This window comes from Miscanthus floridulus, chromosome 14 (genome assembly GCF_019320115.1).
Source record: "Miscanthus floridulus cultivar M001 chromosome 14, ASM1932011v1, whole genome shotgun sequence".
In the NCBI taxonomy this organism is placed as follows: domain Eukaryota; kingdom Viridiplantae; phylum Streptophyta; class Magnoliopsida; order Poales; family Poaceae; genus Miscanthus; species Miscanthus floridulus.
In genome coordinates this window covers 69,924,024-69,996,112 of record NC_089593.1, presented here as the reverse complement: position 1 = coordinate 69,996,112, position 72,089 = coordinate 69,924,024, and the positions used below count along the sequence as shown (strand labels likewise).

Below are 72,089 nucleotides of genomic sequence, written 5' to 3'. Positions count from 1 at the left end.
TTCACGTCATAACCGGTAAATGACTTGACCCTAACGGCATAGCCATTTGCAACCTGACCCAGCTCATCACTTATAGGCGCATCAGTTTGGGCTTTCTGTTTGAACCAACAAATGAAATCGGGCCTCTCTGGTCCCACACCCTGTGAAAGAAGGGTATCATTTTCTTATGGGGTAGGTTGCCTTGATCCATGCCAGGATTGACGAAGAAATTCCCTGTACCAACGAGAAACAAGGGGGTTGGACGAAGAAACAAGGACATACGGCTAAATGAAACAAGTTCGTTCAGAACTTACCTAATGAATGGCTGCACCTCGACAAGGTTGGTCAACACATATAGCATGATACTGTGCCACTCTTCATTTTTCAATTGCTTAGTGGTCAATGCACTTGCACTTCCGAGTTGCCCATGGAAAAGGCAGAGGTTCGATTCATTTTCGCCAGCATTGTAACAAGGGAGTGGATTATAAATGCTAGGAAGGTTCTCAGTATAGTATTTCTCTGTGAAGTTCGACACCTCCTCTAGAATGTATGCCTCTGCAATGGAAGCCTCAATTTTGGCTTTATTTCTACATTTTTTGCGAAGAGTCTTCAGACGTCTCTCAATTAGATAGCACCAACGGTCCTACACGGTCCCCCCATCTGTGCCTCATATGGGAGGTGCACAATCAAATGCTGCATCGGCAAGAAGCAGCCAGGTGGAAAGATCTTCTCCAACTTACAGAGCAACACGGGTGCTGCTTTTTCCAAGTCATCAATGACGGTCTGAGAGAGCTCCTTGGCACAAAGCTGGCAGAATAAGTAGCTCAACTCTGCCAGCACTTGCCAGACATGCTCCAGGCCATAGCCTCGAACCATCGCCAGAAGAAGCCAGCTCAATCCATATGTGGTAGTCATGACTCTTCATCTCGTTAACTCGCAGAGTGCCTAAGTTCACTCCCCTCTTTAGATTCGCTGCACACCCATCAGGGAACATTAGCGTCTAGATCCATTCAAGTACTTCCCTCCTTTGGTCCTTTTTCAAGACAAAATCAGCTTAGGCCTTCTCCAGGTCTTGCCACGACTAGGAGGCTGCATCTCTTGATTTGGTCTATCGCACAACGTTGCTAGGTCCACTCTAGCCTTAGGGTTGTCCTTAGACTTTTCAAGTGTCCATGAGTGTTGCCCAAAGTGCCTCGGCGACATTCTTTTCAGTGTGCATTACATCAATGTTATGTGGCAGAAGAAGGTCATCGAAATAGGGGAGCCTCGTCATGCCCGAGATATGAGTCCACATATGTTGCTCACCATATTCCACAAAACCACCTTCTTCATTGGGCACGAGAGCATCTATCTGAGCATGAACCTCGGCACCAGTCATCATCCACGGTGCAGGGTTTGTCACTTTTGACACCTTTCGTAAAGTTCTTGATGTCTTGTCTAAATGGATGGTCAAGAGGTAGGAATTGACGATGTCTGTCGAACGATGAATACTGCCACCCTTCTGCAACCAAATGAACCTCACACCTTCCTTGCATATTGGGCATGGGAACTTCCTATGAACACACCAGGCGTAGAATATCCCATATGCCAAGAAGTCATGCAGGGAGTAGTGGTACCAAACATGCATATTGAAGGTTGTCTTTGTAGCTCGATCGTATGTCCATACCCCTTCGTCCCAAGCATGGACCAATTCATCAAACATGAGCTCCATGAACACACCCATATTACTCCCTAGGTGTACAGGAATTATCAATGATAAGAATACGTTATGTCATTGAAAGGAGACACTGGGGGGGGAGATTAAGGGGGATAACAAAGACGAGCCAACATATGTATGGGGCAGCCATCATTCCATAAGGATTGAACCCATCTGTTGCCAGCGCGACACGTACATTATGAGCCTCATCTGCTTTGTCACGATGTTTGTCATTAAAGCGGATCCAAGCTTCACCATCGGATGGATGTACTATCTTGTTAGGATTGTACTGTTTGCCATTTTTGTGCCATGTCATCTGTTTCACGGATTCCTCGGTCATGTATAGCCGTTGGATCCTTGGTAGGAATAGAAGGTACCATAGGATTTTCACGGGGATCGTAAGTTGCCTCTTCTGGCCATCATCAGAGTCTACTTCAAGGTACTTGGAGGATTTACACATTGGACAGAACTTTGCATGCTCGTGTTCTTTCCTAAATTGGACACACCCCTTTGGACAATCATGTATCTGCTCATACGGCATCTTAAGTGCACGAAGGAGTTTCTATGACTCGTACATGCTCTTTGGTAGAATGTGGCCCTCCGGAAGCAGGGTGCCAGTCATGGCCAACATCTTATCGAAGCCTTCTCGACTCAAGTTTAACTCGGACTTCAACCCCATTAAGTATCCAATGGCATCCAGTTGAGACACCATTGACCAATCGTGAAGGGGTTTCTGTGCCGAGTCCATCATGTCGTAGAACGCCTGTGCGGCTGCCTCCATCTCCTCCTTCTCACGTCCCTCATTGAACTGTCCTTGGTGAAAGTCATCTAACATGTCTGCTACCCCGGCATCAGCATCAAAAGCCTCCACCCGTGGTCTCACCACCTCCTCTCTCATACGATGGGCTTCACCATGGTGGACCCACCGAGTGTAGTCCGGCGTAAATCCATTCTTCACAAGATGTTTACCCATTTCCACCTTGTTTACCCTTCTCCTGTTTCCACATTTGCTGCAGGGACACAAAACTAGGCAATGTCCTTTAGCAGCCTTATGCACTATTCAAGAAAGCATCGGTCTTGTTCATCCATTCCGTGGTGTAATCACTCTAACTTCTCTAGCCCGTGTACATCCACTGACGGTCATCCATCCTCTAACATATATATCAGCGAGTAATGTAACCATCAATTGCATCTACATGGTGTTCCTACTGTCTAATAGGTGAGGATAGGTCATAATCCCACCCGCGGATGCGTAGATGAGGTTAGTTTCCATGCTCTACTCCTATCCGAGAAAAAATTTCGGCAGCACCTCCCCGTTGTTCTCTAGATACACGTCCTACCAAAGAAGAGTGCGTATCCGGAGAACAACAGGGAGGTGATGCCGAAACTCTATCTCAGACTGAAGCAGACCATGGAAACTAACCCATCTATGCATCCACGGACTATCCAAAAAATATGGACAATCCGAAACAGATACGATCATACATATGCAAAGATTTGCATACCGCCAACCGTATCTCTTTCGAACGGGAGACGCCTAACTGGGTTACATGATCTACGACCATGATACAGAAAGAGGGGTTATACCTACGGCGGCGGCGGAGTAAGGCTAGCGGGGCCATGGTGGGTCGGTGCAGTGGTGAGGCGACGCGGTGCAGGCAGACCGGCATGGCGACGGGAACTCCGACTTGTCTCCAACGGGCTCTTCTCTACAAAAATGGAACAAAATACCATCATTTTAAAAAAATTCGATAGAACCTCCCCTACACAGTGAGGTTTCCAAAACCTGCAAAAAACAACGGCACGATGGCCGACAAGCACATATGTCTCAAGAGAAGCCATGTAGTTTGGATATCAATCCATGCAGAAGAATATATCCAAGTAGTACCACTACTTCTACTATTGCTACTACTACTACCACTAGTTCTACTACTACTACTACCACTATTGCTACTACTACTACCATTAGTTCTACTACTACTACTACCACTACTTCTACTACTACTACTACTACCACTAGTTCTACTACTACTACCACTACTTCTAATACTACTACTACAACTAATACTACTACAACTATCACTACCACAACAACAACAAGAGAGAGGGCATACCTGACGGGCGCCAGGGGTAGGGGCGGGCGGCGTCGGGGTCGGGGTCGGGGTTGGGTCGCCGGAGTCAGGAACAGGGTCGAGCACGAGGGCGTCGGGGTGGGGCTGTCCATGGGGCGCGACTGGGGGCAGGGCCGGCTCTACTCCTCCTCTCCTCCTTCCTCCCTCCTCCCCCCCTCCTACTCCTCCTCCTCCTCCCCTCCCCTCCCACTCCTCCTCCTCTCCTCCCTCTCACCCGCTGCGTGGCGAGATGGCCACGCTCAGCCACAAGCAGGCATGGGGCGGGGCAGGCGCTGGCGCGAGACGTGTGGAGAGGCTGCGGCGCGCGCGCGGCGGGGCACGGTGGCTGGTGGGCGTGGGGGCGGCCGCGGACGCGCACTGGGGAGAGGAGGCGGCGCGGCGGCGCGGGGGCGGGGCCGGCGGGGGGGCGGCGGAGCGGGGACGGCCGGGAGCGGTGCCCGCTAGGGCTGTCTGTCGTGGTTGGACTGCCCGACAAAATTCACCTAAGTGGCCCCCACCCGCCGCTTTGCCGAGCGCCGAGATCAGGGAGGCACTCAGCAAAGGATGGGCAACTTTGCCGAGTGTCTCGATCCGGCCATCGGCATAGATTTTTTTTTGAAATACCTTTGCCGAGTGCCCCTGTGAAGGCACTCGGCAAAGAGGAAATTTCTTAAAAAAATTCAAAAACCTCTTTGCCGAGCGCCTTATTCTTGGCACTCGGCAAATACCCCCTTTACCGAGTGCCATGCCCCGGCGCTCGGCAAAGTTTTTTTTGTTTTTGGCCTCCAAATATTTTGTGCAAACCTTTTAAAGTACCAGAAACTCCTCATTAGAATTTGGGGATTTTTTGTGGCTTTTTGATATATTTAGTTACTTTATTTCGTTTACTTGAATTTTTTCGAAAAATATAAATTTGAACTGCACGTGGTACGAATAATGGAATTTAATGATTCAAAAAATGATAGTCATGTTACTGAGTGTAGTGTGAGGCCATATCCAGGAACGGACCTGAAATTTCGGACATCTTGTTCACGAAACATGACCACAAACTTGCGTGCGAAGTGTTTTTAAATTCTATAAAAAGCAAACGAAGTCCGAAAATCATGAAACTTGTTGAGATGTCGTGATATCGTATGTGGAGGCTATGATAAAAATTTTAGAAGATTTCATGCACGTTGTCACGTACGATGCTTACAAACCAGGTCTTTGCCGAGTGCCCGATTTTTGACACTCGGCAAAGGCCTTGTTTCCAGTAGTGAGAGTACGTACAATTCTGATGGTGTGGTCCCCGTCTTCAATACTGCTTCGGGAGGATGACTCTACCTCTACTATAACTGTTAAGGCCTTCTTTAAATTCAGGGTGTAAAGTTTTGGATGTCATATTGAGTGTTACATGGAGGTGCCACATAGGGTGTTCAGATACTAATAAAAAACAAATTACAGAATTCAGCAGTAAACTGCGAGATGAATTTGTTAAGCCTAATTAATCCATCATTAGCACATGTTTTACTGTAGCACTACATTATCAAATCATGGACTAATTAGGCTTAAAGGATTCGTCTCGCAAAGTATTCGCAATCTGTGCAATTAGTTATTTTTTTAGTTTAAATTTAGTACTCTATGTATGTGTCCAAACATTTGATGGGATATGGTGCAAATTTTTTGGGAGGAACTAAACAAGGCCTAAATTTCGAACTCACAAAAGCTGGCTGCTGTCTGGGAATGCACCATATCGTTGTCAACTTGTCCTGACTCATTTGTGTACAAATTTCCAACTTTTGTCCTATTGATTGAATTTAGGACGTTATACTGAAACTGGGCCTATTGCAAGCTGTGTACAATTGATGAAATGCAGAGTTTGATTAAACCCACGTTACCCATCATTACAGATGATGAGAACTACGAAGAGCCGGGTGGTGGTGGGAATTACTTTCCTGGGGTTCATGTTTGGTAATGTACATGATTCTGGCGACCTAGATGCTGACTATCTTGATGTGGTATACTCCTTTTGACTTCCGAATCTATTTTGACGGGGCAAATTTGGATTCTTTTCGTTATTTTGATCCTTTTATTTCATTTTGCCACATCTATCATATCTGTGGTAACATGTAGCTAGTTCTTCTGAGTATATCCATACGCTGAATGTCTTTACATGATAGATTGAAGTGAAACGAACAGCAGCATAGATTGAAGTGAATCCCATAACATCCTTACACGACCTCAGGTGAGGAGCAGTGTGTATTCCCGTGAAAGAACCAAAATTCTGTCCAAAATCGACAAAAGACAAGGCTATAACTGAGCATGAACCATTGTAAAATTTTCTCTCGAGATATTAAGAATAGTATCAGTGTTGTATTCACAACAACCAGAACCGAAGGAGAACAATGGACAGAGATGTTTACAGACGGATCACTACCCCAGAGCAGGACAATACCGCCGATTCAAAACACCCCATCGCTGCCGGATTTTGAACCGGCACAACCAAACCGGCAGTGATGAGGGTTAGCTATCACTGTCGCTTCCTACAAACCGACAATGTTCTGCAACTTCACTGTCGGTCCTTTACACAACCCGGCAGAGTTCAGTTCCACCAACACTGTCGGTTCATGACACCACCCAATGGTGTAACCTCGAACATCACTGTCGGTTTGTGCCTTTAGCCGGCAGTGTTGTCATAACCAGCAGTGCCGGTTTGGGACAAGACCCGGCAGTGATGGCTAAGCCAACACTGCCGGTTCGTAGCTCGGCTTGATCATCACTATCGGTTTGTAGCTCAAGCCGGCAGTGTTGGCTTGACCATCACTGCCGGTTTGTGGTTCAAGGCGGCAGTGCCATCTTGGCCATCACTGCCGGTTTGTTGCTAACCGGCAGTGATGGCTCGTTCACATTTTATTGTTTTATAATTTATTTTAATTTATATTTTTTCGTAGAATCGGGTTTCGCTTTATATATGCTACATAGACGACAGGTTCATCAATATTAAACATTACAAATGTCACGGTTATAGTTCAAATGTTCTTATCAAGATCTCGATCCCTCAAAATAAAAAAGAAATTATTCGATATGATGAAGCATGCTTCTCAGACTTCTTACAATAATTGAGCGAGCCGCTCTAACCATACTGGTCCTTGAACTTCACGGATTGTGTAATGGAAAAATACTCCATCTTTTTCTAATACCTCGGCTAAGATGAATTTTGCCAGCTCCGATTGCAGTGCGACGATCTCCATATCTAACAGCCTTTCGTGGTTATATTTCTTGCGCTGTCGTTCAAAAAAGATGATATCCAAAGATGAATCAGTAAATCATTTTATTGAATTATTAACAGACATAAATGAAATGGGGATTATACACACCAACTTATCTGCTTCTTTCGATTTTCCTGCCGATGTAGCGAAGCATTGCCCACATTCCATAAAACTCGCATTCATTGTTTCCCGTCGGCTGTTTTAGGTACTTCTCCTCCATTTCAACAACCTTGCAATGGGACCTGCGTCCCACCGATATGTCTTCTTCGCACATTGTGCAACATGAAAAGAGGAAACATTAGAAAGCAATATGTGTGATTAGAAAATAATATGTTATTAGGATCACTTACTAATTCAGCACTGCCACCCGTGGATCCAGATGATGAAATAGTTTTTTCTTCGAGTCCCACACCTCGATCAGATTTTTAGCAAGATTGACACAAATAAAGATGAAATGGTTGCTGCAATCACATAATCCTAATTATCGAATAATCTTAACAAAAAAATAAGCATAAAATTAAAAGCCGAGAACACATAATCACAGTTGTAGGCTAGAAGTATGTGGGTTTTGTTCTTCGTCTTGAATTCATCGAAAACAGCAATCAACCACTCTTTCAGGTCTTCCACATCACATCTATGGAGGCCTAAATATATCTTCTCATTGACTCGCCTAGGGTCCAAGAAGCCTATGTTATCCCATCTGCTTTTTAGTATGCAAAATTTTGCTATACACCTACATAAAATTATGGGAAGTGCTCAAAAGTTAACAATTTATGTCTCAAGAGAGTAGTTAATTGTAATATCGTGCGTGTAGGGTACTTATATAGTCCACATCGTCAACATTTGTGAATCGAGAGAACGTTTCTAGTATAGTAGGAACAAGCACTCCCACTCGACATCGAACTTCTCTTTTTCAGGATAATGAAAAACATGTGGCGGACAGATAATAATCTCAAAACCAAAGTCCTCTGTCTCTGTTGCTTGAGCCATGTAATATTCATGCAAATGGCGCATATATGTTGTCAAATTTTTATGCTCGTCATCGAGAACCAAAAGATTGCCCCTTTCATACTTCATTGTCGATGTTCCCGTCCCTTGTACATCATAATAGATGTTCGCGGCCTCTTCCATGGTTAATTCAGGGTTGTCTTCGACATACTTCTGTATCTTTCTTAAATCTTTATTGTGTATTTCTTTGGCTCTTATTGTAGCGTACTTATTCTATGTTTGCCTTTCGAATTCGGACTTCAACAAACATTGAGGCAGTGAGGCACAGAGATTGAAGAAACTAACACAATCTTCTTTTGAGATGTGTGCTGTAAATTTTTCTTTCATTAAGTTTATAACGCTGCCACTGAACGACCTTTTATTTTTTTGTTGGTCCACTTTAGGAGCATTAGCGACCAAATCCAAGGACCTTTTCTACGACTACGAGGATGCCTTTGATCTTGTTTTGGGCTGAGGTGGAGGAGGAGGATGACGATGAGAATTCTGTTTTCCCGAAGCTAATGAAGATGGTGGAGGAGGAGGAGGAGTCTTCTCTTTTCTCAGGGCTGATGAAGATGGAGTCAGACGAGGAGGAATAGAAGGAGACCTCTGTCTTCATGGGGATGATGGCAAGGGATGAGGGGAGTGATCTCTGTTGGGAGATGGTGAGTGATCATTGAGGGTGAGCGAAGACTCGTAGTCGTCCTCATCATTAGAGGACAATTGGTGGTCAAGCTTAATGAAGCGCTTGCACCAGGCCACTTAAGAGCCCTTGTTATGACCAAGTTTCGGCATATCTTTCGCTGCAGGGTACTTAATATGTATCTTGTTATACTTCTTATCAAGTATTCTATCAATGGTGATGCGAGCGTACCTGGAATTGGGCGGCCATTAATGGTCCCATCTCTCGTAGGCCAGGCCTAGACGAGTACCACCTTATCCTTTGTCCATTGCTGACGGATGTAAAATTTGACATTGATGGGTTCAGTGATGTCGTCCATCGAATGAGGCACATTCGCATCTTCTTCGTCGAGCGGGGTTGATCCGCAGCTGCTGCAACCCCTCAACTGTGGGCTAAAGGCAGTAGGAGTAGGGTTTTGTGGTACTCCTGACCCCCTGGACAACAAAATTTGGTCGACTCGTGCTTCAACAATCACCTCAATCCGCGCGTCCATTTTGTCTTCCATCTCTTTTAGTCACCTCAAACACTTTGCCTCCTGTTCCGCTTTACCCCTCGAGCGGCTCCGGTAAGTGTGAGATTCTTCGGGGAATGCTAGTTTCCAAGGAACAACACTGGTTTCTCTAGTGCGATCAGGGTGCTCCTTGGTTCCGAGTGCTTGGGTGACCACGTCTTTCTCCCTATTAGAAGTGCGAGTCCCTTACCTCACCTCATCAATTACCTGGGAGATCCTCTGGATGAGGTCGCTCATGGGTGGATTTGTGGAGCTAAAGCTCCCATCCTCAGCGTGGCGTACATTCCTCCACATACAATATATTACCGATGTTGGCTTCCAATGGGCGGTCTCAACCTGAACGCCTTCCTCAGCAAGGCGATCTATCTTTTCAAGTTCTGCTTCAAATTCTGACATCTTTTTAGCGTAGCCACGGGAGCCGAGATGATGAGGATTCGTTGCTTTATGCGAGTTCTCCTGATTCTTCCTGCTCAGTTCTAAGTATTCCTTGGATAACCTGTATTCCTTGAAATCCTGCAAGAAGTCCTTCTGCTTGCTAAACTATCCACCATCGAAATCCGGCTCTTTATTTTGAAGGACAAAATGCTTGTACAATGTCCCCTTGAAATTCTTGAAGCATGTCCCCATGATTTCTTTTGGTTTTTTCTTGACTAGCTCCTTGTCATACTCCATTGGGAAAGTGAAATACTCTGGGATTTTGATATCCCATATGTAATCCTCACTTTTGGGAACCCTTCTCGGGCCATTATCTTTCCCAATCTCACCTGAGGATAGGCGGTGAGAGTGGATCCCTAAATTCATCGAACTCAATGATGTGCCAGTGTACATTCCTACCAATAGGAAGCTTTGACATGCCTCGCTTAGAGCTAGCCTTCCTGCTACCCGAACCCTCTGGCTCCTCAGCCGACGGAGGCTCCTGCTGGAGACACCAAGTAAGCTATGACCCTCTCAATTGATTAGCGTGTGTGGCTACATAGTCACATGATACCAAAGTTACCTGGCCATCTTGGTCATGTTGACCCAGCTCGAGCAAGCCAGATGGGCTCCATGACTGCTCGTTCTCACCGTCCTGATTGACACCGTCACCGTTTGTCGGATCATGCAGCTCTCCCATCCCAGCGATATCAGCCGCTTCTTGTTGCCGATCTGTTCTTCGGTGACAAGGTAACAGGCGATGACGAGTTATAGCTGTGACACGATCGTGGTTAGTTTTGGCTGCGGACAACTACTAATTGCACATGTTCATATTATATATATAATATATGTTTAATGCAAAGTCTAATAATAAGTCCACATACAACAGTCTAATAATAACATATGTTCAACTAGAACAAATTCATTGTTTGATTGACCACATACAACAAAGTGCACCTATTGTTCTACGAAACTAAGCTTACATCAACTTTCAAATAAGAAAAGCAATGACCATAGCCATAAATAAAAGCATGACATCTTTCCAAAACTAAGGAGCAATTCTCCTAATCTTCACATCTCCGGCGGGTTGCTTCTCTTCAATCTCTAGTGCCGGCAGATGGCCATAGTTTGCATTCATTGGACCATAGTAGGCCTGTTGCCCATGGTTTGTAAGGTAGGTCGGATGATTATAGTAGGCCCTCAAAGCTTCACCTTATGTGTTGTATTTTTTGTGCAAATTACTAGGGTAGCGATTGACTTGAGCATAGCAATCTTCTTAGGTTCGATAAATCCCAGGCACGTGACCAACATGCACTACATACCATGCCATGGTTGCCTATACATTTAAGTAAAAAGGTCACTAGGCTGAAATATAAGATACTACATTAAGTCTTTTATTGGGTCCTACATAAGTTATATTGCCTTTGGTTGCACGTAGTGGTGATGGTGCTGTGTGCTCGGTACCAAGTGTCACAAACATAAATATATAAAAGATTATGAAAAGGTGCCTGCCACGGATGAGAAAAGGAGGGAGCGAGGCCAACAGTGAACAGAACATATATACTCCCTATGTTCAGAAATATAAAGAATCAAAGTTTGTAATTAAGTCAGAATATTCTAGGTTCGACCGAATTTATAAGAAAAGTATTAGTATCTATGACATCAAAGAGGTAAATTATAAAGCTACACATAATAACAATGTGTCTAATGATACTAATTTGGTGTTGTAAATACTATTATTCTTTTCTATAAACTTAGTCAAATTTATGATATTTTGACTTAGGACAAACTTCCATCCCTTGTATTTCAGGACAAAAGGAATACATATCTAGTCATCAACCGACTCTTTTAAACGTTGTGGTGATCTATACCCAAGATACTATCACAGTAGCAATTATGATACATGTCAAAATGCTACACAACATTATAATGCATGTGCTTTTTTTATAAGCCACCATATGGCTTTTCTTTTCATGAGTGCATGTGCTTGCTTGCGCAATACATGAGATGTCCGAACAAACTAGCTAGAAAAGAAAAAGAAAAAATACCTCCTTGCATGCGTGTAACCTAACGGGCATTTCATCAAACGCATAGCGGCAGTGAGCCACACACTCACCGTGGGGGTGGCGAAGCAGTTGTCTGCGCGCTCCTGAAGGCCTCGGCGGTGGGAGTGCAGGCGTAGAGGAGGGGCACGGTCGACATCATGGACGAGGAACGAGGGCACAGACGGTGCGGTGCTCCGGCGTGGGGCGGTGGACGGCGTCGCGAGCGCTGTCGCGGGACTAATGGGGATGCATCGAGGGGACGCACGGGCGTCAGCGTCGAAGAAGAGGAGCGCGGGGCTGGGAACGGAGGCACGGGGGTGGTGGACGGGTGCGCGGGGGGCGGAGGTGCCCGTCAGTGCGGGTGGTGCTTTGGCAGCGTAGGGGGAGGGGTTGGCGCGGGGTTGAAATGACTTTGGAAAATTTCACCCCGCGCCTTGCTTTTATCCCAATGGCTCATCACTGCCGGTTGCAAAGTCTAAACCGACAATGATGAGGAAACATCACTGCTAGTTGCAAGGTCTAAACCAATAGTGATGAGGCAACATCACTGCCGGTTGCAAGGTGTAAACCGACAGCGATGAGGTAACATCACTGCCGGGCCATGCCTGGACCCGATAGTGATGGGGGTGCAGCAATTACGGGTTAAGACCACACACTCTAGCCCCCGAGACCCGTGCTCGAGTCCTAGACGGCCCAATTTCTTTGGTTTACTTTTATTATTTATTAAGCGCTCTAAACGGTTAAAAGAAAAAATAAAACAAACCTTGACACACCTCCTATACTACCACAGCGGTTAAGACCGTGCACTGTGGCCCCCGAGACCCGCGTTCGAGTCCTAGGCGGCCTAGTTTTTTGTTTTAGTTTTACTAGCAAACATGCCCGTGCGTTGTAATGGGAGATAAAGGCTCTGGATCAGGTGGAAACCATGTTCCTGTGCAAACTTTGGAAACTATCGATCTAGAGCACGGGCTGCGCATCCGATGGCTAGAGATGGAGGTGGGGCTTTTTTGCACTTAAACGCCCGCCCCCAGCACTGCTAATCATGTTGTTTTGCAAATCACCCCTCCTCTAATCGCAGCGCACCCAGCAAACAGGTCCGTGTTATCGCCCGGCCCGTTCGTCTTTTCCATCGGACGCAAGCGAGATCCCACCGCCGCATGCCCGCGACTCGCCGGCGGGCTGCTCTCCGCCTCGCCGCTCTCTGCCGCTGCCGTTCCCTGCGCGCCTGGCTGCGACTCTCGCCCAGCGCAGCCGGATGGACGCCGTGCTGGTGCTCCGGGTCCTGCTCTCCGTCGCGCGCCCGAGGAGCACGGCCCTCGGCAAGGTGCCGGGCTCCGCGGCGGCGTACCGGAGGATGGACCAGTACGCCACGGCCCAGGCCACGCCGGGGGTGCTCGTCCTGCGCGTCGACGCGCCCATCTGCTTCGCCAACGCCAGCTACCTGCGGGAGAGAGTCTCGCCGGACGAGATGGTCTGAACTCCGAAGCTCTGAATATCATTGACATGAACACTAGGTTCTACAGTGTGTCTGACTGTACTTCTTGAAATTGAATGTACTCAGAGAAGATGACGAAGTATATAAACTAGTATCTTTGCAATTTCAGTCTATTTTTTCACCAAAAGTGCTTTGCAATTTTTCATGCAGTTGAGTTCAGTTCAGTTGAGTCACAGAATTGAAAATAAACTAGTATCTTGTGCATTTCAAAAGGAGTTCACAGAAAGTGGTTAACTAAATTCTTCTTCTGAACTATGGCTTCAGCCATAAGGTCATATTGCAGGTACACTCGAACTGCAATTAAAAAAAAGGAGCATGGTACAGTCGTACATTGCAGTGAACTCAAAATCCAAAGTACATTGCAGTGTTTACAAGAAGCACAAGAGTAAATTGTTCAATTGAAATATCAACCAACAACATTGTTTGGGCAATTACGTGCATCATGATCCCCTTCTTGCTTACATTTTCGACACGTCCGTTTACCTTTACCCTTACTTCCAGCCTTCTTCTCCTTCGTCTCCTTGCTCTTCTTAATTCTTTTGCATCTCCCTTTCAAGTTGACATCATTTGGTGAATGTATATCGACCTCTTTTGGAATTTTACTACCAAGGAAAGATTCATATTCATCCTGTTTTTCAACTCTCATAGAGGCATGATCTTTTGGAGAGGCTCTACTAGGTTGGATAAACTAGAATATAAAAAGTCCATCCCTTGTTCAGAGCTCTTGGCCATTTGAATAAGATCTTCAAACTTGTTGCATGAATCTGAAATCTTTTTCCGCATGGCCACCTCCATAGGATCTTTAGGCTTTTCATCTAGTAGGTTACCTTCCTCATCAAAGAATAGTTCCCTATAAAATTGAAGATCTGATCAAGACTATTGTACAAAACAGAAAATATAGGTGAACAGAGAGGGAAAAAATAAGTACACACCTTTTACATCTTTTCTCCCATCGCTTCATTATATATAACGATGGTATCTCAGTTTGCTTCTCGGCTCTAAGCACTTGTATGATATGACGACATGGGATGCCATAAGACTCATAATTTACAGGAGCACCTACCAAACATGTTCGACTTGTTCATCTGAACAAGTCGATCTTTTCCAATTTGGCTGCTGATGGTGAAACATTTTATATCTGCACACTCTGAAATACCTTGAATAATGCAATGGTCTCTTGCAGCTAAGATTTGTTCCTGAAATTTACTGAAAACTTCATGTGTATATATCAGACTACATTGCTTCTCCATGGCCCATGGTGTCATCAATTTAGGAGTGGTGTGAAGACTTGTATTATCAGCTTTCAATTCCTCTTGGCGCTGGCACTCCAAAGCTGTGTCAAACCTTAGCCAGAACTCAACAAAGGTCAACTTTCTACGAATGAAACGGTTAAAAAAAGAATTTGCACTCTCCGATCGTGATGTAGTCCTAAGCATTCCTACTAGAGGTATATCCAAAAAGTATACCGGAATCCATGAGTCGCGAATGGCAAACCTAGTGGAAAACCAATCGTTTCCCATGAGTTCATAATCTGTTATGATAGCATTCCATTGTGACACAAAATCATCTGAATTCTCGGTCCCCCAAACACACTTGTTTAGTCTTTCCCAAAACTTTTCATCTTTTCTTATAGAGGGCCCCACCTTCTCAGATACCTTTTCCATGATATGCCACATGCAAAGTCTATGAGCTGTATCTGGCAGAATCTGAGCAATAGCAGCCTTCATGCTCGCATCTTCATCGGTTGTGATTAGATGAGGTGCTACTCCACCCATAGCCTTAAGAAAGGTGTTAAACAACCATACATATGAATCGATCTTTTCATCTGCTAAGAATGCTGCCCCAAGGAAAACACTTTGCAAGTAATGATTAACTCCAGTGAATGGCACAAATTTCATGTTATACTGGTTGGTGGTATATGTTGCATCTACCGAAACCACATCACCAAAAACACTATAGTTTTTCCTGCATAAAGCATCTGCCCAAAATATGCGAACAAGTCGTCCTTGTTCATCCACCATAAATTCATAAAAGAAGGCTGGATTTACTTCCTTCTTTCGCTCAAGTTGTGCCACAAACATTTGTGCATCTCCATCCTTGATTTTGGTTCTAAGGTCACGGTAATAGTTTTTCAAATCCATTAGTGTGCACCCAACATTCTGAAACCCACCCTCACTGACATGGAGAAGTCGATATGCCTGTGAGGTGCCAATGCTAGCCTTATGACAATTGAACAAAGCACTCTTTGCCCTCTCACTGACATTACGGTTGGATCTTAGCAAATGCCTCTTATCTGGCGACACAAAACCATGGCTGTGTTTCTCAACCATTGAAAATATTCGATACTTCTTGTCGCTACCAAGCTTGACGACAATATGTGCCTCACAACCACATCTGGTTTCCATCACATTATGTGTCTTTCTTTTTTTCCCAGAATCATCACTAACATTTGTTACGTTCTCCTTTCTATACCCTTCCCTTGAACAACAGTACCTCTTGAATAATATTTCCTCATTTTGCTTCTTGTGCTGACCAACACGAACTGAGAAACCAGCTTCATGTGCATACGACTTGTAAAATTCCTCCACATCTGCGAGTGTATCAAAGATCATTCCAACCATTGGCTTCAAATGTTCTTTGGAACTTACTGCTGTACCTGGAAAAGATTTTGGCCGTGATGTGCTTGGATATTCAAGGTGGGCTCCAACTCTGGCGTCGTTGACGGCATGATCCTCAGCGGAAACAGGATCAACGGCGACAACGGCATCAACAGCCTGATCCATGGCGGCGGCCTCGACGGAGACGGGATCAACGGCGATGACGGCATCAACGGCGACGACGGCATCAACGGCGACGACGGCATCAACGGCAACGTCACGCACGCCGGACTCCATGGCAGCGGCGGCGCAGACTCACGGCGCAACTCTTGACGAGTCTCCTCCGCCTACAGACTCACGTATGAGATGAGCATCAGACTCACGTATGACATGAACAAGCTAACGACTCCATGCCGGACTCACGTAAGAACAGGAGGATACTCACGTACGAACTGATTCAGATTAGTCTGGGTGTCGTCCTGATTCGTCTTCGCGTCGGCATCTAGCGAATCAACGTCGGCGTCTAGTGAATCCGGGATCCAGGAGGTGGTGGCGCGCCTGCGATACCATCCTCGTCCTGCCCGCCTCGCCGAACAGCTCGTGGCCGCCGCCGGCGCCCAGGAAAAATGAAACGACAAGAAACGAAACGACGCCAAACTATCGACACAGACCTGTTTGCTGGGGGGTGATTTGCAAAACAACATGATTAGCAGTGCTGGGGGCGGGCATTTAAGTGCAAAAAAGCCCCACCTCCATCTCTAGCCATCGGATGCGCAGCCCGTGGTCTAGATCGATAGTTTCCAAAGTTTGCACAGGAACATGGTTTCCACCTGATCCAGAGCCGGAGATAAAAACTATCAAAAGTTTATAGCAAATGATGACAAGGAGAAGGGTATATCTATACCTAACTTAATAATAAAGAACCAAAATTTTAGACCATTTTTTATTCCTCCTCTCCTTAACTACCGGATAATGAAGAGTTTCTTCTATGTGCACTTATATGACCCGTGCTTATACGATTTAGAACAGCTAGCGTCTAGCGATGATTGATATAGTCTGATTCTAAATACCTGGACTCATGACTTGTTCTCATATAAGCTGGAACAACTCAAGTCTAGTAATTACTCGGAGTCCGATTCTAATATGTATTGTATTCCACTGCAACATATGAGCACCATTGTTAATCTATCTATATACCTACCTAATAAAATATTAAACCAAAATTTATGCTTATTTTTTGACTGGCCTTCTCCTAACTAATTTTGTGACTAAAAATGATACGTGTTTGTGCCGTCCATATTTACACTCTAAATCGACTCCAAAGTCCAAATCAAATTAAAACAGCCAATAAATCGAATCAGGGCCGAGTCTGTCTGAGTCCGTTTTCTTTTGGTTTCTATTTTTCGTGGTCCTGTTCGCATTTTTTGTCTCCACTTTGAGTATGTGTTTTATTTCCATTCGCTCAAACATGTGAATTTCAATTTGCGTGTCTCTGATCTTTTCGTTTTCTCCTTGGCCCGTCCGTTTCTTTTTCTGTACGTGGCTCTTCAACGACTGCTTCTTTGTTTCTCATGCAATTGTGCTCCATTTTGTGCTCCAGTTCAATTGTGCCGACACGATGTGGCCGCCCAATCGTTTCCTAGCATTAGATCGTCTATGGATGAACCATGGCCTTTGGATCACAATGAGCTAACATATATAAAGGTCAAACCCTAACTTACCTTCAATGGGTCACTCGACTCACTCCTCCATCCTCTTTTTCTTCCATGATGGCGGCTCTGTCCCCGTGTCCGTCTCTCTCTCTCTTCCTGAATCCCGTCTCTCATTGCGCACGCATGGAGCAGCAGTGGTGTTCACGCTGCTTCATGCCAAGTCGAGACCGCGGGGCGACGGTGCCAGGCTGCGTAACGACGGCTACGCTGGCGCTGCAAGCGGAGGCAGCATGTGGTGACACTTGGCGGCGGGGCTCGCGACGGCAGGGGCGCACATCAGCGGCCGGGGACTCGTCTTAACAGCAACACCGTGCCGCTAGGGATGCAGACCATGACTCGATGGCGGCGACGCGCGGCCGGGGTCACGTCTGCGTGGCGGCGGCTCGACGGCGCGCCGGACCGGGCCAGCACATGCCTGCTGGGCGATGCTCTAGCTAACGAGGGAGCTGACAGATCCGGTCGTCGGTTTGATTTTTTTTGTTGTGATTTTTTTTGTTCTCTAAAGCTTTTTATGTGTATGTATGCGTACAAATACCTAGGTGTTTCGATTTTGATTTGGACTCAACCAACGTGTAGAGTCCCAGGTGAATTTCGATTTTGATTTTATTTGTATCTTGAGATCTTGATTCCCCGATGTGGAAGGCATGTATGAAATATGGATTTTTGAGTTGGATTCTTGTCTTATTCCTGGAGGATGTATTCTATGTGATATACGGACAGTTTAGGTGGGACCAGCCCCAGTGGTCGTCGGTTCCGTCGTGCCCACATTCTGACGCATACCGTGTGATTATATATATCCTGCGTCCCGTCGGCATGACGCGTGGCAGCGTGCGTGCCATGCTTGCATGCGCGTTGGTGATTTGCATGCCGTCTCGGGGCTAACAGAAGATATATATTTCTAATAATCTTATTCTTTTCTATTTGATTATGAAAGGATTTCTATTCAGGTTATTTAGGATCTAGGGATCTATTTGAATTTGGATTGGAATTTCAAGGAATATAGATAGTCAAACAGAGATAGAGTCCCTGTCACATACACGACCCAGGATTGGAATTCCAAGGAATATATAGATAGTCAAATAGAGATAGAGTCTGGGTCACATACATGACCTAATACGTTTTGCTATCAGATCGCCGTATCGCGTTAGGCAAGAACTCTTTTTTTAAAAATAGACAAAAGCAATTCTAACTCGTCTGAGCACGGGTTATATATATAAGTCTGGACAGAAGAAACTCTCCATTGTTCGATAGTTGGAGGGTGACAGATAAAAAAATGGATGGACGAAAAAAAGGCCTGAAATTTTACCTCTCTATTATTAGGTATAGATAAATAATTAAGTGCTCTAAAAGGTTAAAAGAAAAAATAAAATAAGCCTTGACACACCTCCTATATTAGCGCAACGGTAAAGACTCAGAACTCTAGTACTTGAGACCCGAGATCGAACTCGAGGGCGGGCACAATTTTTTATAAATCATTGCCGGTTTTCAAAATGAATCGACAGTGATAACCAACATCACTGTCGGTTTCGTCTCATCATTGCTGGTTTTATGTAACCGACAATGATGTTTATATATATATATATATATATATATATATATATATATATATATATATATATATAATTCTTTTATATATTGAATCAATAGAAGCATGTGTTTTCCTATGTCGAGATGGCTTCAAAAAAAATTTCACGCATCTACACCTAAATTAAGACCCCACACATGATCTTAGTTTTTTCAGATCATTTTTTTATTTATTATATTTTTCTGTGCACCGAATGAGACAAAAGAGGATGAATTTTATCTTGGATCCAATAGATTTTTTCAGACCTCCACAAAATTGTTATCCCTAGGACACATGAGAGTCTATATAAAAGTTTGGCACCATTCCCGATCTTTTTGGGGTAGACTCCGTTCAACCAATAATTAATCTAGGATGTCGCGCAGAAATTCAATTAAACCTCAGAAAGTAGCAAACCATTTCCAGAAAATCCTAAACTTGGTGTTTCCTTCACCCGTGGCATGTGCAAGCCTAAGAAAAAGTTTGAGACCAATACAACACCGGAATGCATATGAACCACAGAACCTTGATAACCTACGTGTATAGTCATGGTTCGATGAAAGGGCCCATGTACATCTATAAAGTATGTATACTCTACCTATGTCGAAATGACTCGAATTTTTTTTGGCAAGCATGTATACCCAAATTAAGGCCCCACACAAGATATTAGGTTTTTCTGATCATTTTTTATTATGATATTTTTCTCTGTGCAGAATGAGACAAAAGAGGATGAATTACACCTTCGACCCACTAGATTTTTTCATTGACCTAAACAAAATTCTGATTCCTAGGGCACATGAGACCCTGTGTAAAAGTTTGGCACCATTCCAGATATTTTCGTGGGTAGATTCAGTTCAGCCTATAATTAATCGGTGTCATCACGCGGAAATTCAATTAAACCTCAGAAAGTAGCATACCATCTCCGGAAAATCCTAAACTTGGTAATTCCTTCACCAATGGCACGTGTAAGCCTGAGAATAATTTTGAGACCAATGCGACACCAGAATGTAGATTTCTAGTTACCCAACAACCATTACACGAATTACATGCATGACAATAATTAAACACAGAAGCCGTACAAATTAAAATTAGAACCCAATTAAGCTACAACCTTGCAAACCTAGCTAAATAAATATTAATTACTATCAGAATCACTGTCACGATAGATCGGGCCACGCACACTAACATGCCTCTGTAGCCATATATAGTAATTGATGTCATGGATTATGTATCCGCTTGTATCGATGAAGGTCAATGCCCGTATGAGTACACTCTCTCGTGCCTCACAGTACCGAAAGAATGGCCGACCCTAGATGTAACCTACTGAATTACTACTGCCCCTGTTAGTAATCCTTATGTAGTACTAGTGTCCTTCTGTAGTGAGCTGGCTGAGGTTTTCATTGCAGAAGTCTCAATCGTACCAGAGTTGCTCTGTAGCTTGGTCTAGAATGGCCCACAAGCCACATGCAGCATAGGTAAGGTTCTGGAGCGCAATCTGCATACGGAGAAAAAGAGAAAAATAGAGAATGTAATTACAATAATAAACTCAAGTACAAGTGACCATTTTACCATATCCTCGCGGTTGTAGCTCGCAAACCATTCACTTGCTTGCAGAACGGGGATACCACAAACATTCAAAGCAAATGCCTTGAAGTGCGAGAAATCAGGCACATCATAGCAAACACGTCGAAGTGCCTCTAAACAAAATCACATGGCACTGAACTAGGTGCTTATCACATCTAGACTCTGTCTTCCCGTCTCGTGGATAAGGTTCAAATGATTTGCACCCCTCAAAGGACGAAAAAACTGAGTTCACACGTCCATAGTCGTCCACTTGCATTAGAAGGGAATCGCGAAATGGCCACATTAGGAGTGAATGACTCATTGCCAGGGTGGAAACCTGGTTCTTGTGGTGGGGGAGGTCCGGTATTCATACCACATCGATTAAATGCAAAAAAATATGAACATAAAATATATGCACAAAAAATTCTTCCAAGTAAAATATGGAAACATAATTAAATATAGATCAAATGCAAGGAATAAGAATATATATAAATGTAGAATGCAAAGAAACATGAATATAAATATAGATCAAGTGAATATAGATAGAATATTAGAGAAGACAACATATCAATAATGTCGGGTTTATAAACCCGGGGTTCCTCATGGACTGGCTTCCCAGCAAAAGCTCGGCCCGGTAGACAACGTTGCAAACGACGCACAACTCTTGGGCCGACCCATAAACACCTAAACGACAGGCTAGAAGGACAATCCAATCTCCAACCGAAAGGCCTGGCCAAGGAGGAACGGCGTCCGCTTCTGAATCCGGCTTGCCTCTTTGACCGGAAGGCCTCATGAAGGAGGAACAACGCTCACTTCCGTACCCTGTACACCTACAGGATAGTACCCTACGACCTCCCTGTAGGAGGAACGGGCGAAGAAAGTAAGGCAGGGCACTCAAGTCAATCGTAATACCAAGGACCGTACCCTGTACACCTGCAGGACAGTACCCTGTGACCTCCCTGGCATGATAGAACCGAAGCAGTGTTGTAGGCGCTGACATTTTTCCCTACAGTGTTGTGGGCGCCATCAACTCCCATTCCAGACAAATACGGTAAGGCTCCCCCACATGCCTCTGGGCATCAACAGTGTTGTGGGCACCGACATTTACCACACCAAACGAATATGGTAAACCCCTACGTGCCTCTGGGCATCAACAATATGGCAGGCACCGACATCTGCCATACCAGAAGAAGACAATGCAACCTCCCACGTGCATCTGACATTAAATAGTATTGTGGGCATCTACCATCATCTTGTACCCGCCGGCGTGGGCAATAAGACTTAGTGACATACGCACTCTCTCCCTCTCACTTGTAAGGCCAGCCCCTTCATCTATAAAAGAGGATGCGGCCTATCCCAAAAGGAGATCGATCAGTTCGCTTGTATTGATTCACCCTCTGTAACTTTAGACACTCCAAGATTATACCGAGCACATGCTCGAACACTTAGCACATAACGGGGCTCCCGTCACTCTCGGCCCTTCAGACCAGAGTCCGATCGGACCTCTTGTACCCCCATCTTTCTCCATTCCGTTTATAACCCCACAGCAAACTCTAAGCACCTGGGCTCATGAATAAAGTCACTGACCGACTCAAACTGGACGTAGGGCACGTTGCCCGAATTAGTATAAACCCTGTGTCATTGAGTGCTAGGCCACCTCCAATCACAACATACAGCAAAACTACAAATATTTACATATTGGTCACTTTCTGCACCGACAAATACCATATTTTATATATAATTATGTTTGTATATTTCTTAATATGTTCATCTAATAAGCCACAAGCCGAGTGCATCGTCGTAGATATAGACAAAAAGATCATGGATTTGGTCCAATGCACGGCATATATCAATGTGTAGACGGAGGAGACAACAATGCGTGCGTGGTGAGTCAAATAAAGGCGTCCGATGAAAATTGCAGCTACTTAAAATTACAATCTTGGGTGGTGCATGGTTGGATTAAGCCGTTCCTAAAAACCAACCAAAAACAACAGCAGTTTCTAAAGATGTATTTTTAGAGACTGGTTTGAAGCGAGTCTCTCGTATGCATCGTTTCTAATATAAAATAAGGATGTCTCTATAGACTTTTGTAGCCATGTTATTGGTGATGGGAGCTTGCGGCGTGCAAGTGTGGGGGGGGTATGGCCCCCCGGTATCCTCAAGACAAGACATGGGCCACACCAGCAGAGGTGGCCCGGCCCACAAGATCAAGGTGTGCACGACGCTGCTCGGCATGCACCGCAAGATATTGTATAGTACCAAATAGGCTACTTTCCTTGTAACCCTACCCCTCCAGAGTATATAAGGAGAGGCAGGGGTCCCCTAGTGGACACATTGATACATCTCAATGCAATATATCAGAACACAGGATGTAGGTATTACGCCATACTGATGGCCAAACCTGTCTAAATCTTGTGTCTTGGTGCTTGTATTACCATCTCGCTCTTGATCTCGCTCACCTCTACGACAAATCTACCATCGTGGGATACCCCTCGGTGGACTGTCGAGCATCTTTTGTCGACAGTTGGCACGCCAGGTAGGGGTGTGCACTTGATCCATGGCGGGCCAGATGGGATCTCCAGATCGACGCCGCTCATGGCAACCTAACTTCCTACGACGGCGTACTTCAGTAGCCTGACAGGCTCGATCTCACTCGACGACAGAATCAATCTACTACAGTGGCAAATCGTGGCTTGACCGATCAAATCCCGGCTCTCCTGGATTGTTTCCAAAGCCAACACCGAATCATGAGATCGACAAAAGAAAAGGAAGGTCCCCATGACTAACCGCTTCAACAAGCATCGATTTTGGATTTGATCCAATCTTGCAACAGCGACAACCACGTGCATCTACAGCACCATGCATACGAGCGTGCGGCCAAGGAAGGGGCCTGGGCAATCACCGACGGAGGCAATAAGCATCGGCCATGCAAATTGACTTGCATGTGCTCATGTATGTGCGTATACATGCACAAAACTGCCCCTACGACTACGACCAGATTCAAAAGATCCAATCAAGACTACGCATCGACTCCATGTAGAAGACGAAAAGCATCACCGACTCGAGTTGAAGCCATATCCTGACACGAATAAAGTTGTTGCCAGCGGCCGGCGGCGCATGGCCACGACTCCCCACGACTCCAAATCGACTGCATGTCTTCATACGCGAACTGACACCGCCAAGCTTCGACTACGTCCGTGCTACTCCAACACTAGATCAACTCCGTTCCAGCCGACAAGCGAGCTACCCGCATCGCCGACCAGATAACGCCATACATCGCCGACCAAACGTTCTATCTAAAGTTAAGTCATGCTTTAATATTTTTCTAAATATTCTCCAATCTCCGTATATCACCATGATGTTTCTTTGAACTGTTTTCTCCATGTTTGCTCTCCAAACGATTTTCTGAACCCCCGAATAGTCGCGTTGATGCTCGGACACCTCCAGAGACTGCCCTGTCTCCGGCTCCTCCCTACACATGCTATGGGCTCTGCGCTCTGCGTTATGGGTGGTCGGTAGTGGCTCCTTTGTCACGCTTGTTCCTCCTATACGTGCACGGGCTCCACGCTCGACGTTATGGACTATGGGCTAGCTAGGGCTAGAGACTTAGCTACACACTAACTAGTGGGCGGTTTATATTAAATATAAATATATCTTCACTCCAACTAATCACTGAGCTACATAAGCTATTTTTTCTTCGGAGTTCATATATCTTTACATCATGTACTACCTGTTCTACATATTTGTATTGCAGGATCATCGTCCAGGTGATCGGACCACCTAGCGCTCATACTTCTCCATCAATCAACTGCTCGGACTGCTTGGTTCATGGACTCCGTCACCGACCAGTTCCTACACTCCAACCTACTCATATTGCAAGAGATCATCCATTGGATACCATAATTGGAGATATTTCTAGAGGTGTGCAAAGTAGATCAAGATTGGCTTCATTTTATGAGCATTTCTTATTTGTGTCATCCATCGAACCAAAGAAGATAGATGAAGCATTGAAGGATGTTGATTGGGTGAATGCTATGCATGAAGAATTGAACAACTTCACAAGAAATCAAGTATGAGAGTTAGTGGAGAAACCAAAGGGACACAATGTGATTGGAACCAAATGGGTCTTTAGAAACAAGCAAGATCAAGATGGGATAGTAGTAAGAAATAAAGCAAGATTAGTAGCACAAGGATACACTCAAGTTGAAGGTCTTGACTTTGGAGAAACATATGCCCTGGTTGCTAGATTGGAAGCAATTAGAATCTTGCTAGCCTATGCTTGTGCCCACAATATCTAGTTATACCAAAAGGATGTCAAGAGTGCTTTTCTCAATGGCTATATCAATGATGAAGTTTATGTTGAGCGACCTCCCGGTTTTGAAGATGACAAGAAGCCCAACCATGTGTACAAGTTGAAGAAGGCATTATATGGATTGAAACAAGCACCTAGAGTAGGGTATGTGAGACTGAGGGATTTCCTACTCTCTAAGGGATTCATAATGGACAAGCTTGACACTACTCTTTTGACCAAGAAGATTAGCAAGGACTTGTTTGTATTGCAAATATATGTTGATGATATTATCTTTGGATCAACCAATCAAGACTTTTGTGAAGAGTTTGGAAAGATGATGGCTAATGAATTTGAGATGTCCATGATTGGAGAATTGAGTTACTTCCTTGGTCAAATCAAGCAATTGAAGAATGATACATTTGTGAGTCAAGGCAAGTACATCAAAGACATGCTCAAGAAGTTTGGCATGAATGATAGCAAATCCATTAGTACACCCATGGGAACAAATGGCAATTTGGATAGTGATGCTAGTGGCAATATGGTGGATCAAAAGTTATATCGGTCTGTGATTGGAAGGCTACTCTATGTGACCACATTAAGGCCGGATGTCATGTTTAGTATATGCATGTGTGGAAGATTTCAAGCCTCACCAAGTGAAAGTCATTTGAAGGCAACAAAGAGAATATTAAGGTACTTGAAGCATACACAAAATGTTGGTTTGTGGTATCCTAAAGGAGCAAAATTTGAGCTAGTTGGTTACTCTGACTCAGATTATGTGGGATGCAAGGTTAAAAGGAAGAGCACCTTAGGCACTTGTCAATTGTTGGGAAGATCACTTGTTTCATGATCATCAAAGAAGCAAAATAGTGTTGCATTATCAACTGCCAAAGCCGAATACATATCCGCCAGTAGTTGTTGTGCACAAATACTTTGGATGAAGGCTACTTTAAGTGATTTTGGAATCAAATTCAAGAAAGTGCCATTGCTATGTGACAATGAGAGTGCAATCAAGTTGACAAACAAGCCGGTTCAACATGCAAGAACAAAGCACATTGATGTCTGCCATCATTTCATAAGAGATCACCAGCAAAAAGGAAACATTTACATTAAGAGTGTGAGCACCGAAGATCAACTTGCCGATATATTCACCAAGCCATTAGATGAGAAGAGGTTTTGCAAGCTAAAAGTAGATTAGCATGGCATACATACTTGCTAAGGACATGTTTAGTGCATCTAGTCATTCCTCACATTCTTTTAGGACCTTTCAACATTATTTAGGCTCATTCATGAAAATCAAATGAATTTGATGCTTATATGGTAGCACTAATGCTTCTATGGTTGATTTAATCTAGTGGTAGCATATGACATGTTTGTGGGCTTGTAAACCTAGTGTTTAATCTAGAAGATGGGCTATAAGTGTTTAACTCAACATGGTATAAGATAACCCTTATTTGGAGGTGTGAAGAAGCTTGTCCTTGGATCAAACCGAGTTAAATATATTTGGCAAATATTCTAGCTTGAACCAAATTTAGAAATATGATCCTCACCTCATTGATTGACATTGATAATCTCACCTAAGTAGTCTTAATTTGAACCTTTGTGGTCATTAATGATAGAGGGGGAGAAGATGACAAAGATAAAATAAAAGAATGACAAAGGGGAAGTACTTGATATAGGGGGAGATATGACAAAGGAAAGGGATCAATTAAAAATTGAGCACACAAGTAGGGGGAGCAAGCTCATGAACTTGTATGATGCATTTGAATGTGCATTTCATATGTTTGCTTGCATAGCACAAGTTTAAAATTCAATATTCGTTCTTGTGTGGTGTATGCTAGTCATAGAATTGATTGATGAAATAGAAACTACCATGCATAGGTCAAGTAACTAAATATATGATTTAATTTTTACAAGTGGTATCTAGTTTTATGTTTCAAGTGGTATCTAACTTTGTGCTCATAAGTGGTATCTAGTTGTGTTTACTTTTCAAGTGGTATCTAGTTACAAATTGGTGCTAAGGATGGTATATTGGTGCACTCCGATTGGTATCAGGCTTCAAAGGTCCATCTTTTATATCTTAGCATTATCTGGTAGACATTGACTCCTATATTGCCTATCTAAGCATATGTGTAAGCTTCAATCCAAAATCTTAGCACATATGTAGAGGGAGCAATAGCTACCAATTAGGGCTCATGAAACTTGTCCAAACTTGTCCATAGCTACCAAATGGTAAATATGCTTGGGCAAGCAACATGGATTCAAATGAATTTCATTTCATATCTTTGTATAAGGGTTGTCATCAATTACCAAAAAGGGGGAAATTGAAAGCTCTAGTTTGGTTTTGGTGAATTGATGAAACCCTATGTGCTAACCTAGTTTATCTAAGTGATTAAGAGATAAGTGGCACATTCTAAGAGAAGAGCAAGAATGGTGATGATCAAGGTGGATGATGTGACCACAAGTGATCAAGTGCTCAGAATGGAAAAGAAGAAAGAGAAAAACAAAAGGCTCAAGGCAAAGGTATAATTGGTAGGAGCCATTTTGTTTTAGTGATCAAGACATTTAGAGAGTGTGATCACATTTAAGATAGATTGCTATACTATTAAGAGGAGCAAAACTCATATCATAATGCAGTTGTCAAAGTGCCACTAGATACCTCCATTCATTGCATGTGCATTTAGGATCTAGTGAAGAGACTAACACCCATGAATTTTTTTGTGAAAACATGATAACACACGTGCACAAGGTGATACACATGGTGGTTAGCACATTAGAGCAAGGGTGGAGAAGTTGGTGAAGTGATAGAAGTGAAGGTCACTGTAAAACAGTGACCGTACGCTGAGGATGAGTGGACCGGACGCTGGTTGAACACTGTTTAGTGTTCGGTCAGGCTGAGGGTTTGTTGTGCAGTGAGCACTGGACACTTGGGTGCATCCGGTCTGTTGTCACCGGACATGTCCGGTCGAAGAAAAACCTCTCTGGTGCCTTTCTGTTGTTGACCAAACGCAGGGCTACAGAGTCCGGTCAGTTGTAATGGCGTGTTTGGTCACAACTTAACATGTGGCGTGAAGCTGACAAGCCGTTGAGATCTAATGAGTGATATTCATATCAGAGTGACACGTGGTGCTCATTGGAGCATCGGACACTGGCTAGAGCGTCCGATCAGTATGATCAGCGTGTTCGATCACCCCACAGATGCAGTGAATAGAGAGCCAATGGCTCTATTTGTTTGGGGGTTTGTCAATGTTTCACCACCGATAGCCTGCCATGGGGGTACCCGGGGTAGTTTGTTCAGGCTTCAGCGTATGTAGAACTCGACGGCAAACGCAAGAGAGGGTCAATTTATCCTAGTTCGGGCCCTCGACCATGATCGAGTAATAATCCTACGTCCAGTCGGCATTAGCCTTTGCATTGGATTGATCGTAAAGTGTAGTGTTCTCCTCTCCATTTCTAGGAACTCCGCCCTCCTTTATATAGTCAGGAGGTCAGAGTCCTAGTCGGTTTACAATGAGAGTTCCTAGTAGGATTACAGAATAATACTACTACTAAGATTTCATGGAAAGAATCCTAGTTAGACTAGATCTTCTCTCTTCCTTGTGGGGTCTCCCGTGGGTCCTGTATCGACAAGCCCCTGAGCACTTCATGGTTGAGCTCTGGAAGCCTTGTCTTGTTCCTTCAAGTCTTGCTGAGCAGGAACAAGCGTTGTCCGAGTACTTTCTTGAGTGAAACCGTGTAGCGCTTCTTGGGATCTTCGAGTGGTGTGTGCTTTTTTGAAGAAAAAAGTACTCCCATCTGAGTATAGCCCCCGAGCCTCTTGCTGTTTGGAATAAAAAGCTAGAGGGTTTTGTCTTGAAATTGCTCTGATTCTTTGTCGAAAGGCTCCCGAGCATATACCCGGGTTCTTTATCAAAAAGAACTCGGATATAGATCGGTCTGGGTTCTTTTTGTTGTGAGGCCTTGAAGTGGTCTGTCTTGAAGAAGTCTTCTTGGTGACATGCGCTTTTTTGAAGAAAAAAGTGCACTCACTAAGTGTAGCCCCCGAGCCTCTTGCTGGGAGGGTCTTGAATTTTATGTTGTTTGAGAACTCCTGTCTTGAAAAAGTCTTCTGAGTGATGTGTGCTTTTTGGAAGAAAAAAGTGCACTCGCTAAGTGTAGCCTCCGAGCCTCTTGCTATTTGGAACAAAGAGTTGGAGGGTCTTGAATCTAAGTTGTTCAAAGAACTGAAGACCTCTCTTGTTGCAGCCCCCGAGCATCTATCCGGGTTCTTTTTATTCAGAAGGAACTCGGATTTTGGGTCTTGGCATATTCTCTGGTAGTCTGTTGTTGTTAGATGTAGTTGTGTGGTGGTGGTTGCGTGTAAATGCTATTTGTTCACGAGTTGCATAGTGTTGGTATATCCTTTCGAATATGCTCGTCCTTGAGTACTGTTCCTTCACGCCTGAATCCTCTTTCATTGAATTCTGTCTTTTCACCATGTCCTTTGTTAGGTTCATTCCGTTGGTGCTCCTGGTCCATGTGCATCGCTTCTTTGGTCTATAAATATCCTCCTGGTGTGCCGTTTTGATTCATTGAGCATTTTGTTGCGTGGTCTGAAATCTCCGTAGTCATGAATATGATAGTTTCTGAAGTAGAGCAGCCTCCGGGCGTATCTTGTAGTTCTTGTACATCTTGTCGTAGCTGGAGAGAGTCTTGTGATAGAGATTAAAGGTGGACTAATCTCGTAGTGGCATTGTACCAGGAGGAACATGGCGATAGTTGGAGTGTTTCACCACCGATAGCCTGCCACGGGGGTACCCTGGGTAGTTTGTTTGGGCTTCAGCGTATGCAGAACTCGACGGTAAATGCAAGAGACAGTCGATTTATCCTGGTTCGGGCCCTCGACCGTGATTGAGGAATAGCCCTACATCCAGTCGGCGTTAGCCTTTGCATTGGATTGATCGTAAAGTGTTGTGTTCTCCTCTCCATTTCCAGGAACTCCGCCCTCCTTTATATAGTTAGGAGGTCAGAGTCCTAGTTGGTTTACAATGAGAGTTCCTAGTAGGATTACAGAATAATACTAGTACTAAGATTTCATGAAAAGAATCCTAGTTAGACTAGATCTTCGCTCTTCCTTGTGGGGTGTCCCATGGGTCCTGTATCGACAGGGGTCTATAAAAGGCTTGTGGCTAGTTCTAGCTCACTCCTTAGCCATTTGCATTGATATAGCATCCTAGTGAGCTTAGCCAAAGCCCTCCCACTCATCTGCATCATTGATTCATCTTTTGTGTGAGATTGGGAGTGATCCAAGTGCATTGCTTGAGTGATTGCATCAAGAGGCACTTGGTGATTGTGTTTCGCTGTGGATTTCTCTTGTTACTCTTGGTGGTTGCCACCACCTAAATGGCTTGGTGTAGTGAGGATCATCGAGCAGAGGAAGGTGATTGTCTCCAGCACCGATCGTGGTGATTGTGAGGGGTTATTGACCTTATCCCCGGTGGAGAGCCAAAAGGTACTCTAGTGGATTGCTCGTGGCTTGTGGATCCTGATCTTGTGTTGGTTGTGTGGCACCCTATTGAGGGTTTGGTGTGTGATTCCAATTAGCGCATGAACCTCCAAGTGAGTGTATTACCACAATGAGGACGTAGCTTGCCGGCAAGCAAGTGAACCTCTAGATTAAATCATTGTGTTGATTATCTCTTGGGATTCTTTGTGTACATTTGTTGATCACTTGCCACGATGGTATACACCCCTACTCTCTCTTGTATTTACTTGGTATACATCTTTCTAGAGGTAGTGGTAGTGTAAGCTAGTTGAATAGATAGCTTGTTTCTCTTTTAGTGACTAGCTTGTTCGCCTAGGTGTAAGTAGCAACTTAGCCTTGTGTGTTTCATTAGTCATCATAATTTGTGATTTTGGGTAGGTGGCTTACAACCCAAGTTAGTGCTAGTGCAAAATTTGTTTCACCGCTTAATTGACTAACTACTTTGTGTTAAGTGTTGTTGTAAAATTTTATTTAGGCTATTCACCCCCCTCTAGCCATTTAGGACCTTTCAGTGTGTCACGTGTACCTATGGGGCCATCCGACCTTTGGGACCCGATGGCTTACCTATCACATGTACCTGTGGGACCTTTCTCCATCTCCATGCGACCAGTGGGACCCAACGGCTTGCGTGTCACTTTTTACCATGGGGGTTTAATAAATTCAAGCTCAAAAAAACCATGAGACCTAGGAGTCGAACCTAGGACTCAGAGCAAGGAATACACCGTCTTCACCATTGTGCTAGATGCCTGGTTGTGTTGACATGTCTTTGGAGTAGTACATGTTCTCTATGTGGACAGGTTGACTTATATATTGGATATATCCCAACCCCTGTAAGTGGAAACAAATATGTGCCCATTGGACTTGCGACGACGGCGGTGGCGGTGGCAACGAAGGATCCTGAGTGTGCTATGGTGGTTCAAGCGTCCTTTTGGAGGCTAGGTGGCAGGTCTCCCTGGTGGAGCACGGTGGCATTGGTGTCCGTGTCCATCGTGTGCCATGGTAGAGGTGATAGATCCGATCTGCAGGTCTCCTTTCTCACCTTTTCTTGTTCGCTTTACTATTTTGGTCCTTACTTGAACATGAAGTATACAAGAAACATTGTAGCATTTCAGATCTGGTTAGGGCAATGATGATGATAAGAACTAGGACGTGGCACTGGTTGGTTTTCTACCGGCGCGTGTCACTTGCAGATCTGTCTAGGCAAACAAATAGGCCCTTCACTTCTGCCTTAAACTATTTTTTTCTGTCTAGTGCTTGCTTGATTCTATATTTCTATTTCATATGCTCTAGTGCCACCAGTGAGTCCTTATGGTATTTTGAACTTGTAACATATCTGAGGCCACATTTCTATGCCAATGATGTCTACATGGCTGTTGGATGTATTAGGATGTAGTTCATATGTTTGCTTTCTGTGTCTTCTCCTTGTTGACAACCAAGTTATCCATTTGGTTCCAAAAAAGATGAAGGCATCGAAAGCAAATCAATGCTTTGTGTCCATCATTCACATGATAGAGGCAACTAATTAATGTCTAAGCTGCACGTGTTGCTACTGATACCAATGTTGATCATTACCACTTGTTCACTAACATTCTACTTGTGAAAACTGAGGTAGCCTGTTCGTGTTATCTAGATTTGAGATGAGTCGTCCTTGATATGTTGTGTTCGATGGCCATGAGCCAGGAGTTTACTACAACTGGCCTGACTACCATAGACAAGTTCATAGGTTTCATGGTGCTTGTTATAAAAAGTACAATTCCTATGAAGAAGGAATTGGTATCTTCAAGGGAAGAACCAACTCAAATCCAGCCTTAGCTCATGATGATAACTTCTATATTCAAAACCCAACGGCTGCTCCATCCTCTTCGTCCTTCAAAACTGTTGTAATTGTAGTCCTCTTAATCTTTGTCTGTCTCCTATAGAAGAAGCTCTAAGCACATGTACTGATTGTAAGTGTGATGGTTAGACTTTATTTAGCTAGAATTGTAATGGTTATAGGTCTATTAATTGCTACTCTAGTTTGAGTTATATATATCTATGTGGTGCTACTCTAAATTTAGATGAGGTCGTACCATGAAAATTATTAATGGTTGTTAAAGTTGCACTTTGATATGAGTTGTGGACTACACTGATGGATCTTTGTTAGATTATTTTCCTCAATGATGTCATTATTGAGCAAGATCTCATCCTACTGCATGCACACTAACAAAATGGAGGAGGCTCCCAATAAGAGGAATGCACTGACTAGCCTCAAGGACGATGTCTTTATTGAGATCCTCTGCCACCTCCCCGTCCGCTCCTTGTTCTGCTGCAAATGTGTCTGTCGCTCCTGGAAATGCCTCTTCTCGGACAACCATAACTTGATGCCACAGACTGTGTCCAGCTTCTTCTACGATGGAATCTATGGCCAAAGAAACTTCACCAGCATCACTGGTGTTTACCCCTCCTTGTCCTTCTTGCCCTTCACCATGAACAATGTAGATGTCTCTGATTGCTATAGTGGCCTCATCCTATGCTGGTGCCTTAGGGTTGATGGATACCGGTATGTCATCTATACTCTGGTAACCCAGGAGTTGAAGGTACTGCTGCCTAGAATCCATTCTTTTGGTTTGGCTCGATTGGGGTTCGATCTAACAGCCTTCTCGCACTTCCATGTGTTTGAATATATGGAGAAGGATGGTTAGTGCATGGGTGTGGGCATCTACTCATCTAAAACTGTTGTATGGATCTTTAAGGAATCTAAATGGGGCGAGGAGGCTGAGTGGATATTTTCAAAATCAACAACTGTGTTTCTTAATGGTTGGCTGCACTATATTGGGTTCTACGAGGGTTATCGTCGTATACTTATTGTAGATATGGAGGGAAAGGCATGGAGGAAAATTCCTAACAGGCCATGTGGTTTTTCACGCTCCATCCATCAAGCTTAGGGTTACTTGTGTCAATGTACTGTTGGTGGTGCAATATGTCTAACCTTTCAATCTAGATCCTTGGAAACTATGGTACTAATAATAAATGGAAATTGAAGCATACTATCAGCCTGCTTAAGTTGTTTGGGAAGACTAAGAAACAAATGGGTTACTTTGATTTTGAGTCATGCTACACAATGGTTATAGTTCACCTAGAATGGAATTTAGTTTTCTTTGTTGGAGTTGGGGTGGAAAGAGCCGTCATCGCATATAACATGAACAACAGAAAAGATCATGTCATCCCTACACATTACATTCTGTATGGTAGACATGACATCCTGCCAGAAATCATCGGTAGACCTTACTATCTTCCCTATGTTCCCTTGTTCTCGGAGTTGGAGTCATTAGCAAAGTAGTAAATAAATCTGCATTTGATGTATCTCTCTGTCATGACATGTTTAAATGGATCAATGTTGTTTGATTGTTTATGGACATGTTAATTTCCTCTTGGATGGATGTTGTCATTATTTTGTAGCAACTTTAACTTATTTGTAATGTAAGCTAAGGTCTGTGCAGTGTGTCAGACGCGTTCAAACCTATAGAGGTCAGACTTTCTTGTGTGTGCAGTAACATTTCAACACCAATGGCTCCTCTATAGTAGTGATATATTAACCATCATGATCTCTTCTGCAACTCTACTTATTTTCCTTCCTTCATCGAGCCTTCCATTCCCATTGCAGATCTAAAATCACTAGGAATGTGTGGTTGCCTTCTCTAAACCTACTTCACTCTTAAGCCACCTCCATGGTGAAGGTTGAGTCTTCCGCGAAGTGCACATGGGAGGGGAATGACGCCGTGCCTGTGGTGAAGGAGGATGACACCATGCCCATGGTGAAGGAGGATGATGCCATGCCCATTGTGAATCAAGATGAAGCTCTAGTGGATCCCTTTGGAGATAGAGACGATTGGGCCGTTAGCATCATGAGTAAGGCTTTCTTGAAAGCATGTGTATAGAACACCGGTCGGGGCACCCTTAACCCGCCTCAGGAGGAAAAGGTGGGCAGTTATGTCTTCATTTTTCACCAACTCGCCGATGTCTTGGATGAACTGCTAGCCTACCTGAACAAGAATCACGCAGACAACATGGAGTACATCCTCGCCTACTACCGAAGCTAGATAGATGGCTTTGACACTAGCGTCGTGACATAGGGAATCAGCACTGCCCACAACACCGATAAGCACTAGCACAACCTGGTTCATGCTGATGCTAAGCAGGTGGCCAACCGCATCATAGCTAATGAGCAAAAGGTCCTCATGGCAATAGAGGAGGAGGACAACGTTGATAACAATGACACGGATAGTGATACCGACGACGAGTAGAGGAGTAAATAAAGTTCCATTTGATATATATCACGTTGCATTTGATGTATCATTCTTATGTTGGGAGTACTGATGGAGTACATGTTGTTACTCTTTCCTTATGTTGTTACTCTTCCTTATTATGTATCTTCCCTTGCATTTTATGTTAGACGCGTTCAAATGTACAGAGGTTTTGATTTGTGAAGTCTGATTTGCATGTCTGTGTTTACTTTTGTTGAACTTTATATTAGGTGGATTAAACTCTGTTGAGCATGGTGTAGATTAGGTCCTTTAGTCAATTGGTAGCCGATTTCTATCCCCTGTTGGTTTGTTTTGCCTACAGGTTTCTTTCTAGTACTCTTTCTAATATGTAGTATGGTAAACATGCATAATAGAATTTATCCAATCAAGTCTCGCATCGATGTAATGCCTAACAGAGGAGATCTATACTGTATAGTGTTCAACGAGATCAAATGTGCTGCATTCAGACTTTCTTGCAAGCATAGTAAAATATGAGAATGAAGCGAATGCAGTAGGAAAGCTAGACACAAGAAGTGAATCGAGAAAAAGAGCTTTTGACCACTATGACACTTTTGAGACTTGCATGCCAAGTGCGGTTGTGATAGGTCTTTTTTGTACTTATTTCACTCCAATCCAAGCAGTCATGGTAGCCGAGGGGTAGACAGATTGCTTCGACACTCTATTGTCCTACGAGATCAAATACACAGCGGCCGGACTTTCTTACGTTTGCAGTAAAAGTCAATAGCTTTGGCTCCTCCATTCTTCATTATATCAAGGCGAGACTTGTTCAAATGTACTCCTGGCTGTAGGGTTCTTTCAAGTTCAACAAATTTTATCAAAGACATGAGTTGGCTTTAACAAAGATCAAAGGCACTCATGAATGTTTGGCAAATTAAGTTTCAGGAGCTCTGGAGAGAGAAGGCAACAGGTGTATAACCTTCCCTCTCGCCCTTGTCTCTGCTGCTATAGTTTGGGGCCGTCGACCACCCCACAACCAAGACATTTGCGTGGGTGGGCAGTGGGGCTTCGCCCCATCACGTTAATGCAATGGGCCAGAAGGCGACGTCCCCTGCTGTAATAGGCTATAGTTCCCACCCACGCACGTGTGCCTACACAGGAATTAATGGGGATGGGGATCCCCATCTTCTGTCAGGTAGTGATAACTATCGTTGTGGCGAAGAATGACATACCAATCTGGCTTCAGATCAAAAGATCGAACCCTACAATATTAGCACCACAACTCCTCTGGTTATCAACCGAGACATGAATCCAGTTGACCTCATCAAGAAGGTTAATCCCTGCCTGCGTAATGAAGAACACAAGCAAGAACATGAAAGAAAGCAACCAAATCGCAGATGAATGATTAATCTCATGAAGTTGGGGTCTCACAAACCGATGAACGGTGAAACTGTTCTTGATAGATTAATCTAAGCAAAACCCAAAACCTAATGATGGCAGTGGCATATGATTATAAAGGTCTTAGGGTCATCGCCTACCCTAGACGCGCCCCCTAATGGGCCCAAACACGATACACGGTCCAACGGACCAAAAGACGGTGTCGCAGCACCCTGGCAGATTCTAGATGCTGACTTGTTTCGATGATTTCCATTGATTCTGAAGGTATTTTGATGTGAGACCACTTGGATTGGCTTCCTTATCAAATTAGCTTTCCAACCATCTATGGATCGTCGAAAACAGAGTCCGGATGCGTCTTGGGTGACTAGTTTAAGGTAGACTGGTCCTGGAGGCTGAGGCAGACTCGAACTTGAGTTGCTTTGGGCCTCCACCTCGGGGACCTGAACCGAATTTGCCTCGGGCCTCCTTCTTTACTTGGACACCCTTGCTGGCCTCCAACCCTCCATACCATGTGCCAAACATGGTCATATGCATGGGTGTCATGTCCTCATCATCCTCCCCTTCTTGATGAAAAGTCATCCTCGGCGTCGATTGTGCTTGAAACTGATCCTGCACAACATAAAGGAGAATGGGGTTGCGAAGACAAAGGGAACTAAAATAATTGTGAGAAGAAACATGACCATGTTTCCAAGTTTCTAGCATGTCATCTCGCATAAAAATTTCAGTAAGCATGTAGACTCCATGATCCGAAAGCACACGATGTATGTCAACACTATCTTGCAAAAGATTAGAACTAACCAAAGACAATGTAGGAATATATGATCTAGCAGACATAGGTAGCAACCAACAATGCTCCCCTTCTTGGAAGTGAACTTGTTTCTTTGAGGAACATGAGAAAATGTTTGTATTATTATGGCTGCCCTCTAAACGATCATAATCTTGTACAACAAAAGAAAAATTCATATTACTACGAATGTATACTCGATGTATTAAATATTGTCCCTTGTTGTTATATTTGCCAATAACATGATATGTGTGTTTAGAAAACCAAGGCAAATCAGCATATTTAAAAAGGCTCTCCTCCAAACAATCTAGGTTACACAAAACTTCAAATTCAATGTAACCCAAAGTATGTAAAGAAGACAATAGTTTGAACTCATCAGTTTTAGTAGCAATATGAATAACATATTTATTTTCAGCACAAGTGTTTGGTTTCAAAACATGTAAAACTGAAGCATCATCAACCAATTCGTCTTTATCACAAGGAACTTCAAGCAAATTATCGTGGGACAAAGATAAATCAAGAGAGGGTTCCACTAACAATTGCTCTATGATAGCATGGTTTGTGGAAAAATTTAGTACATTAAAACAATTCTCACCTTCCATGAGTGTAGCACCATGGGCATTACCTGTGTTCTTAGCAGGAGTAATAGGTGCATTGTGAAGTGATGGTTCTGAATTTGCATATGAGGTTGTGAGCTCCTCATTTTCTTCCATGTCATCCTCTCGCTTATGGACATTATCCTGCAAAAGGTTAGTCATAGCAAGAGGAATAACAACAGACTCTTCCTCTAAATGGTGCACCTCACCATATGAAGTCAAAACAGGAGGTGGATTAACAAAGGTTTCTTGCATAAGGGGTTTCGTATCATTCCAAGTTTGAGGTTTATCAGAAGGATCTAAAGACTCCCATCAAGATAAAGCAGAATGTCACAAAACACTAGCTGCATTTTTTTACCTTCCTCCTTGGACACATAAAGCAAGTAGCAAATATGTTATCTATAGCAATTTCCCACTCCATGTACTCATCAGCACCTATACCATCATAAGTCGGTGGATATGAACAACCTGTCATTGTTAGAAGACAGCAAAAGACAACACAAAAGTATTATCCCTATCAAATGACTAGATGGTTGTAGTGGTGTCACTTTTCACAGCAAGTGGAAGCGTCTTACCAAGCTCTTACAAAGTTCTTACCAACGTAAGCAGTGGGTGGTACAACCGGCGGCTGGTTCGTGATACCTGTGAGGCAGTGGTACCGAGATTGCAAGGAACTTTTTCTATATTGATCTGAAGTATATATGTGGCGCTTGGGAGGCTTAAAATATGGTAGCAAGGAATAGCAATAATTTAATTCAAAAAATGCAAGATTGAAAAGTAGTCCCAAACTAGTCTATGTCGCCGGCCTAAACTCGTCCTGAACCTAGCTCAAGCAAGCAACAATGCAACCAGGGACTCAAAAGATGCAAGCACTTTTGAATTTTTTTTACTTTCTTTCTTTTCTTGCTCTCTTTTTTTCTTCTTTTACTTTTTTTTGGTACGGCTTTTACCTTCCTTTTTTTGCACCTTCTTGCCTTTTCCTTTCTTAATTTTTTTACTATCCTAGAAAGTGTCGCAACAGAATCTAAAACAACTGGACGACACAGCTTATACAACGACTATGTGATCATGTGAATTTGTTCTGTTGTGATTTAGCTGGATCCTGAAGCAACACTTAAAGAAAAGAATATGGCCATGACTTCTTTGACTGAACAAAGGACAAAGGAAACCAAAATTGTGACGCAGTACAAGATTAATCAAAGTTTCCTTCTCTATCCTATATGTCGGACAGCAGGACTCTTTCAACAATTTGACTAGGATACGTCAAGTGGTGCCACGTGCAAACCGAAACTTACAGCCAAAAACTAGGATACCTCTCTATCTTTTTTTTATGCGCAGCACAGAAGAGAGAGAAAAAAATCTGCAGCGCAGGAAACAAAAAGTGAACCGCTATCTCTCTATGCTCTTTGTTTGTTGCACATATAACAGCATGGAACTAATCTCAGCGGTGACCAAGAGCAAGACCTAGACACAGTAACACGATGACACGCGAGGGACGACCGTTCAGTAAAGCAAACTGAAATTAAAATATTGCAACGACACAATGGGTGATAGGATAGGGAGAAAACAAAGATTAACACAAATATTTTTGTGGGGCAATTTTCTAGATTTATAGGACAAAGACAAAACAAAACTAGGGTAATGATAAACCTGATGGTAATACCTGAAGCTCTAATACCACTTAATGGGGACGGGGATCCCGATCTTCCGTCAAGTAGTGGTAACTATCATTGTGGCGGAGAATGACACACCGATCCGGCTTTAGATCGAAAGATCTAACCTTGCAATCTTAGCACCACAACTCCTCTAGTTATCAACTGAGACACGAATCCGGTTGACCTCACCAAGAAGGCTAATCCCTGCCTGCGCAATGAAGAACACAAGCAAGAACAAAAAAGAAAGCAACCAAATTGCAGATGAATGATTAATCTCACGAAGTTGGGGTCTCACAAACCGATGAACGGTGAGATTGTTCTTGACAGATTAATCTAAGCAAAACCCAAAACCTAATGACAGCGGTGGCGTATGATTATAAAGGTCTTAGGGTCGTCGCCTACCCTAGACGCGCCCCCTAATGGGCCCAAACACGATACACGGTCCAACGGACCAAAAGACGGTGTCGCAGCACCCTGGCAGATTCTGGATGCTGAATTGTTTCGATGACTCCCGTTGATTCTGAAGGGATTTTGATGTGAGACCACTTGGATTGGCTTCTTTATCAAATTAGCTTTCCAACCATATGTGGATTGTCAAAAACGGAGTCTAGATGCGTCCTGGGTGACCAGTTTAAGGCAGACTGGTCCTGAAGGACGAGGCATACTCGAACTTGAGTTGCTTTGGGCCTCCACCTCGGGGACTCGAACCGAATTAGCCTCGGGCCTCTTTCTTGACTTGGAGACCCTTGCTGGCCTCCTACCCCTCCATACCATGTGCCAAACATGGTCATATGCATGGGTGTCATGTCCTCATCAGGAATGTAGGAGCATGTCATCCAGGTAGTCAAGATTTCAGATGGCCAGACCTTGTGTGATCCTATGAAATATAAAAAATCTAAATAAAAATAATCTTTGATGCATGGTTCTTGCAACTTCAACATTTTTTATCAAATACACGAAAATAAGATGAGTTGGGTTCAACACAGGTCAAAGCCACTCATGACTATTACTACAACTAATAGAAATTGACTCAACGCACTCCGTAGGCAATAGTTTTACTCATAGCTCTATGCCATATAGTGTCCGACGAGATGAAATGTGCTGCATTAGACTATCTTATGAGCAAAATAAAATATTAGAGTGAAGTGAATATGATAGGAAAGTTGTACACAAGAAGTGAATCGAGAAAAAGAGCTTTTGACACGCTTGAGACTTGAATGCCTGGTACAGTTATGATAGGTCTTTTTTGTACTTATTTGATTCCAATCCAACCAGTCACAGTAGTCGAGGGGCAGACTAAAAAGTGAAGAGTGAGATGTGTCTGGCTCGGTCAGATTTGGTCTATCAGCGGTAAAGTCACCGTGAGTTAATTCCCAACTACTTGCATCACCATTACTTGCACTTCTCCATCTTTGGCTGGCCTATTTAACCCGGGTCTAGATGCACCTATTGGGCTCAATCCACACACTCTTGAATCCACACACTCATGATGCAATCATCTTTCTTCATTGCCTAGAGGTGCTTTGTCTTTCTCCTTGCACCTCTCATGGCCTAGAGCCTATGAGAGGTTCAAGATGGAGATAAAGCAACTCATAGGGATGCTAGTGTTTGGAGAAGGCCTTCAAGATTGGGTGCTTTAGATTCCATAATCTTGTTGCATTTGAGAATTGAGATGTAGATTTGCATCCCTCGATCCTCAGAGGTAGCAAGATTACAGAATATAAAGCACCTCACTAAGATGCTGGTGCAAGTTTTGCGAGGTGCTCCTTCTCCATCCTTTGTGAGGTATTGCAATTAAAATGGGAGCTTGACCTTGATGATTGCAGATCTTCTTACGGATCTTGTGTTAACAGAAGATCTATAATCATCTCATTCTCTCCTATCCTAGGGCTCCATACTCGATTGGGGTGCTTCAAGTTTGCTAGGTGCTTGTTCTTCAAGATTGGGTGCTTAGAGCATCTCCAAGAGTACCCAATATTTTCTTCCCAAAAACATAAAGTTTTATAACTCCTAATAAAGTATTGAAAGGAATAAAGAAGGCAATCTCCAAGAGTTTCTAATAATTAACCAATTAATTGTGTTATTAGTCCATACCTGTATTTATGGTAGACGTACCTTCCTGCCAGAGTTCATCAGTAGACCTTACTACCTTCCCTATGTTCCCTTGTTCTTAGAAAATTAGCAAAGGAGTAAACAAAGTCCATTTGATGTATGTCATGTTGCATGGTGCACTAAAGTCCAGCCCATGTTGTTTCTCAGCGGCCGGACAATCCTACAAGCCGACATAGATTTAAAAATAGGGTCCAAACTTAAAATTGTAAATGACACAGTAACAAGCATCATAGGAAAATGAGGAAAAACAAGACTTGCTCGTATGAACTCTATAGAAAGAAATCTATAGAGAAAAGCAACCAACATTGGCTAGACCATGCTCAATAGAGTTTATCCAACCAAATACAAAGTGCAACAAAAGTTCACATAGACATGCAAATAAGAGTTCACATATTTGCAAGGGCATCCCATAGATCAAACCATGTCATGATTATTAGTACTACTGATACGTCTCACAAATCAAGGGTCGAGGGGGCGTGCAGGATCTGCTCCACATTCAACTTCGTTAAGATGCCATTGGTAGCTAGCCAGAGCCTCTTGATGAGATCATCGATCTCATTGTCGTCCAATCCCGACGAAAACCCCTGTTCCGCCACCCAAACGTTCATCGCCTCGGCAAACTAAAGCTGTGTAGCGGCCAGCGTCATGGCAGCTCCTTGACGAATGGCTCTGGACACCACATCTGCCTTGTCTCAATGCACCAGGGTGGCTTCCTACTAGGCCATGACAAGTGCGGTGCGTGCGGCCACCAAGTCATCGAGTAGCATGTCAGCGTGTAGCCTGGACACACACAACAACGCTCAGACATCATGGTAATGCTTCAATAAGTTATGATATTTTTCATCACCTGAAGATTCACCCACTTTAGAACCAGAGGACTGTGTAGGGATAGATGGGCTCAGAGGGCGATGAACAGCGATGAGATGACTCTCTAGCACCACCTGTGGATAGCCCCACGACAGAGGGTGGCGCCGCAATGGAGGAATCGCTACACAATGTAAGACAACTTCAAGCCCAGATGATAAGGGGGAGAGTGATCAGATTTAGAAGGCAAATGATTAACTAATCTAACCGGCATGGCATGACACAGAATCACCGATGGCTACCCCCATTGGTGATCCAACCCTGGTTCATCGCTAGCGCGTGATGCCGGGCAATCTTCTTGTTGACGGCGTACATCCCATGTGGGCGATGGTTGGCACAAGCGAGGACAAGCTCCCTAACGATGGACTATGTCCAACCATGGGACACCCTCTCTAGACAAAGGGGGCAGACCAGCAAGCCATAATGGCTGACACGTATCATCAGCTTCTGGCTCTCAAGGATGGGAGTTGCGTACCCATGCTAACGATCGTCCTTCGAGTCCATCGTAATGCAGCCCGGAGAGCGCACGGACATGTCCTCAGTGGACGCCGACTAGGAGCATGAGGATACATGATACCTGCTCGTGACATGGGCTAGCAAGAATAGAGGAGTCCACGTAGCCTGTGACGACGGTGAAGTGGAGCGCACCGGGAGTGGCAATGGCGAGGGAACCACCGGTGCCACTGGCACCAGCGTCATTGTTGAGGGCGATAGGGAGAACAATTGTAGTTTAGGAGACAGTGGATGGGAGCATGATGGGAACACTGGTCTCCCGCAACTGGATGTCGACGCTGCCTCTGTCGACACTGAAGTAGGGCGCACCATCGGTCTTGCCTCCTCTAAAGCAAGCTGAGAGCCAGTACACTGGAGGAAGTGAGGACTAGAGCTAGGCAACCCTTTGTTAGGTAACGCTTCATGGGCATGGCCTTAGTGGCAAGCGACAGGGAGGCAAAGTTCAGGACTTTGCGACATGAGGTGAGGGTTTTTTGCGCAATGCAAGGTGGAATCAAGCAATGGGAACAAAGACGCCCAGTAGTAGGGTGGAGGACAAAAGCTTTGGGATGGAACTGAAGCAAGACCTCTGGAGAGCCTTCCTCTCACCCCTTGTCTCTACTATTATATAGTTCGCGGGTTGTGGGCCACCCAACAACCCACGCGCGCGTCATTGCGCGCCCATGACCCCACATATACGGTGCAAGAGTTGACACAATCTGTATTTTGTTGTTTTATCAAAACTATGATCCGTCCTGTCAAGATTTTTTTAGTATCAAACTGTCTTAGGCCTTGTTTGGATGGACTACAACTAGTTAACCATGGCTAAAAAATAGCCAACTAAAAATCAAGCAATTAGTTGTGTTATTAGTCCATTCTTGTTTGTATCCTGAACTAATTGGTGGGTTCTATAGATTAGAACTAGTTGCTAGCCCCTAGTAGTCGGGTTCTATGGACTACTTGGATGGCCCCTGTATTTCGTTGTGATCCGGATCGTCTATATTTTGTAGGATCGAACTGTCTTAGGGTCTAGAAAATTTTAACATCTATACATCCATGTCTTTCGATCAGAAATGGTAAATACCATTAGTATAACCGTTACCAAATGACCAAAGGACCGGAGCTACACAATGCTCAACAGAGTTTAACCGACCTAATACAATGTTTAACAAAAGTTAACACAAACATGCATGCAACTAAGACTTCACATATGGTCATCCCACAGACCAAACCTAGTCATGACTTGTACTACTCATACGTCCTATAGATCAAGGGTCGAGGTGAGCATGCTGGATGTTGTCATCCACATTCACCTTCGCTAAGACGGCATTGGTGACCGGCTCAAGGCTCATGAACAATGGGGATGCACTCGAACGATGGAAAGTACAACACCGACTGTGACTCCAGGGAGCAGGAGGACGATTCGGAGTACTAGCGAGTCAGCGAGTCGCAAGAACGCTAGCCAGGAGGAGGATGCTTTAATTTTTTTCTCTTCTCTGGAAACTCAAAGAACCTTAGCATCCATTACTACTTTTTCAAGGTGGGAAATCCATAGGGATATCATTTGAATAACCCATTTAAATTTTTTGGAGGGTTTTCCATCCCTTGTCGTGCCTTCCCCTTGTTTCCTAATTATAGGCCTTAGTTCAAATAGCCGCAGATGCAGTCACACACACACAAAAACGTCCAGTTGTAGTGTAATAAGCTACAGCAAGAAGGTTTATTTTTTTCTTTTTTGGTAATTTTTAGGTGTCAAATTCATGCATCTTTTAATTGTTTATTATCATCCGCTTTTAGTTTTATGTGTAATTTTTAGGTGTCAAATTCATGGATCTTTTATTTTCGCACCGCACCGAGCATCCCGTCAACATGCTTCGAAAATTAGATTCTCTCTTTTGTCCTCCATGTAGAAAATAGATTTACCACGCCATCGATTTCAGACAAGGGTGTTTGTGGTAATGTGATGCCCACATAAAAGCGCAAAGAGTCGTCATCTCCGCCTCCATCTCCATTCTCCAACCGCACCGTCTCTCCTACAGCTCCAAATCCTAGTCCTATGGCCTCCCTTTCCACTCTCTAGCCGCCCCCTCTGCCACCCCGCTCTAGACCCTAGGAGCCATCGGAACAGCAGCTCGAGTCCTTCTCCACTCTCTAGTCACACCCTCTCTCATACATTTCTGAACCCTAGCTAGAGCTGGATCCCCTTCGATTCATCGACAGCAGGTCGATCAGTTAATGGCGGAAGGACCCCCTCGACGATGGTTGTTGATGGTCACTAACACCAATTATAAACCGTCAAATAAACATGAGAAAGGGCATAAATATAATCACCAACGGAAGTCTAGTGTTTTAAACTAACAAGTTCCACGAGTTTTGGTGCTCTCACTTATCTTGGATGATATTTAACTTTTCATAGAACAAAACTATCTCAAATGATGAATTGGAGTGCACCATTGCAAAGAGTTCATTGAGCTGATCGAATCGGATATATCCTTGCTATATTTGAAGCTTGGGATAAAAAGATATTAATTTCGCAAATAAAAGAAAAGCTCCACATCATAGAGCTACGGGATTAATTGGGCCCAAATCAAAATTTGGCCCATTAAGGCCTATGTGCATTTTAATGAGATGTGGTGGAAAGTTTAGTACCACATCGCTTGTTAAAGGTGGAGGGAGGCCAGGCGACACTTATAAAAGAAACTCAAACCCCCCTAGAGCTAGGGTATGGATTAAGAGGCATCCCATGAATGGATCAAACTCTTATAAAGATCCACCATGAGGATTAGGGTTAGACCCTCCAATGTAGTAGATTAGGAACTTGAGAGTTAGGGAGAGTCGAGCTAAGCTCAGGTTTTGGAGAAATCTTCGGAGGTCTAGTATATCTTTGTATCTTACCTTTGCAAGATTTATGCTTTAATATATTTATCCCCTCTATTTACTTTATGCCTTCTTGTGTATGGTTAGGATAGTTGTTACATCTTAGCATAGGATCTCCGCTCGCATCGGGTGCTCTAGTTATCGTACATGATTAGAGTAGTAATCGATAGTATAGATGTGGTGTCTAGACTATAGGTTACCTGAGATTGCGTTCAATCCTCTGATTAGTTGTGGTAGCCCCAGGGGTGACAGCTCTATTAGGCCTTTGTAATCCACCATGTTAGGGTTGGTGTTTGTAGAGCTTTAGGCAGCCTTCCCCTGACTATGCTTTCTCACCCCCCTCGAGAGTTGGAAAGGTACTGCTGCTCCAAAGTGTTATTGTGTGATGGCTATATCTACCCATACTTCAGTTACCATCTAGTCTAGACTAGAATAGAACCAAAGTAATAGACAAGTATTTAGAAACCTTGAACTCCCCTGTTGTCCTCTCAGTTTAGTTAGACTGCTCATTTATTATAGAATTCTCTCCTATCTGACATTATTCATAACTCCTATCATTTATCACTTACCCCTACTTTAGTCTAGTTGGTGTATTAAGTTAGTAGATACGTGATGGTGAATTATCAATCTCTTTAACCATTGCTTCCCTGTGGATAAATACGATACTCTAGAATACTCTCAGGTAAAAGCTATAACGGTATCCGTGCACTTGTGAAATTTTCTGTGTGCATTACTGTAGCTACCCAAGTTTTCCAACAACCAAAAATCACAACTTAAAATTTTTTCCAACAAAGCCCATGCATGGTGAGTGTGCATAGTAGGAAACCATCTTGTAGCTGCACAAGTAGACCCTAACTAGCATGAATAAACATTGCATTTTAATTTCAACTTGTGGTTTTGCTTCTTTTGATTTTATATATTGCCAATAAAATCAACCATCTTTTCTCTAATTAAATCTTGTGTGTGTTGCCAACCCTTGGCATTGACCCTAATACCTCAATTGACCTCTAGTGGACCCCACTAGGGTGTGCACATGTTGGAAACACATGTGTACACACATAGGTGCCCATGGTGTAGATAGAAATAGGTTTAAGAAATAGAAGAGGATTTAGAAAAGGAAGAGAAATAAGTAAATGAAAGAAGCCCAGCAACAACAGCCGACGCAGCCCACACGGCGGCAGACAGCCCGGGCGGCCTAGCCACCAAGCCACAGCCACAACCGGCCTAGCACCGCATGCATGGTAGGTGGCCCAACCTCACGTGCCCCCACGTCCGCACCCGCGTGGCCAAGCTGACCCAATGCCGTGGCCCAGCAACGTGTCCGCGCCCACGCCTTGTCGTGAGGCGACTTCGTCGTCTTCCCCCACCAACCACTGACATCTGGGTCCCACACATCATCCCCTTCCTCGCCCTTCCCCTGCTTTTGAAAAGTAGAGCACTAGCGCCCGAAAAGGAATCCTAGGCGCTTTGCCTCTCTTGGCCATCCACGTTCGCCACCTACCGCGCCAACGTGTGGATGAATGCCATGTCCTCGAGCCACACCCTCAGCCCCTCTTTCTCCTGATTCAAATCGGCCAAAGTGACATCTATGCCATGGCCCAGCCCCTGCTGACGCCATGGCCACCCTTTTGACCATCGACGTCCAATTCCAAGGAGCGCTACATCCACACGAGCGTGTGCTAAAGCCAAACCCTAGCCCGAAGGACCTATCCTCCGTACACGTACCTCATCCCCATCAATCCACCGTTGGCCAAGCTCACTGCTCACCATGGCCACAGCCTCCCAATAAGAAGGGCAACCCCATTGCCCTAGCGCCCTCCTATGCCCCGCCACCACTATGTGGCATCACCACACCGCACCAAGACCAGAGAAGAGGAAGAGAAGGAAGGAGAAGGAGGAAGGTGGGGGGAAAAACCAAAGCCACCAGAGGCCGCCCATGGATGCCAGAGCCAAGGACAACGCCATCACCCTCATCACTGTCGTGGTTCAGCACAGCACTGCTTCACCTCGCCATGGCCTCGACTCACCCTGCACCGCTAGCCTACCACCCTGAGCCCACGGTGATCCGCCACTTCCCCTGCTCACTGTATTCCCCCCGCTGAGGACTTGCCATGGCCGCCTTTGCGTGGCTACCTTGTTAGGAGAGCCAAGGCTATGCCTTTGCATAATCGCACGCACGCACACACACCGCTTGGGCACGCTCACGACCTTGCTGAGCCGTAGGATCACATGCACTTCACCGCAGTGCATGCGCACTAGATGTGCTCGCCATGGCCAGAGCATGGCCATGGCAGAGCCATTCCACCCACCTCGAGGTAGTAGAGGTAGGACGGCCGCCTCGACAAGCTCCGCTTCACCGAGGGGCATGCCATGCATGTGAAAGGAGGGGGAAGGAGCCCTAGGAGCCACCGATGGCACCTCCCTCACCGACATGGCCGCACACTAGAGTGCCGCTATGACGTGGGCACCCCTGCCTATCTCGACCACCTCATGGACCACAAAGTAGCCTACAATGTCTGTAGTAGCCTCGTGAACCTCACCACGGTCTCGGTTAGCCCTAGCGCCTAGCCGAGAACCCTTATCGCCACCACGGTGCCCTCGTCGCCGCTATCACATGCACGCCAGCCGCTTGGGAACTCAAATCACCACCGGGGTACCCCCATCGGTTTGCCACACCCACACAGTGCCATAGAGCCCCTTGGATGCCCCACCATACCAGCGCACCACTCGACCGGGCGAGCTCGCCGTTGGCGGGCGCACTGCCGCTCAGGTAGGGGAGAAAGTCACGGTTGTGCCCTGCACACCACTCGATGCACCCAGTGCACCCTGAACCAAAGGAGATGGGGGAGAGGGTAGACATAGTCCACCATGGATTGTGCCTGCGGCCCATGGACCATGACTGTGTGATCCATGACACACCGTGCCTACCAACCATAGCCCTACAAGTGGCCCGTGCAATGACATGGCCAGCCTAGCTGGCCGACATGTGTCTAGGCCAGGCCAGCCTAGACTAGCCCAACTTAGCCCAAATCCAACCCAACTCGGCCCATCTGAGCCCAGTCAACGTCGACTGGTGACCTAGTCCCACCTATCAGCGACCTAACCGAGCCAGCCAATCATAAATCGCCACGTGTCAACCCTGTGTTTCTCACTCCTTTTCCTTTTTCAAAATATGATTTAAACTTACAAAATTCATTTGGAGTTAGAAAAATATGAAACCAGAGTCCATTTTTTTTCTAAAATCGAGCTCTACGTTGTAGGCTTATGTTTGAGTGCATTTGCATCTTTTGGATTTTCTGTTGCTTCTTTGTGCTATCTATAGGAGTCGCTTATCGTGGCTTTATGTCTCATTTGATAGACCGGAGGAGCCACATATTGAGGACTTTGACCTCGACTACACTGAGGACCTCAGAGATGACCTACTAGGTGCCACGTCCCACCCAACCTCGTAGAATCCTATTAGACATGCAATAATTTAGCTGCTAGTGCTATATTTTTATGCAATTGAAACTGTGATAGGTTGCATGGTAGAAATGCTTGTGAGCCATTACCTTGTCAGAACCTATTCCCCTACACACCCGTTGTTAGGTTAGATGCTCGCATTATCTATTTTACTACTGCTCTCACTATGCATTATATCTATGATGTGATGCTTGTTGGATAATTGAGGTGAGAGAACATGGCACTTGGTGCTGATAACAGGGTAATAGCTAGGGAGATCTTGGCATGCATCTTAGGTGTGTGGTGAGGGTTGAGTCGATCAGGCAAGAATTTATGATGAATCTGTGGGACAAGTCTTGCTGGGGGAGTATGACCTAGGCATTCCCTGCAAGAGGTACATGTGGCTTGTGCATGTGAGAGGAGTATATTCTGGGGTGGAGTGTCTTTGTGGGATGAAACCCTGAGATGGAGGTGCCACCGATGCACGGGGTGTTGGTTAACCCCATGAGGAGATATCCTATCCAATCCCCCTAAGGACTGGTAAGTCTTGAGAACTGGATCATAGGACCCTTCGTGCACCCCATTCCTCCCTAAATGGGCGGGGGACGAATGCTAACCAGCTAGGACGATGCCACTACTAGGTTGGAAGGCGATAGTGTAGGGAGATACAAGCATAGGACCCACACCCTCCTAAGATAGCATAGTGACCTCTAGGGCCTGGTACTACGTCTCACGGTCTCAATGTTTTGGTGGACTCCGGGGTGACCCAGGGCTGAATGGGAGGGTGGCATCGCACCAGTTGGAAGGTAGCTCAGTATCAGCCTAGACGGCGGCCACCATCGATGATGGTGATCTTGTGGTTCCAGGTGTACAAGCTCTACAAAGTTATTGATCTATACGTATAGCCGAGTCCTTGGATATGGACATTCCTATGACATATGCTTCACTTGATTAGTGAGAGGTATCCTTCTCCTCTCCCCCTTGGGTTGTTGTTGGTTTCTAGCTTTGGCCATTGAGGCAAGGCACGAGCGGGTGTCATCCTTACTGCCTAGAGAGTGAGCTGGTGGAGAGTTTGTGTGTGATTGGGATGGGTGGAGGTGTGTTTGGAATTGGTTAAAACTTGATGAATTATTACTAAAATATGACTTACTCGCATAGGAAAACTATAGCTATACTTAGGTTCTTTTGATTTACCTTATGCATTCCACTACCACAAAGCAAACACAATGCTTAGGGTGGGAGCCAGTGGCCAGTACAAATCGTACTGAAAGTTGTTTAGCGGGTTCTCAGACCGAGTATGACTTCAAGGGAGACGGTTGGGAGGACTTGGTCTCGCCCTACGCTCAAGATGATGGAGTTGAAGACCGCGACCATTGTTGTTCTACTCTGATGCTATTGTAGATGCTGTGTGAGGAGTAATTCCACCAAGTGACAATGTAATAATGAGTAAACCCTGCTATTGTACTCTTTTATTCGATGTATGACTATATTATCGACTGGAATTTGGATAATGTGATGCAAGGATCATCTAGGACTGTCACATTATACTTCGCATCTGTGGATTTTCCTTCGTGGAAATCAAGATTGTTTTAGTTAGTATCAGAGCCATACCTGACCCTAGGACAAGACCCATAGACACTAGAGTTAGGAGTGAAACTTGTCTCATCCAGTATATTTACTGACCTTGCATCTTTTTATGCATGGCTTACCTCTCTAATGCCTTGTTAAAGTCTGCTAATCCCAATCTTATGGTCGATTTGCAGATGGCACCTGTAGTTGAGCTTCTAGTTGACGGCGTGAGCTACCGTAGTTTCGCTCAGATGATGTACGACGTCCTTGAGGAGCTTGGTGTTCCCACTGGGCAGATCAAGTACGTTAGTTCGGGTGAGCCTCAACGTAACAGACTTGTGGGCCACATCATTGTCCACCGCAAGGTTCTAGCAAGCATGACCCTGCTGGAGATGCACGCCTTCTAGGAGCTTCAGGTGGAGACCTCCATCGCTGCCTATGTCTAGTCCATTTCATGCTCGGCACTCCGCCGCGTGAAGCGAGACACCTATGGGCATCTGAAGGGAGGACCCTACCATCTGCTACCTCATGCTTTGGTCCTCAACTAGACACCTCACATTGAGGAGGACCCCTGCCTTTGGGTCTCTGGACAGCACATCCTCTATTAGGACAAGTACATCATAGAGGTCGAGATGTAGAACCGTCGGTACCAAGACCTATTGTTTTGAGCTGATGACGCCTTTCTCGAGGAGGAGAGGAAGCAGGAGGTGTTGATAGGCACTGTCTAGATGGAGCATGAGGGCTATGACCAGATGGAGGCCTACTACAAGGCACGCGAGAGCAAGCTGATGTCAAAGATTGCTAATCTGAAGGACAAGGTTGGAGACTTTGGGCTCTAAAATGACTACTTGGACAGTAGAGTGCTTGAGCCTAAGGATACTATTGAGCACTAGAGGAGTCTCAGGGACTACCAGGAGAATGAGACTAAGCGTGGTTTTTGGAAGATGAACCTAGAGGACTAATGCAAGAAGCTAGAGGACGAGGTGATTCAGTTGTGCGTTAACACCACACACAACCAACGCCACCTAATGGAGTACATCAACTACACAGAGTTTCACAAGGACTTGGTAGATAGGATTAGCCAGGCATGGGTTGACACTAACATCAAGCGAGTCCAGGAGATCAAGATGGTGCAGTAGTCTCTACCACCCGAGTTGCACAAGAAGCCACGCAAGGAGTCCTTCCGTGTTGAGCCCACCAAGCTCAACCTGAAGGCATGCCTGTCCAAGCACTACCCTGAGGCTCTGAGGACCGAGCAGTTGGAGGAGGCCCAGGAGTATATCTCAAGGATGCACCGCACTAACGTTGAGCTCCAGGCGATGGACACTAGCACTTCTACCCCACCACCCAGTCAGGAGTAGCTTATCTAGAGATGCACTAATAATGTAATAGTTGTAGTGTGATGATGATGAGCCCTGCATGGCCATGAGACATGACTCACTATTAGGAGTAGAGTAGATTGTCCCTCTTTTGAAGCCTACCTCCACATAGTGCGATTCTCGTGAGTCTTCTAGTGTAGTTGCTAGAGATATCGCCATGTAATAAACTCATGTAATGAATGATTGGGTCTTATTGCTTCTCTTGGTTGTTATTGCATCTTTGTTTAAATGTTGACTAGAACTTTTTATTAAATGGAACAAATGACCTAACCCTTGCAGCAAGATGATGTGTCGCTGCTCTGAACATTTGGGTCATCGCTCCCCTTCCCTCATGCCCATGGCTCATGGACGTGGTCGTGGTCGTGGACATGGCCACGGCTGTGGACATGGGAGAGGACGCATCCCTATCCATGCTACCTTCAACTTCGAGGAGGAGGTGCCACCCATGGAGGAGCACCATAGGGAGGAATCCCTTGTAGAGGAGCTTGGTGTAGCCCAGCCTAGGGACAACGATGCTCCACCTAGGGGTGAATATGCACCACCACCGCCGCCACCACTTCTGGCCGAGGTGATGGACCGCCAGACCCATCTCATGGAGACACTGGCTGAAGGTCTATTGCATCACAATGGAGGTCCACCCAATGATTTCTAGAGGAAGCTAGAGGGTTTCCTCAAGCTAAGGCCTCTTACCTTCAACCACATCGACAACGACCCCATCGCCGCCAAGGACTGGCTGCGTGAGATGGAGAAGAAGCTGGACCTCACCACCTGCCCGCCCACCAACTCACCGGCGCTGCACGCACATGGTGGGATAGCTACTATGACACCCACGAGGACCCTGGGAGCATCTCCTAGGAGGAGTTCGTTGAAGCATTTTGCAAGCACCACGTGCCTAAAGGTGTCATGGATGCCAAGGTTGAGGAGTTCTATAATAGCTCTCAGGGATCCTAGAAGCTATAGGAGTACACCACCTGCTTCACCCACATGATGAGGTACACTCTAGGTGAGACATACACTGAGAATAAGATGTACTTCTTCAAGAAGGGTCTGAACACATGCCTCAAGGTGGCCCCTCGGGTCACACCTGCTACACTCTCCGGGCAATGATCACCAAGGTCTTGGAGATGGAGAGGGATCATCTGGAGGTGGACGCCCTCTACAAGGAGAAGAAGCATCGATCCGAGAGTTCCTCTCATGCCCTATCACCTTAGAGGCCACGTGCTCATGTGCCCCGGCCCCCTTGCCCTCGCTCGGCTCAGGGAGCCACGCCTACTTAGAGCCATGGAGGTGGTACCTACACCGCCAGCTACACTACGCCGCTCAGAGTCACCCTGCTCTAAGTCACCTCACTCAGAGCCTCAACATGTGGAAGGCCATTACGCCTACCTCCATAGGTAGCATGCCCTTCACTTGCTTTGGCTATGGCTAGCCGGGTCACAAGGTCACCGAGTGCCTCGTGAAGAATGCCACACCACCTGCTCCGACTTTAGCGAGACAAGCTTCTACTCAGGGCACACCATACAAGCTTGTTGTGGGGCCCACCCGTGGTTGTCTCCCCCACCTGACCATGGAGGATGCCATGCATGCCTCCAACATGGTGTACGGTATGTTTCTAGTACATGGAGCTTTAGCATCGGTGTTGTTCGATTCTGGTGCCACATGTTCATATATATCCACCAAGTTTGCACGAGAGCATGACCTACCAGTGACTCTATGGAGAGTGCCCATAGACACTAGTTCACCTTTGGGCAACACCAGGTGCACAAAGAAATGTCAGGGAGTGAATATCACCATAGAGGGTTACTCCTTTTCAGTCGATCTCACCTTGCTTTGTTCTAAGGGATTAGATGTTATACTAGGGATGGATTGGTTGACGCAACACAAAGGAGTCAAATCTTGCTTGCCGAGGTACATGCAAATAACACATCCGAGTGGTCAAGTGATCTGTTGTGAGCCCAATTCTAGGAAGGCAACATCCATGCTGTGTGCCTTGGAAGCCAAAACAGTGGAGGAGGTACCTATAGTGTGTGAGTACCCTAATGTGTTTCCTAAGGAGTTGCTAGGCATGCCACCTTATCAGGGTGTGGAGTTTGGGATTAACCTTCTACCAGGTACAAGTCCCATTGCTAAGAGGCCTTACCGCATGTCAGTCGATGAGCTAGAAGAGCTCAAGAAATAGCTCAAGGAGTTGTCCGATAAGAGATACATCAGACCTAGTGCTTCACCATGGGGTTCCCCTATTCTATTTGTGAAGAGGAAGGATGGATCAATGAGGATGTGCATTGATTACTAGAACTTGAATGTTGTGACTGTCAAGAATAAGTATCCTCTGCCAAGGATAGATGACCTATTAGATCAACTGAGGAATGCCAAGTTCTTCTCTAAGATTGATCTCAGATCTGGATACCATCAGATGAAGATCAGGACTGAGGACATTCCCAAGATAGCCTTTGTCACTAGGTATGGGCAATACGAGTTCACCATTGTGTCCTTCAAACTCACAAATGCCCTGGCCTACTTCATGAATATGATGAACAAGGTGTTCATGGATGAGATGGATAAGTTTTCTGTGGTGTTCATAGATGACATTCTTGTCTACTCATCCATCGCCAAAGAGCATGAGCAACACTTGAGGGTAGTTCTAGAGAAGCTAAGGCAAAACTAGTTGTTTGCCAGGTTCAGCAAGTGTGAGTTCTGGCTTGAAGAAGTCACTTTCCTTGGTCATGTCCTCACTGCTGAGGGAGTGGCTATTGATCCTACTAAGATCGAGGCTATTAAAGAGTGGGAGCAACCCCGCAATGTGTCCGACATCCATAGTTTTCTTGGGTTGGTAGGTTACTATCGCTGCTTCATTGAGAATTTCTCCAAGATAGCCAAGCCGATGACCAATCTTCTAAAGAAAACCAATGAGTTTGAGTGGACGCCTAAGTGCGAGCAAAGCTTCCAAACCTTGAAGCAGAAGCTTACCACCACCCCTATGCTAGCCTTGCCCGATATCTAGCAAGATTACATGATCTACTATGACGCTTCTAGATAGGGACTTGGTTGTGTTCTAATGTAGAGCAGGAGAGTCACAGCTTATGCATCCCGACAGTTGAAAGACCATGAGCAATGTTATCCGACCCACGATCTTGAGCTTGCATCTATTGTACATGCCCTAAAGATCTTGAGACACTACCTGATCAGGAACAAATGTGACATATACACCAATCGCAAGAGCCTGAAGTACTTCTTCACTCAGGAGGATCTAAACATGAGACAGCGCCGATGGCTAGAACTGATTAAGGACTACAACCTAGAGATACACTATCATCTGGGGAAGGCCAATGTAGCCACTGATGCTCTGAGTCATAAGAGCTATTGTCACAACCTAATGGTAGAGGCTATACCATCCAAGTTGAATCAGGAGATGGAGGACCTCTGGCTTGAGATCCTACCAAAGAGGATGTTGAATGAGCTTTGAGTACAATACAACCTCAAAGATCGGATCTGCAAAGCCCAGCTAGAGTGTCCTAAAATTTGGGAGATCCGTGAACTCATGGAAATGGGCAAATGTCTTGAGTTTAGAGAAGATGAACAGGGAGTGTATTGGTATAAGGACAGAATCTGTGTGCCCTCCAATGCAGTCTTGCGAGAGGTGATTTTAGCTAAGGGTCATGACTCTAAGTATTATATCCACCCACGAAGCACCAAGATGTATGCTGATCTGAAAAAGCATTTCTGGTCGAAGAATATGAAAGCTAATATTGTGGGACATGTCACACGATGTGATACCTGCAATAGGATAAAAGTTGAACTTCAAAGACCAGCTAGTTTGCTAAAACCCCTGGATGTCTCGGTGTGGAAATGGGAAGGAATCTCCATGGACTTAATCATGGGTTTGCCTTGAACCCCCAAAGTTCATGACTCGATCTAGGTGATCATTGACAGGTTGACCAAAGTAGCTAACTTCATAGCCATGAGGAACGATTACAGGGTTGAGAAGCTGGTAGATCTATATATGGAGAACATTCTTAGACTGCATGGATCTCCAAAGAGCATAGTGTCAGACTGAGGAATGCAATACATGTCCAAGTTCTGGAAGAGTCTTCACAAGGCAATTGGGACTCAACTAGACTACAACATCACATACCACCCATAGACACATGGTCAGACTAAGAGAGTGAATCCGATTCTAGAGGACATGCTTCAAGCTTGTGTTCTGAAGTATGGGTCTAATTGGGAGAAGAGTTTGCCACATGCAGAGTTCTCTTACAACAACAGTTATCAAGCTAGTCTCAAGATGTCACCCTTCGAAGCCTTGTATGGCAGGAAGTGTAGGACTCCTCTGATGTGGTCAGAAGTGGGAGAGCGATCATTCTTTGGCCCCTCAAAGATCAAGGATGCCGAAGAAGGAGTCGCCCAAGTGCGAGAGAATCTGAAAATTGCCCAGTGTCGACAAAAGAGCTATGTAGATAATTGTTGAAGAGACATTGAGTTATAGATTGGGGATTTTGTCTATCTCAAAGTCTCACCACTCTGAGGCAGCATCAGGTTTCATGTGAAAGGGAAGTTGGCACCAAGGTATGTGGGGCCTTACCGCATCTATTAGAGGATTGGCAAGCTAGCATATAGGGTAGAGCTACCTAAGGAACTTGCATGAGTACACCCAATGTTCCAAGTATCTCAACTACACAAGTGTCTAAAGCTACCAGATGAGCAAGTACCAATGGATGCACTAGATATACAGGACACCTTGGAGTATAAAGAGCATCCCATCTAGATACTTGACAGAGCTGAGAAGGAAATGAGAAGCACCGTTAGACCCATGTGCAAGGTTCAATGGAGAAACCACACTAAACGAGAAGCCACATGGGAGAAAGAGTCAGAGCTTTGGATGCTTTACCCCTACCTCTTCGAAAGGTATGTCACACCTTAAATCTTAGGACGAGATTCCTCTGAGGGGAGGACTATAACAACCCAAGTTTTCCAACAACCAAAAAACGCAATTTAAAATTTTTTCCAACAAAGCCCATGCATGGTGAGTGCGCATAGTAGGAAACCATCTTGTAGTTGCACAAGTAGACCCTAACTAGTATAAACGAGCATTGCATTTTAATTTCAACTTGTGGTTTGCTTCTTTTGATTTTATGTATTGCTAATAAAATCAACCATCTTTTCCCTAATTAAATCTTGTGTGTGTTGCCAATCCTTGTCATTGACCATAATACCCCAATTGACCTCTAGTGGACCCCACTAGGGTGTGCACATGTTGGCAACACATGTGTACACACATAGGTGCCCATGGTGTAGATAGAAATAGGTTTAAGAAATAGAAAAGGATTTAGAAAAGGAAGAGAAATAAGTAAACGAAAGAAGCCTAGCAACAGCAGCCCACATAGCCCACACAATGGTAGACAGCCCGGGCGGCCCCACCACCAAGCCGCAGCCACAACTGGCCTAGCACCGCGCACGCAGCAGGTGGCCCAACCTCGGGTGCCCCTATGCCCACACCCACGTGGACAAGCTAGCCCAACACCATGGCCCAGTAATGCGCCCGCGCCCACACCTTGTCATGAGGAGACTTCATCGTCTTCCCCCGCGAGCCGCTGATGTCTGGGTCCCATGCGCATCCCCTTCCTCACCCTTCCCCTTCTTTTGAGAAGCAGAGCACCAACGCTCGGGAAGGAATCCCAGGCCGTTGCGACTCTCCCGATCGTCCGCCTTCACCACCTACCGCGCCAATGCATGAATGAATGCTATGTCCTCGAGCCGCACCCTGCCCCCTCTTTCTCCTGATTCAAATCAGCCAGAACGATGTCTCCACTATGGCCTAGCCCCTGCTAATGACATGGCCACCCTTTTGACCACCGGCATCTGATCTTGGGAGCGCTACATCCACATGAGCACGCACTGAAGCCAAACCCTAGCCCAAAGGCCCTATCCACCCTACACGTACCCCCTCCCCAACAATCCACCATTGGCCGAGCTCACTGCTCGCCATGGTCATCGCCTCCCTATAAGAAGGGAAACCCCATTGCCCTAGCGCCCTCCTATGCCCCATCGCCACTCTGTGGCATCACCACACCACACCAAGACCAAAGAAGAGGAAGAGAAGGAAGGAGAAGGAGGAAGGTGATGGAAAAAATGAAGCCACCGGAGGCCGACCGTGGATGCCAGAGCCGAGGATGACGCCTCGCCCTCATCACCGTCGTGGTTTGGCATGGCATCACTTCGCCTCAACACGACCTTGACTCACTCTGCACTGTTAGCCTACCACCCTGAGCCCACGGTGGGCCGCCACCTCCCCTGCTCGTTGTATCCCCCTCGCTGCGGACTCACTGTGGCCGCTTCGCACAGCTACCTTGCTAGGAGAGCCAAGGCTGTGCCTTTGCACGATCGCACGCACGCGCACACACCACACGGGCACACTCACGGCCTCACCAAGCCACAGGATCATGTGCATGACGCCACAACGCATGCGCACTGGACGCGCTCACCATGGTCAGAGCATGGCCATGGCGGGGCCGTTCTACCCACCTCGAGCCAGTAGAGGTAGGACGGCCGCCTTGACAAGCTTCGCTTTGCTGAGGGACATGCTGTGTGCGTGAAAGGAGGGGGAAGGAGCCCTAGGAGCCACCGATGGCACCTACCATGCCGATGCGGCCACACACTAGAGTGTCGCCGTGACGCAGGCACGCCTGCCTACCCTGGCCACCTCATGGACTATAGAGTAGCCTATGATGTCCATAGCAGCCTCGCAAACCTCGCAATGGTCTCGGTTAGCAATAGCGCCTAGCCAAGCACCCTCGCCGCCGCCACAGCGCCCTCGACGCCGCTGTCACATGTGAGTCGGCCGCCTAGGAACTCAAATTTCCACTAGGGTACCCCTGTAGGGTTTGCCACACCCACATGAGGCCGTAGAGCCCCTTGGATGCCCCACTGGACTAGCGCACTGCTCGACCTGGTAAGCTCGCCGCCGGTGGGCGCGCCGCCGCTTAGGCAGGGGAGAAAGGAGCGGTTGTGCCCTGCACAACACTCAGTGCACCCGGAACCAAAGGAGAAGTGGGAGAGGGCAGACGTAGTCCACCATGGACCATGCCTGCGGCCCATGGACTGTGACCATGCGGTCCATGACGCACCGCGCCTACCAACCGCAGGCCTGCAAGCGGCCTCGCAGCGACATGGCGAACCTGGCTCACCGACATGTGTCCGGGCCGGCTTGGCCCAGACCAGCCCAACCCGGCCCAAATCCGGTCCAACTTGGCCCATCCAAGCCTAGTCAACGTTGACATAGCCCCACCTGTCAATGACCTAACCGAGCCAGCCAATCAGAAACACGTGTCAACCCTATGTTTCTCACTCCTTTTTCTTTTTCAAAATATGATTTAAACTTAGAAAAATCATTTGGAGTCAGAAAAATATGAAACTAGAGTCCAATTTTTTATAAAATCGAGCTCTATGTCGTAGGCTTATGTTTGAGTGCATTTGGATCTTTTGGATTTCTATTGCTTCTTTGTGCTATCTATAGGAGTCACTTATCGTGGCTTTATGTCTCGTTTGATAGACCTGGAGGAGCCGTAGACTAAGGACTTCGACCCCGACTACACCAAGGACCTTGGAGACAACCTATCAGGTGCCACGTCCCACCCAACCTCATAGAATCTGATTAGACATGCAATAATTTAGTTGCTAGTGCTATATTTTTATGCAACTAAAACTATGATAGGTTGAATGGTAGAAATGATTGTGAGCCATTACCTTGTCGCAACCTATTCCCCTACACACCTGCTGTTAGGTTAGACACTCACATTATCTATTTTACTACTGCTCTCACTATGCATTATATCTGTGATGTGATGCTTGTTGGATAATTGAGGTGAGAGAACATGGCACTTGGTGCTGATAACGGGGTAATAACCGGGGGATCTTGGCGTGCATCTTGGGTGTGTGGTGAGGGTTGAGTCGATCGGGTAGGATTCTATGATGAGTCCTTGGGAGAAGTCTTGCCATGGGAGTGTGACCTGGGCATTCCCCGTACAGGTACCTATGTCGAGTGCATGTGAGAGGAGTATATTCCAGGGTGGAGTGTCTTTGTGGGACAAAACCCTAGGATGGAGGTGCCGTCGAGGCACGGGGAGTTGGTTAACCCCATGAGGAGATATCATGTCCGGTCCCCCTAAGGACTGGTATGTCTTGAGAACTAGATCATAGGACCATTCGTGCACCCCACTCCTCCTTGAATGGGTGGGGGGTGGATGCTAACCATCTAGGATAGTGCCACTACTACAAGATTGGAAGGTGATAGTGTAGGGAGATACGGGCATGGGACCCACACCCTCCTAAGATAGCACATTGACCTCTAGGGCTTGGTACTATGTATCACAGTCTCAACGTTTTAGTGGACTCTAGGGTGACCCAGGGCTGAGTGGTAGGGTGGCATCGCACCGGTTGGAAGGTAGCCCGGTATCAGCCTAGACGGGGGCCACCGTCGATGATGGTGATCTTGTGGTTCCAGGTGTACAAGCTCTATAGAGTTATTGATCTATATGTATAGCCGAGTCCTTGGATATGGACATTCCTATGACCTACGCTTCACTTGATTAGTGAGAGGTGTCCTTCTCCTCTCCCCCTTGGGTTGGTGTTGCATTCTGGCTTTGGCCGTTGAGGCAAGGCACGAGCGGGAGTCGTCGTTGCTGCCTAGAGAGGGAGCTAGTGGAGAGTTGGTGTGTGATTGAGATGGGTGGTGTGTTTGGAATAGGTTAAAACTTGATGAATTATTACTAAAATATGACTTACTCACATAGGAAAACTACAGCCATACTTAGGTTCTTTTGATTTACCTTATGCATTCCACTACCACAAAGCAAACACAATGTATAGGGTGGGAGCCAGTGGCCAGTACAAATCATACTGAAAGTTGTTTAGCAGGTTCTGAGACCGAGTATGACTTCAAGAGATACGGTTGGGAGGACTAGAGGTCTCACCCTACGCTCAAGATGGTGGAGTTGAAGACCGCGACTATTGTCGTTCTACTCTGATGCTATTCTAGATGTTGTGTGAGGAGTGATTCTACCAAGTGGCGATCTAATAATGAGTAAACCATGCTATTGTACTCTTTTATTCGATGGATGACTATGTTATCGACTAGAACTTAGATAATGTGATGGAAGGATCATCTCGGACTATCATGTTATACTTCGCATCTGTGGATTTCCCTTCGTGAAAATCAAGATCATTTCAGTTACTAAATACCAACAATGGTACAAGCCAGATTTGGATACCCTACCTAGCTCGACACATCTCATGATCGACCAGATCTGATCCCTAGCCGGATCTAGATTTGGTACCCCTTCACCAACACTGGTCACACCAACTCCTTGATCACGATGATAGGACGACGGTGCTGATGACAAACAAAGTCAGGGAGCATGGAGGAAAAGGTACCCAAATTCCTTTTATAATGTGTGCTCCGCAATAGTGGATGCACCAAGGATATGTAGATAGCGAGGGGGTTACATATTTCCTATAGTTGAGTGTAACTAACATGTGCTTTATTGGATTAATGACTTCTGTATAAGCTATAGTTACTAGTTAGGCCCTTATTTGCATACCCTTGATCTGTTGTGTTGACATTCCATAGAAGCTTTAGCTAATATATACCTTTGTAATCTAGATGAATAGCCACTAACTGCTTATGAACGAGCACAGGATGCACAAATCGCAAGAAATCATAGAAAGATGGAAGAACATGGAATACATCGTGTGGGCCCAAAACCTATGTCTCCAAAGGCAAAGAAGTCAAGCACAAAGGGTAGACACGGTGAAGATTTGTAATATATCCCTAAACCAGGGGAGGTAGTTGAGAGATTTGATGATATAGATGAAACAGATTCAGATGTAGAAGATGAGCTAGTGCCCCTATCAATTGAGGTGCTTATTCTATCTTGTATTTAGTTTGGAGGAGGAGGGGGTGTAGGAAGCCATGTAATGCTTTACTGTTTAGATAGCAATGGAATTTGGACATGCTTGCTACTTAAGTTTGTATCTCCAATTTTAGTGTCTAGGTCGAAGAAGCCATAGAGGAGGCTCTACTAGTAGGATAATAGGTAGCACTGCCATAAGTCTTGGGTGAAGGCTCTCCAAGCGAGTGAGGTCAACACCACCTGAAGAGGCTGCTCATGGATTTCGTACTCAGAGGTCTTCCGCTGGCAAAGGGTGGAGGTAGCAGCAGTAGGTGAACATAATTCTCCATCACGACCGACACCCAGACCCAGGGATCAATTCTAAGTTCATCAATTGACTGGAGACATTGGTCGGGACGGCACCCTACCTAGCCCTGAGAGAGACTCCTCATGACCAGATGATGATAGCCCTACTGAAGAAGAGCTCTCTGAGCAAACTCTCGTCTCTCCCCACCCGTAGAACGATGAAAGTTGCCTAGGTTGGTATTACCTTACAGATGTCTATCAATCAATTTGCATTAGCTATTTGATATCCATATAACTTTTCTAACAATCTAAATGTATGCAAACTGTGTAGTATTCTTACCAGGAAGAGTGAGGAAGCCGAGGCCTCAAACTCGTGGAATTATGCTTGACAAAATGAGCAAATCACTAGGAGTGAGGACGCGTGTCTCTATTGTCGAGGGGAACAGAAGGCCACATGATCCAGTGCAAGTTGCCAAGTTTGCGTTAGAGGCAGGTGTAGTAGTCAGGAGTGAAGTACCAATTTTGATGCATTAGAAACATTATCAGGGGAAGAGTCCCGACGCTGTCTATTGCAAAAGGTTTATGGAGAGGCTAAATGTACGTATGGGTATCCCCTCTTAACATTCAACTTTGTTTTGAGCAACTTTAATGGACTTACTTTTCATTCAAACTACTATGTGCAGGGAAGGCTGCACGTTAACAATGCTCACGCACTAACAAAATAAGCTTGGCGGAATGTAATGCAGTCTGCCGTACGGCAGGAACACTACAGGTTCAAGAGAAAATACTTCAATGGCATCCCTGATAATCAGATCCGTATGACCTCTCCTGTATCGTCCATGAACGATGCACAATGGTGTGAACTTGTCAAGATTTGGTCTAGTAATAAGAACAAGGTGTGTGAACCCATCGATTTCCTGTCTAGTCTTGCTATGGTCTACTTGTGCTGCAATCTAACACAAATGAAGCAATAGGAAACATCTGAGAAGAACAAGCAAAACTATATAAAAGTGAAGTACCACCAAGCTATAGGATATCACTCATATGTTTTCCAGATACAAAAAATTATAAGTGATGGTTGTGTTTTATTGTTACTCTTACATTTGTATAAATATAAACCAAAACTCATGTGCAATGTGAACGTAAGGAGAACAAGAGGGAGGCAGCAGAACACGATCAAGGACTTAAAGAAGAAAATGGTCCACCTGATGAAGATGTTAATGATGTGGAAGTCTTCAGGGACTTCCATACCAGTAGGAAATAGGGTCTGAGCGATGCTACAAGAGCAACAGTTGTAAGTACCTTCTTTTGCTTCTCTTGAAATCTACCGAAGCCATTGCCATAAAAGAAAGAAACATTACAGAAGCCTAGTGTTATGAAAATCTGCTAAAATCTACTAAAGCTTATGTAATCTCTATTAGCAATAGGCTGAGGAAGACCTATGCATTACTTGTTATGAATTAATCTCTTGGGTTTTCAATTGAAGTCCTCTTACAATATCTGTAACCTAAAGTTTTACTGATTGAATTTCACAGGAAGCTATAGAAACTATGTAAGCATAACTTGTTGCTGATGGGCAGCAACCAATTACTAGTGCTGATGTTGTTTGCAAGGTTCTCTACATCTACCAGAACAAGGCCCCCTCCTAGGTAAGCAGCAACAACCTTTTTTTGAAGAATGCTGGTATCCAGACAAGCTCCAACAAAATAGAGACATCGGTGGAGGGAATGCTTCGGGAACAACTTGCTGCTGAACAGGAAAGTTCTGCTACCCTCGTCGATCAAGTGGATGAACTAAAGAGGAAGATAGAAAAGACTAAAAGGGAGTTTGAGGAATTCAAGAAACAACAATAGGAGGAGTACAACAATCTTCATGAGCTATGCACGTGCATCGACTCTTCTTATAATTCTCAGTCTTCAACTCTTGTGGCTTGATGCAGTGAACATTTGTGGTTTGATGTGTGGGCTCACATGCTGGTTTGATGTGTGGCCTTGTATGTTGGTTTGATGTGGTGATACTCTGTTAGCGGTTCGCTGCTGACATGTGAAATGTTAATTGTTGTTATCTGATTGACAGGCTAAATAGTTATATAATCAATCTATGTAGTAGTGACGATCTCAAATTACTTCTATGATGAATTGATTGTACTCCATGCGGTAGAACCAGGATAGGTCACGTGATCAAATAAAATGCTACACATGAACGAACCAGTGCATGACACGTGCAATAGCTAGGACTGACACGTGGGCTATTAAAATCCGACACGTGGAAGGAAGTCATGTAACGACGTGGCTGAATAAAAATACGAAATGTGGATGGACATAAGAAATGGCCTTGTGGACCAATAAAAATATGACACATGGTCCAATGAAGAAGTGATACATGATCCAACTGCAACATGACACATGTGCCAATAGAAAACAGACATGTGGAACAATAGGGACCCGACACGTGGTCTAATAAGAACCTGATGCATGCAAGAACCAGAGATGGCCACGTTGTGCAATAAGGTCACACATACCCAAAACCATCTTCAATGCAACCGGCTATAGAATGTACACGTGGACTATAGCATGTACACGTGGAAAGTATCTCCAACGAAAGCGCCCACTAGTGTGGCAGCCTCCTGCCACGCATGCCAAAACAGTTCTATGACGATATGTTTTTCATCACAGATCAAGACACTTCTATGACGATTTTTTCAGATTTGTCATAGATGTGCAAGAGTGACATGACTTTTATGACAAACCATTTTTCGTCATAAAACTAAAATTGTGACGAATTTAGCTCCTTTAGTGATGAAATCTATTCATCATAGAAGTGGATATTTTGAGCCGTGATTGGTATATTTTGGTAGTGTCTTCTCGTTAGTTTTTCCTCTTCCATGCACCCATCGTGTCATGTGTCACCCAATCTTATTAATGCCTGGTTTCAAACAATTAGGGCATGTTTGGTTGCAAACCTAGATCATTTGCCTGGGACAAGATGCTGCCTGCATGTTGCCTGTGAATGCTTTTGGTTTTGCCAGACGTGTTGCCTAGAGAGTAGGACCGTGGCCCCTAGCTCAATAATAGAGAGTAATAGTGATGAAAATGGTACGGATATTTTCTGACCGTATTTGAAACCGAATCCGTTTAGAGGGGTTGAGATCTGTCCGTATCCGAGTCCGGATATCCAACATCCGATACCGTATCCATATCCAAATACTCAAATCGCATATTTATGATGTCGATATCCAATCGTATCCTATCCGACATAGTTGACACTATCCGTATTCGAATCCAAATCCGGACAAAAATATGAAAACAAATGTAATATTGGTGATATCCATCTGTATTCGATCTGTTTTCATCCCTAGTCATATTAATCGAAGCCCAGGCAAACGCATGCAACACCAGGCGATCGATTTTGGTTACCTGGCAGGAGTTGCCTAGTGGAGGCTGCTGTCTAGGACACCAACCAAACAACTTCCAGCCAGGGTACAGGCAACGACCAGTCCAAGCAAAATTGATCCTGGTTGCAACCAAACATGCCTTAGATATTGTTGTAGTACAACATTGCCAATACCATCGATGCATCACTACTACAGAAGTTAACTGTAGGGGTGGCTCTAGAGTCTTTGTAGGGGCGGCTGCGTCAGCTGTCCTTCCTAGGGTGTTCCTATAGAGGGTGCCTCTATAGGGGTGGTTTCCTGACTACCACTGCAGTGCCCTCTATAGGGGCGACTGGTGTTTTTAGCCGCCCCTATAGTGCCCTCTGCAAGGGCAGCTGGTAATATCAGCCGCCCCTATAGTGGACTTCTATAAGGGTGGCTGTATCACCAGCCGCCCCTACTATGTGTATTTGTAGGGGCAGTTCAATCAAGAACCGCCCCTACAGTGGATTTTCTAGCAAAAAAATAAATAATTCAAATTCAAATCTAACCACATATATATATATATAATTCAAATTCGAATCTGACCACCACAAATATACATGTCTACATCCACAAACACAAGACCATTATTTAGAACATCATCACAAGTCATAATTACAAAAGTCCATCATTACAACATAGTCCATTATGAAGTCCATCATTATAACATAGTCCATTAAGAAATCCACAAGTTCACATGCAAAACAAAGTCCAAACCATTCCAAAGTCTGATCCAAACCATACCACAAGTCCACATTGTCATCAATGGCCTAGGGCTAGCCTATCAGTCTCCCGAAGGTGTTGGTATAGAGGATTACTACCTAAGTCAGAAAGAAGATGATGGTAAGTGCCTTTATGGTACACAATCTGGTCCATTATGAAGTTGCAAAGTTTGCCGACCATCTCTAAGAGCTCGTCATCCTTGTATGGGTTCCTTCTCGTGTCTTTATCTTTCTCCAACTATAAGAGAACAAGTTTAGGTTTACTATATCACAACATATGCGAACTTTTCATACTACGAGCAAAGAGGTTCAAACTTACCAGATTGGGGTTTCTGTTGTAGCCACCGATGGTACTCATCATAATACATGTGTGTATCCACAATGTAGACTCCTAGGCTTCTGCTTGGGGCACTATGTGTTTTGCATATGGAGATGTTAAGTAATGCTATTGACAGACACGTAATATATGGAGTACCAAAGTAAATGACACCTACCGCACATAGAGTTTTGACATACAACTTTTCCTTCCTATTTGGATGATGCCTCCCCTTATGTTCCTGGACATAGTGCCTGAATGCCCTATTCCAATGGTTTTAGCAAATGCAACTTGTCAGTATCCCACATTGAACCTTACAAGTATGTATACAAACATAGTAGCTAAAATGAGGATTGTCAATATGTATACATATTGACAATCGCTATAAAGTATTTGTATGTCTCGACTGGGAAATCCGCTGAATCAAAGACCCATGCCATGCTATGTGAGAGCCAGACGCCTATGCAAATCTAGTGATCGCTGCATAAATTTAGTCATAGAAGGAACACATAAGCTCTTTTGCATCAAACAAAGTATATTGAACAAAGCTAAGTATACAGTCGAACTTACTTGAAGTGGTATGGTATCCATATATTATCGTGTTGTTGGAGATTTTTAAAACATAGAGCAATGTATGCCGCAACCTTGAGGGACTCTTCCAATATTTTCTTGTTCCTGATGTCCTCTTTCTCCTTAAGTGTCTTTCCACCTCCTAGTTCTTTGCAATCTAGTTTCCACTCTTTAGGGTAATTAAAATTTGTTGATGCTATAGGTGAAGGGTCTATATACCCGTGTTTCAGAGCTGGCCTCTTTCTCACAAGTCCGCTTGCATTCTACAAATCACGGCATGGGTTAGTTACAACAAAATTAAAAGATTACATTCATATCATATCGAGAGGGCAAGGACTTACAGGCACCATATGCGAATTAGATTCATTTCCATTCATCCCAGGTGGAAGCATGCCTGGATATCCTTAAACTCAACGGCAATTTGTCCACCTAGGGCTCCAAATATGCTGGCAGGGATCCATGCTTGTAAGATTTCTAGTTCTGTTATCTGAGCACGCAAGTACTAATCGTGGAACTTTCTCATTCCACGTGGCAAGCACTGTATGACTCAGTTTGGTAGGAAGTTCTTGCCTTTTTCATATTTATTCAAACAATCATTTGACCATTTGAGGTTATCAACAACTGGATACTTGTTAAACCCTTTGTGCAGTTTGCTAGTGGTGCCCTCCTCAGAAGCTGGTGCTCTGAATTCTTTTACTTGGTTCTTAGGCTTGAACTGGTCATGGGCCATCCACTTGTGCACCGACAAGACGTCATTAATACCCACATACTATGGCCTTATCTTGATTGGGATTTTGTTTCGAGCTTCCCATTTGGGCACGTCCTTGTCAACTTATGCATCACCTGCTCTAGGGGCCACTTGTTCTTCACGTATCGGCGGTTCACGAGGCAATTGTTGTTCATGAGACACTTGTTGTTCATGTATCAGCTGTGCTTGTTGAGAAGGATGTTGCATCTCATCATGCCTTTGCTCGGTACAAGCTAGAGAAGGACATGGCATGTCATCATGCCCATGCTTGGTATGAGGTGGAGAAGGACATGGCATGTCATCATGCCCTTGCTCGGTACGAGGTGGAGAAGTCTCTAGCGTGTGGTGGTCATGGTCATGGGCCGGTGAGTATACCTCCCCATCCTCAATAGGTCACTCTAGAGGATGAACTTCAGTCGGAGTTGGCAAAGACTCGGTCAATACAATGTCCCGTCTGTGCCAGAGGATGAACTGGTTCATGATGTCTCCGAGTAACACAAGCCCCTTGGGAGTAGGGTGTTCTATCTTCCTAGTCATGAACTTGGGCTTCACGGTATGCACCTTGACCCAAGTGTAGTCCTGCGGGATGTCCCTATTGTGCCACGTGCCGCCCGGAGGATGTGCCACGCCCGTTGCCACCTCAATGATCACGTTTTGCCTGCCCATCGAAACCACCAATTTGCAACTGGTTGGCGCCCATATGCGATCGATGGGGGTTCCGGTTGCATTGGAACCTTGACTGCTGGGAACATTTGGAGGGCTGCTAACTACCACCAGTTCTCTAGGCAGCCCCATTGGTGTCTATGGCACCATCGTAGACAGTCCTTTCTCCACCAACATCTTTTCTACTAGAGCCTTCACTTGGTGCTCAAGATTAGACTCTCGGTCTCTGCCATGTTTCTTGTACATGTGCCTCTCCTCTACGAATCCGTGCTTCCAGGACATCCTCTTCCCTAGCCCCCTGGTGCGTCCTATGTGCTCGGGGTTTCCCAAGGCAACGGTAAGCTCGTCCCTCTCTCTAGAAGGGTTGAATGCGCCCTTCTCCTTGTCTTCAGCAAGTTTTAGTATCTTTGATACTACCTCTCCGGTCTCCGGCTTAGCAAACTTGAGGCTACTACCGGATGAATCAACACTCCTTGCGTATATCCACTATTTAAGGTGTGGCTTCAACTTTGGCACTTCCGTATTCCTGGCAGCTTCGGCCTCTGCGTCCATCTTCCTAAAGACCTCTTGCTTGCCAGCATAGCCACCGGGGTCTAGATGAGGGTAGTGTTGGTTCTTCTTCGCCTACTCGCTGTTACGGGCACTGAGGGCCAATGATGCCTCTGAAGTCTTCTCAGCCATGAGCTCCTCCCATTGACTAGGAGTTATGTTGCCATACTCGTGGAAAGGAGTTAACTTCTGTTGGATAAAGTTCTTGTTCAGATCCGACCGCCAGCGTCAGAAGCTCTACCCCATTATCTTAAAAGCATTTTGTTGTACCAACTCGTGCGTTCCCTCCAAAAACCTGAAGTTCTGCTTCAGCTTCTCCCATAGGTCTACATTTTGGCTCATAGGTACAAGATTCTAGCCATAGATAGCTGGGTTCAACTTATCTCTAACTACAAACCCGATGTGATTATGGAATTTCGCCCAGTATGTATATGGCTCAAGGATCTGCCCGTCTAGCTCGACCTCTGTTATCACATAGCATGCCTTATCATGATATTGGTTTGGCTTTCTAATCCCCCCTTGTTTCCTCTTTGGCTGGGCAGTCTCAGTCATGGTTGTGTCCTGAGGTTGTGGAGTGGAGGCCTCATTGTGAGTATCTATGGCTCCTTCCTCTGATCTCCTTTGCCCTGCTACGTATTGTCCGGCAAGATGAGCTGGAGGCCGACGTCGTCTTTTCAGAGGTTGAGTAGGGACGACCTGTGTATCTGGTAGGTCAAAAGTGTTAGCAGAGGTAACATAAAACCATAGCATTAGCCAAATTTACAAGCTACTAAGGCTTTATCTGTACCTCATCGTTCGGATCAAAATCCTTGTCCAACTCATCCTCCATTAGCCTCCATCTGGGTTCTCATGGGAAAGGATCCTCGGGACTTACATATCCCCCTGGTGAGGTGTCATCATCATCATCCCCTTCTTCGCCTTGGGCATCCTCTCCGCCTTCTCTTCCCTGGGCTCCCCCCACTGGATCCTCATCATCGATAAGGTCCTCCTGAGTAAGCATCATTTCTAGACCCTTTTCTAACTCGTTATCGAACTGCTCCTGAGTAAGCTGGCCATCTAGTTCTTGCTCTCCATGGGATGGCTGCTCATCATTCGTGGGGCATCGGGATCCACTCTTTGATGTTCGTGACATTTCATGCCTTGTTCTAAGAGATGCAAGAAAAAAGTAGTATAAGTAGTAGAAGTAGTAGTACTAGTGGTAGAAGTAGTAGTACTAGTAGAGAAGGGAAGTCATGCGCCCTGTGCCTACACCTCCCGTGAGGAGGTGCCCCCATCCATTCACGCCAATTGAGAAGGGGTCAGAGGGAGAAGGAAAGAGAGGAGAGAAGGGAAGAGAAGAAGGAACCTAGAACTAGTAGAGCCGGATCCCCATCGACCCGCGTGCGGCTGAGTGGACAGTGTGACCCTGTGCCTCTCCAACAAGGTGAGGTGGGGTGCACTGACTCAGCGAAGCAGTGGTACAAGGTATTGAAAGCAAAGAAGGCAGGACTAGAAACTACAAGGAAGACTGAACAAGCTGTAGCCACACAAGACCAGATGGGGGTGTTAAGCGCCATCCATCCTTGGTGCTACCACTGAGTTAGATTCAGTGGCCGCTCATGAATGGTGGCAAAGCTTCTGTAACAGCAACATAAACCGCCAAAGTGACAATCTCTTCTCTGTTTTTGGAAGTTATCTGAATCTGATCTTTGTTTGGTTACATTCCACTGAACACTGATATGTTGGATGAGTTCTTCACTCCTTTGGATGTGATGACAATTATGTGATCCTATATTTGCTAAAATTATGGCTGCGTTCGGACGAGCAGGCTGCAGCTGCATATATAGAGCCATAGAGGAAATAGAAAATATAAGAGGAAAGCCAAGCTGCAGCTAAGAGAAAACATAAGAGGAAATATGAGAAAAGATGAGAGGAGAGCTGGGCTGCAGGCTACAGCAGCATATGCCCATAGCGTTGCTGCAGCCAACTCTTCCGAGCGCCTTAAATGGCTAAATCTGCAAATGATATTTATATATATAAGAAATGTTAAATACAAAAATTCCCCTGGGCCTTCAGGAGCAATCGGCGAAACAAGGGAACAACCAAGAGCAAAAGTCACGGCACAAAACGCCACCCCTGCTAGTTCGAATCCAGCCAGGATATCTAGCGGTGCATTTATCACAGGAAGTAGTCTGAGACCGTTTCTACGGAGCGCTAGAGCAAGCGGTACATTTATCACAGGAAGTTGTCTGCACTCACTCACAGAGTTGTCATGATCAAGATAAAGATTGGTGTTACAATCCCACAAAGCTATAAGGATCCTAGTTGGTTCTACTAGCTGGATGCAACTTTATGATCGCTGGTCATCTGTGGATGATATAGGGTCCCTCTCTGTTATATATCAAATGCTGGAGTCTGATAGACTTCAGAAGGGTCAAGTAAGGGTTCTTTTTCCCTCTACATCATTTCCTAAATTTCACTTAGCTAAATGGACCATGAATGATCAGGAGTCGTTGTCCTTTTTCTGCCTTAAAATGCTGCATATGTTGGGATTTAAGACATCTTGTACCAAAAACAGGAATATAGTTGCCACTATTAAATTTTTCCTAGACTTTCATCATTCTCCTTGGAAAATATGAAGTGGAAATTTATTGCTACAATTGTTGAGTAGTCGCTCTTTTTTGGGGTAGGGAGGATCCTTAGATTCCTGCTATTGCTTTCATTCTCCACCTATGCATTTGTTCAACTGCCAGGTGTTGCTTAATTTTGTTAGGAAGTTAAGATGTCCTATTAATTCATTGACCATTGTTGCATTAAGTATGGGAATGACACTCTCACTCTTAAAAATGGTAGTCCTATTTCTCCTAACATGGCAACTAATCGACTAGATTATTGGTGTAGCACCTGATTTTAAGAACAAAACCAGATACGCACCATATGTGAGCCTAGGAAGTCAAATCTCACATATAGCTACAAATAAGGGTAATATCAAAGGACGATGCTTAAATACATAGCGTATTAGTATAAAGATTATAACCTCATAGTATAGATGGCGGAAAGACGACTCCGATCTTTAGGTGAAGACTCCAAATACATAGGTACAACTGACTGGTTGA

General features: G+C 45.1%; 2 long non-coding RNA genes and 1 pseudogene across 2 annotated transcripts; 2 read left to right on the top strand and 1 right to left on the bottom strand.

Annotated features, from left to right (window-relative positions):
• Window positions 1-13,574: 13,574 nt before the first annotated feature.
• LOC136503682 (protein FAR1-RELATED SEQUENCE 5-like) lies at window positions 13,575-16,062 on the bottom strand (annotated as a pseudogene).
• A 41,914-nt stretch (window positions 16,063-57,976) lies between these two features.
• Window positions 57,977-61,219, top strand: LOC136502582 (uncharacterized). Its single transcript, XR_010770633.1, has 3 exons — window positions 57,977-58,016; window positions 59,368-59,436; window positions 60,732-61,219. It is a non-coding gene; the product is annotated as an uncharacterized lncRNA (long non-coding RNA).
• Window positions 61,220-62,065: 846 nt separating this feature from the next.
• On the top strand, window positions 62,066-62,893 carry LOC136504540 (uncharacterized). Its single transcript, XR_010770905.1, has 3 exons — window positions 62,066-62,244; window positions 62,343-62,608; window positions 62,695-62,893. It is a non-coding gene; the product is annotated as an uncharacterized lncRNA (long non-coding RNA).
• Window positions 62,894-72,089: the final 9,196 nt, after the last annotated feature.